We start from the raw sequence: 72089 nt of genomic DNA, 5'->3' as shown, positions 1-72089 counted from the left end.
CAGATTCAATTTTTGTCGTTCAGGGTTTGGTATGCCTCGTACCACGATTAAGATATGTTTCACGGGGGAGATGAAAAATGGTTCCATGCAATGAAGTCCATTTGAAGTTTTTAGTGTAATATTGCGTGAGGAATAAGTGTTCAGCAGTCCTTATTTCCATAGAGACCATTTTTTAAAGTTGCGCTGGGCCACGAGTAAACCTACCTCTGAAAAATTAAATCTGTACACAAGGGGTATATTTCTGATATTGTTCTCGTTCACATATTTTCTGATACTCTCTCATGTAGTCTTAGACAGGGTCCTCAATATTTATTACTCTCTGAAGGTGGCTATGGCTGCAAGTTTGACAAGTTATTTTCAGACAATTTTAATACATCTTCTCTAAAGAACGTTTTATAGACTGGGACGATCAAGAAATGGGTTTCTAGGGACTATATTTTGCATAACTTTTTCTTTAATTTGGCACTTATTAAATGGACTTCTATGGACCAAATTCTATTAGTAACCAAAATATACCATTTGAATAGGTAATATATGCTTGGCTATTGAATACATGTAGGTAATATATGCCTGTTATGGTTGAAATAACAAATGTTGGAGTCCCACTTCATCCGGAAATAAGTAGCCCAACACCCTTCACCAGTCGCGGACAACCCGCGGCTCTCCATGGCTGATTTTGAGTTTTTGTAATTACACAAATTTGAAATGTCACGCAAATCCAATTTTATTTTCCGATTATTTTAATGTACAGATAAGCTTTCCAGAAGAAAACATTAGTAAGGGCTTGTCACCAAATGTGTATAATATTCGCCTTACTATTTTAGCTAAATGTAACTATGGATCCTACATTTTGCTGTTACTTGTGAATAGTGGTATCTGTATCTCGGTTAAATTATGTTCACTTCGGTAAATAATACCATAAGTGTCATAATTCAAATGGAAGAAGTAATTTCCTCACCAATTGGAATTTTTCCCTTTGCGGTCCGAAGTCTCGGAACATATCTGTCGTGTGGCTCGTTGATTGTCTGATGTTGTACATTTCTAACATGCATTAAAATGGACTATTTTCCATTAACACATACACATTTCATTCCATCCAATAGCGCTGGATGGCGTCATGGTAATCTTAATTTTGAAATTAATGCATTCAAATTCTATTATTTGGAATGCTAATTATTATCTATTATTTGATAGTACGTTGCGTATACCATCAAAGGTAGCTTTTGGATGGAAAAATACTACTGTACACTCCTGCATTTCTCAGCCTCGCCTAAGAAGACATAATCTGATAACCCAAACTAGTATGAAATGTTTCTCAATTCCACAAAAATTCTGTCTCCCTTCATTCCGTCCAATATGCCTATTCTTTTCCTCCCCCTATAACGTCCTCCCCTCTAATGTCCTCACAGTCTTCAGTATTTCACAGTCAATCTAAATGATCTAAATCTACCTTTCCTTTCCTCCTTTGTATCTCTGTTGACAATCATATCTCCTCCAGCAAATGACTAGCACGTCCTCGTTTGGTTTTCTTTCTGATCATTTCACCTTCTACACCCTTCTTCACACCCATATTTCAAAAGCCTCCAATCTACGCCTATCATCTTGCTTCAATGGTCAAGTTTCCGCGCCGTACGAAACCTCACACCGCATGAAAGTTTTCACTGATCTTTTCTGAGCATCCTTCCTCAACGTCCCTCCTCTCTAACGAGAGGAACCTTTTTCGGGTGCAAAGAATCATCACAACCTGATTCTGTGTTGTCGCCTTCGGCTGTTCCTCCTCACCTTTTGTAACCTGCGTGGGAACTCGAAGAAAAATCGCACGCATTTGGGTCGTGAGTGGTTTATAAAGTAAAACAGCACGGAGTTAGCTTTACAATAGGTTAATTGTTTTATTTACGTAAAATTTTGCCACCCGTGGAAATATTCAACGTTACGACCCAATAGAAAAGCGTAAGTTCGTGACAAAGATTTTTGCGCTGGGTTGGGTGTATGTTTGAGCCAGCCGCAAACTGAATTGTCCTTATGTATCTTTTATATGGATGCCCATTCCAGATGCCTATGTGTACATTCCATGCGCTCATGCTAACACCATGTAACTAATATTACTCAATAAAGAACGAGGTGTACTTTTGTAATCCGTCGTATTTTTTATGGCGAAGAGCAACGATCAAAATAATAAACTTTTATCATTTTAAAAATCTTTAACCTTTCTTCGACTGTTTTGGCCTCAGTACGAGACAAAGGGAATCATGTATCAAAAAATCGTACGAGATCTACTCAATGGTCATAAAATCGGCATCGGCAGAATGTCACAACAGTGAAAATCAAATAAAGTTAACTTTAAATTATAGGTCTCCTATCCTTTTTGTGAGTGCAACACATCTAAAATGAAAACTTTCGTCGCAGAAAACTTCGATAAATTCAGTTACTTAAGAAGTCCCTCTTGATAAAAAGAGGTTTCGGGCTCCGTCACAATCGGTTGTCGGGATTTTTTATGAATATTTGTTATAGGTGGCTGCACCTTACAGAGCGCACTCGTTTTCTAAAGCTGCCGCTAGACTAAGAAGCGTTTTCAATCCTTGGCAGTTATGGCAGCGTTTAGGGTACAAGAACAGCGTGCAATCATCTGTTTTCTCCACCCGTGTGGGTTGGCACCCATCGAAATTCCTCGTCAATTGAGCGGGACATTCGGTATTGGTGTTACGGTGTGAAAAGTGCGCGTTTGTGGGCTTTGCAGTTCAAAGAAGACATAACGTTGTGCGACAATCAACCCAAGAAGCCTCGGCTACGGGCCAGCCGGTATTTCCAGCGGGCATAACGCACCCCCACAAAAGCGTTCTCGGCAGTTATGGAATCACGGCGTCCACTTTTAGAAGTATTAGTTTGTCTGCAAGGAATTTTTATTGAATTTAATTTCAGAAAATTTGAAATTTTAAATTTCTGGTGGAAGTTTTTGTCAATCGTCAATGACGAGTACCTTGTTAGCAATTATTACCGTAGCATTTATCATGCATTGAAATAGTGGCGGAGGGATCGATTTGATTCACCTTAATTATTACCATGCCCAAGATAACTGTTTAACCTGAATCAGGGTTACAAGTTTAATTTTTTTTTTCAATTTCTGTGAACATGCCAGAGGTGGTTGATCGCATCACCACTCGGATGGTAATGCGTTAATTGAAAGATTTTGGTTCTATTCTGGATAAGTTTGATTTTGATTATAATGTACGTACGAGAATATTTCTAATTTGAAAAAAAAATCATTTATTTACTAATCCGCGATCTTATTTATTCCTTTGTGATTCTGGTTAATGAATAAGGGCCAAATTAGAACCACTTTTATCTTGTCGTTTATAGGAAATTGAATTCTAATAGTCAATGCATTGGATTGCAATATAAATTGTTTATAAACAGAATCTTTATAACTATAGAGTCTAAAAAACAAAAAAAATAGCATAAAAAACAAATAAGAGAGAAAATCTAGCTATAAGACTATAAGTACATACTACATCCGATTCGAATATAAAACAAGTCATTTGTCAATTAACGATTACTTTTCACACAAGTTTAAACAAGTAAGTGCTTTCAGCGAATGCATTACGTGTAGAGTATTCATTTTCCGATAATAGCTACTACGTAGCATTTGCAACTGGCAATTACTCAACCACTTAAAGCCATAACGAACTGAGGAATTAGTGAGCCAATACGGAGGTTAAGAATGTTAGAATACTGTCGGTGATAAATATTATTGAGCTCCAGAATCAGTACTTAGGTAATATTGGTACCCTTAGGCCATTGATTCCGGTGAAGAATTTAATACCACAATAAACGCCATTAACACGCGTACACACGTATACACTGTGATGAATTAATGTTCTATCAAATTTTCACTCCTCATAATCCGATACCGATATGAATCGTTGCCAAACTTTCTAAAATTCCTTCCTGGCAGTGAAATTTTGCACTAATGAACGTTTTCACGCCGGGAAAAATTATTATGGATGTATAACAGGAAATCGGTAATAAAGAATTCAATTTCACTTTTGAGCATTAAAATAGAAAGAATTTCGAGGAGCTGATATACGAAAGATAATCTAATATCATATGTAAGATAACATCATTTTCCATCTGCTCGCATGCCTTGGCACAAGGTGTGCGCCAGCGAATAATTAATCTCTCCCTGGGAATTAACATAGCATAATCAGTTGATACATGTAAGACGAGGAAGGCAAATAATGAAAGGCAGAAGAGAAGACTTATCCTTAATATCCCGCGCTTCGTATCAAGCTCGTGCTTCCCTGCACGTAGTCTATCTCGATAGCGAAAAGTTCTGAGAAAAAGCGACTCATCTGTCGCGCAGAAAATTACATTTCGCCGCTGTTGCCTAACCAAACTGAACAACTTAGTGGAGACTTTGTCCTAGATGTAGGTTTTGTGTCAGAATGAATGGCATTTCAGCAACAGGTTCAAAATAGTTCTGAGCATTCGTTTCCGTTCTAAATCTTCGAATGATCGCGTGAAGCTTTCAGTTCTATCACAAAATAATGTTTTTTTTCAAAATCGGGTGGAACTTTCCTTAAATTTTCTTTCCTCTGAATAACATCTCCGCAGTGGGTCCCAAATTTTTAAGTTTGTGTTTGTTCTGAGTCCGTTAATATTGAGAGCTAACGCATTTCATTTCCTGATCGTCTCAAAGGTTTTCTATACGATCTCACGAAAAATTTGCATTTATTGTAACTGTGAAATTCCTAATCATGCGTTTTTCCATTTTTTTCTCATTAGTTAGGCGTGTCTATTGGTGTAATGGATACAAATTTTGCTCATTCCTGTCACTCGAGTGTACGAGGTCTATTAAAAAAGAAACGCTAATTTTGAATTTCCGCGGGTTGCGTATATTTGATTTTCGATTTTTTGTGGCGTTATGTTGGTACTTATGTCTCTCACTTGTGCCGAAAAGTTCGGCCATTTTGAATGATAAGTTAATTGTTGACAGCTGTTTTGCGTGGACGTGTTTAGGCTTGTCTTCGACTTTTTGCCTGTTCCGAAAAATGGATCTAAGAATCTGTATCAAATTTTGCGTTAAAAACGAAATTAAGTGCGCGCACGGATCCCAAATGTTGACTGTGGCATATCGAGAAGCTACCTTGGACCGAAGCAACGTTTATCGGTGGTACAAACTGTTCTCAAGGGGTTGAGAAGATGTGAACGACGAAGAGCGTGCCGGACGCCCGAGCACGTCAACAACAGACGAAAATATTGATGAAGTGAAGAAAATAGTATTGACTAAATCACCGTTAGAGAATTTGCTGAGGACCTAAATATATCGATTGGCTCGTGCCATTCGATTTTTACCAATGATTTGGGCATGACACGGGTCGCCGCGAAATCCGTACCAAAATTGCTCAATTTCGACCAAAAACAGCAACGCATTAACATTGCTAATGAGATGTTGGACTATGTCGGAGACGATCAAAATTTGCTCCAGAGGGTCATAAATAGAGACTAATCATGGGTTATGGTTATGACGTGGAATCTAAAGGTCAATCATCCCAATGGAAGCTGTAGCACAAACCAAGACGGAAAAAAACGCGCCAATTTCGGTTGAATGAGAAAGTTTTGCATACAGTTTTCTTCAATTGCAGGGGCGTGGTACATCATGAGTTCTTGCCACAGGGTAGAACGGTAAATAACGAATATTACCTGCAATTTATGCGCAATTAACGCGTATCAATCAGCCTCAAACGTCCGGATTTGCGGAAGAATAAAAATTGGCTTTTGCACCATGACAACGCCCCTGCTCACACATCGTTACTTGTGCGCCAAAAACAAGACACTAATGATACCGCCGCCACCGTATTCCCCAGATCTGGCCCCTATTGACTTTTTCTTTGTCCCGAAACTGAAGAGGCCCATGAAAGGACGGTGCTACGCTACGATTGACGAGATAAGGACTGCATCGAAGGAGGAGCAGAACAAGATCACAAAAATGATTTTTTGAAGTGCTTCGAGGATCTGAAAAAACTTTAGGACAAGTGTATAATATCTAATGGGGATTACTTGGAAGGGGAAAAAATAGATATTCATGAATAAATAAATAATTTTTGAAAAAACAAAAAAGTCGCGATACTTTTTGGACAGACCTGGTATTATTGCCTTGACGTTTTGTTCGTTCCGACCACTTTGGTTGGACATTATGGAATCAAAGTGTAATGCCTCATGATTCAATCTAATACATTTTATCTTCATCAGTGTGGTGAAAGTCTATAGTCTATTTTTGATACACGATAGCATTTTTCCCTAGCCTTCCCCATAAACGAATGGCTCCAAAACCTTTTTCGCCACTTGTATCGTGAATTTAAAAAAAAAAACTTCATAATATTTTAATACACAGTTGATTCATTCGAGTAAAAAAGTAGTCTGTAGGTGGACGTACTGCAACTTCATTCATTGAAATATATTAAAAACCTTGAAATAAATACCTAGTGAGAATAATTTCTAGGGTTCGAAGGATCTGAAAAATTATTCAAGGAAATATTCTATAGAGAAAAACCCTATAAATTACGGTCATTTACTTTTATTTTATTCAGACACGTCTGAGTGCGTGTAATGTTCGCAATAGTCAATTTAAAGATGCCCACAGAAATAACATATAAAAATATTTGCACTCGATTATGAATCTTGCGTAAAATATTTGGTTAGCCTACCTAAACCTGCATGTACATATGCGCAAATATTGAACAGACGCAATGGGCCAACCATATTACTCTAGGTTAAAGGGCAACAGGTAAGCAATGGTATGAGATCAAAACCAAAAGATTAAAACGTTTTCAGGCCCTGAGTTCGAATCCTGAATGTATCATATTTTGCCGCGATAATATGTTTATTCAACTTGTTCCTTCTAAATTTTTCTTAACTTTTTTCCTTTTTACTGGAGTAAACCAGTCTTGGGGTCGAAATACTGATTAAGCTGATGTACTATATGTATACGTATAAGAGAAACGCATACAAAGAGACACTAACACGTATTCCAAATTTTCGGTGACTGAACCATCTTCCTCTGGGGAAAAAGGGCTCTTTTCCCCCAGAGGAAGGTGGTTTGACCACCAAAAATTTCGAATACAAATGAATGTCCTTATGTATTAAATAAATAAAAAAATACATATGTAGACCGAAGAGGGGTAAGCATATCCAGGTATCCTCAATATATATACAATTTTATATTGTATTCTATAATTGCATATTCCGCATAATTACATATTCCTTGAATGAGCCATGAAATTGAAAATTAAATAGCCCTTTTGTGTTTCTGTTTGTTTTATTGGCTAGCGCTATCTGGCTCCTTCGTTTAAATTATTATCCACAACCGTGACACTTTCGGACAAAGTACATACAATGATCGCCAAGTGACAATCTCGAAAGTCGTGCGTGACCGAGGGGAAGTGGAAGGAGTCTCGGGTTGACCAGGAGGGAGCGGGGAGAGAGTTTCGGGAGGGTAGGGGGAGTGGGTGGTGGAGGGGTCGACTAGTTGGGGCGTGACCACAAGTGACTGCGAAGGCGAGAAAAGGCGGGGAAAGAGAGAGGATCCGTTACAATTGCTATTCACAGACAGCAGTGGTGGTAATAACTCGGGCGCCAAACCCTCTCATCACCATGACAAAGACGAGGAATGGACGAGACGAAAAAGAGCACTCACATACTCGTACTCCCCATCTTTCGTTCCCTCTCCCTCTCTCTCCTTACAGAGCGACAGAGAAGGAGAGAGAGGGAGAGAGAGAGAGAGCTTTTTCTCGCAAACTGTCGGACTGAGAAGGAGGTTAGCAGATGCGGTGGGCGTGAGAGGACGCGGGTAAGTGGAGCTGTGAGATGTTCAATTTTTTTCACCTCGAGCCTCGCACAAAGGTGGCTGCGTTTCCATTCATCGGGCCCGCGCTCGTTGGAGTATCGAATCCGTTTTTTAGGTGCTTTTTTCCCCTTCGCACAAAATCCCTTTTGGTTTCGGTCGGCCGATCTGTCTGCGAGGAGCAAATATGTGGAGCCAGAATGGACAGGAGCTCGAGTTCAAAAATGTCTTAAACGGCTGGTCGTGCAGACATCTGGTCAGTAATTAGCTGGTTTCGGATTCCGGGTTTTAAAGAAAGATGAAAATTCGTTTTCACAAGGTATTTCGTCACAATTTTTACTGCCACGTTTCCCCGATGAAACCGAAAGGACATTGCTAAATTTAATTGGGAATATATTACAGCATTTTCTCCTGTAGCACGGAGGATCATAGGTAGATCATGCATGTAAAAATTCATATGAATTTTATGATGGCTCACCCAAATAGTAAACGGAGAGACTACCATTATTGTAGTTAAAACTTTTTATTTTATTATCTTTTACAGATCAAATAAACTCATTAGATTAATTCGTAATAATTTGTTTGAGGATATTTACAAATTATTATTATACTATAGATTCTATATTATCTTGTAGTTTTAGATAAAGAATGCTTTGGGGAAACATTGAGAAGTACTTTTTTTAGTTCATACGCCGTAGATACCTTTGAAATTTTGCAATCTTGGTAGTTCTAGCGTCCTCAGTTGAGTAAGTAATTACCATATCTAGTTAACTGTATAGTGGTAGGTTTTAAAGACTGCGACTATATTAAATATCGTTCTGAACTACAATGGAATTCGAGCATCTTTTGGCCTATACCACTTTGCTCTTCATCTCCTCGAGCTGACATTTCCCAAAATTCTCTCTAGAAGTGACTTTCCTCTTCCTCCCACTCGCGGCCCCAAAATGCCTTCTTTGCGTCCTATCTTACGACAACCCACTGCCTCACATCTCCATCTGCTTAAAATGCCTCCTATACATTTTTCTCGCCAACTTATGATTTCCATATGCATGTATACCGGGAACAAAATTTTCTCTGCTCTCTCTCATAATTGAATCAGCTAAACGAAGCACCCGGAAAATGTTTGCGAAATGTAAAACAATGGCTCTTTTACAAAAAAATTTGAAGATTTCTAAAAAAAATGATTCAATGCAATCTATCACTTTATTTGTTCATATCCTTTTTTATTTAACTTACACACTCTTAAGTGAACAGATGAACGTTGCTGACTACGTAAAATAATTGAGTATCACCAACACAACGGATCTTACATGTGGAAAACACAAACGCAGTTTTAGCGGAGGAGCCATGAAGAAGTTGGCATTGACCAAACGTCTTGTTGAAAAATTCGCGATGAAAATTTGAAGGAGCCATGCTATTTTTCTTTAGTGAGAACCCCTATATAGCATGCAGTGAGCATATGGAATTCATTTAAATATCACAGGCTACAGAATTCAACAAGGTACAGAGAGGGCCCACCAGATTCGTGAAAAATTCTTAGGAAAGAACGCAAAGAGTCACACATTTACAACAAGGTCTGGAATTGGAATCTTTAGATATGCGGAGACTCACGAGGAAGATTAAATCTATTGCGAAGATACCAATCGTGTAGTTTTGTATTCAACATAAAAGAAATAATTCAGCACCCCAAATAAGTAGACAGACGACAATTGTCGCATTTGCTTTTCCTAAGCACTGTTCACGACAACAACTCAAGGGGGAAACACTAAGACAGAAACGGGTAGCCACTGGTGAGAATAATTATTAAAATGGAAGTTCCATTCCCCCTTAAATCATTTCATAGCTGACGCTCCCCGTCCCACCACCACGCACCCTCGGGTGGGTGACGAAGTGTCGTGCAAATGCATTTGTTGATCTGATGCATTGGTGAATTGTCCATCCTGCATAGGTAGAAAGCTACCTGATCATTGGTGACTGTGTTGCTTGTGAATCCACCCTTTTTAACGGGATTCCTTATTTGTCCTCTTAATAGTCGGCGGAGTAGTTATCAAGAATATAACAATTGCAATGTGCCTAACGAATATCGAATGAATGGTGTTTTTAGTGGGCTCCTTTAAATTTGCCGTTTCGGTGGATCAGAGGGAGCTGTGTTTGTGGAAGTATTGGAGTATATGTAGTACAGCTGGTGACCTAAAACCCCTTGCCACACTTCCTTGCAACGGTTAGCGGGGTAGAGATCAATGGTGATGTAATGTAAAAGTATTTTAAAAGTACTATCCGTCATTGTAATCATTAAAAGTCAATTAATTAAGGATCAACTCCATTAAGAGCACTCTAATAAATTGTAATGAATTAGATGACATTTGAAAGTACATGTTTGCGTCAGCCATCTTACTACAATATTAATTTTATTGATAGTAATCCCGGCATTGATAGTAATCCCCTGGTATCGGTGTAGGTACTTGTATTTCACTTTGGTTTTATCAAACATTTCGATTAAAATGTAATGATAATGACGTGGTATATGATAATGGTGTGGTATAGTAAAGGTGGAATAAAAAAAATATTATTGAACAAACGTCCTCTCTTACCTCAGCCTATTCAATACTCTTCGCCTTCCTTTCTAACCGCTCTATTCTTCCTTTCAGTCTATTATTCTACTCCATCAAATCTCTAAATCTCCAATTAGAATACAAACGCCGAAAGATACTTCGGAGCTCATTCCGTCCACAATCGGTAGAGCAATCGGCCCTAGAGAGGACTGAACGAGTCGGGATTATCTCATATTGGCCAGCTGATATAATGATACGTTCTAATATCAATTCTATACTCGTATATTCGTACCATGGTTGTGAATTCTCCCTGTGATACACACCAAAATTTGGGGCATGGCTGGCCTGATCACGGAAACGCAACGCGTGCTGATCGAGCTCAGCTTGCCAGTTGGGCCAGGCTAAACAAAACAGTCCCGTGCCACCCTCTAAGAGGCGATCCTGTCGTGATCACACAGGAAAATCGGCTGTAGCATGTCAACCGTCATTGAATATTTTTAAGAATCGACTCGAACGAATAAATCTTAGCACCATGGAATGGCATCGACTATTCATAACTCGTCACGAGACACACTTGTCGATCAATATCAATTCCTTGACTACACATTCCACCAAGGTCGACCGCCACAAATGTCGTGAGTCGTAATCTTCGAACATAAATAATGCACAGCAACAGCAACATCGACCATGGAAAGACTCAGGAAAGAGAAAAAATTGACCATTGTTCGCCATCAACGCCTTCCGATCACGTTTATCCATTGTAATCCCCTAACACCGGAATCCTGAACCATCTAAGGCGCCATCAAGCGACAGCGTTCAAGTGGTAAAATATCTACCTCATTAAAAATTCACATCACATATTCATCAAATCGTTGGTCGGTCGATACATTGTCCCTCTTAACCCATAGTCATCTATTCCTTGGCGTGGAGGCTGAAGGCATCTCAAACCTACGAATCAATACAAAGATACCTCTAAAATCAGCCGTGATGCAATACCATTCTTTCTGAATCACATCCGGTTTTCAGCTAAAAAGTTCTCTTAAAGCAAAGTGCACGGATTTTCTCAAGTTCACCTCCAGGATTGAGAAGCGGTCCCTGAAGATGAGTGTCAACTTGCTCTCAGACGTCCTTGATAGAAATGATTCCGGTGGAACGGGATTTGCTCGGGAGGGAGGGGGATGAGAGAGTCATTAAGTATGCGGGAGTGCATCGGGGGGGCCCTCTGCCCTTTCCCCCTCCCCCCCCCCCCCGTCCTACCCCACCTCAATCTTCGGACCGCGGAAAACAGCGAGCTAATGTTCCTCCCTTTCCACGTGAGCGCTTTTAAGCTCGCAAAATCGCGTGCAGAAGCGCGGGGAGATTCTCGCCAATTACAGTCATTTTCTCTCCATAACGTCCGTCCAAGTTTCGCCCCCCCCCCCCCTAACCCCTGCCGCGGTGGCCGAAAGCGTTTTGTCCACCACGGTAAATATGCAGCGAAGCGATCGAGTTCCTTTCTCCCTGCGAAATCGAATTCCGGGCGTCGTGCCGGAGGGGAATTTCGAAGAAGCAGTCGTGATGATTCCAAAGCACTGCACTTTGTGGGCTAGAGAGAGGAAAACAGATAGAAATTCAAGTTGCACGGTTCAAAATCATAGCAGACGGAATCTGAACGTTCGCTTTGCTTCTCGAGCAGAAATCACAGGTATCAAAATAGGGTTTAGTATAGGCCTCGTGCTATTACAGCATTGTTCTTTTCTGCTCTCCGGAAGCCTCTGCCACTTGAGCTATCATGGTATGATACTTTTCTTTCATCCAGTCCTTTCATTGAGTTTTCCAACGGCCGAAACACCACAGTTCACACAACGCCATCATGACTTACTCTACTCCTGTATTATGTCCAAATTTGGACGTGAAATTTCAATGAGAAGAACTCGAACCTGCGACCTTTTGTAAGAAGCGATCACGGAGCGTTATCCACCTTACTAAGCCGGCCGGAAAATATTTAAAGGTACACCACACAAACTTGCCAAAATACGTGATTATTTAACAGACGGATATTTGTTCTGAATTAACTGATTGGATAATTGACCGGAAAACAGAACGTGTCATCACCCGTAACATTTAATCTATACAAGAGTAATTGGAGGCATTAGGCCAAGGCAGATATGAGTGATTGCCTCAGGCGTCTCTTTTTGAAAAAGTTTGAAAAATTTATGTAGTTAAAATAAAATCACCAGTTAATTGGCTCACTTAATTTAATCCACAAACAAGTCATAGATTGATCGTGGTCCTGGAAATTTCCCAAACGGTGATCGGTGTGTGATAACATTTCTTAAAAACCACTGTGATATTATTTTCTCAAATTGTATCGGTGATAATTTTGAATAAAACATTCGCTGATCGATCGAGAAGTGTTTGTAATTTTCATATTTGCAGATCAAAAACATAAACACATCAATTCTATTACCTTAGATTGTATTACTCTCATTGCATGTTCTCAGGTGAGCATTCTGTTCACGTGTGCAAGTTTGTATTTCTCAAGTCTCTATTCAAACACCTTACTCATTTTAAGCAGGATTTTCGAGTGCATTTTTGAAAATAATGAATCCTTGGTCTAATTTCGACAGGCTTAGGCTAATAATTTGAATCGGGCTCTAAAATGGGACAGTTTGCGGCGGCTCGAACCAATATTATATTTAAGAATTCTTGTAGCGAAAGGACTATTTGAATCCACTTGGATACATCTTCCTAAGTCATTTCCGAGAGTCATGAACATTTTCATATGACGCGAGAGCACGTCATGCAGAAACATGGCTGATTCCTTTGGGGATCCTATTTGAACTCCCTTATGAGGCTTTCTTTCTCTGGGCAACACTTACGAAGCCATTCGCAGCACAAAACTGATCGGTCACCCCTTCGCCAATTAGCGATTACACGCCCCATTCGTCTTTCTCTGCGCGAGGGGAAACACCGTACGAAAATTGCGTCACACCTGTAAGTAGGGTTTTATGGGTAGGGTCGTTCGGTCGTGACGAAGTGATGGGTAGAGGTTGGGACCCTCGAGTAAAAGTGACGCCACATTCAAAATGCTAAGAAGAAGTGTATTGGCCATAAAGTAAAACCAATGGAGAGGTTAAATACACTCATATCTTCACAAACCCGCAAGTCTCCGCAATAACGTGTGGCGGGGGGTGTCAGGGTACCAGCCATACATGTATATCTATTAGTTCATACATTCACTTGAGGACATGATAGATGATACACAAAAGCACTCGGGCACATACTTTCCTGCATATATCACGCAATAATTGTATTTGAATAGTTCATTAAATGTCATTATTTAAGTTAATTAAATTTTTTCTGCCTCTTGGGCTCATTTTGTTTTGAGGGCTTACCATGGGAGGGTAGAACGAGCTTGATACCAATCTACCACGGTTCCTATCTCTCTTATTTTATCCAGGAAGTTGAATCTACCAGTGTATATGTGTGGAATAATAATTTCCTCTTTGTCGCAAGAAAACTCGTGTGTCCTGTAACTTTCTAATAGTATAAGTAGTGTCTGCTATTTTAGAGAATCAAAAGGCTCCCAACTTATTCCTCCAAAATACACGTTGCTCTCAGTCGCTTCTCGTAGAAATTATCGAGGACTTTCTCTGACGTGTCGCCTATTCCAAATGTGGCTTATCTAAAGTAAGTATCCCTCTCTCTTACTTTTCCATCAGATTTTCCTACTACCCGTCTAATGAAACCTTGCTTCTCTGAGGCTGACCCGCTTATCTTTCTATAGTGTGCACCCATGAAAAGTTTAACTGATCGTAACTTAAAAAAAGAGGCGACTTAGGAAAGGTTACGAAGGGTGACTGAGGATGAGGATATAGTCGGTGACCACAGTTTTTAGTCTGAAAGGCAGTTTGATACATGAGGATAGATCTTATCTCAAGCGTGCTGCTCAAAGATACAAAGTATGTCTGACGAAAGATGATCATAAAGTTTTTATTTGCATAATGTACGTTGCAAAAATTAAATTTCATGCTTTGCTGTTTTTTAATGTGTAACGTAAATGAGGTACAAATTTCATTGATTTGACTCCAGTATTGCGTCTGTGAAAGCCGCAGGAAGTCGAAGAACGTTCGATTCGCCTACGGCAACGATTAAGGTAACACGCGGCCAGCATTACACTGCATTGAAATTTTGCTTTCGCCAGAATAAATTGTCAGCAGAAGCCCATTTGATGCTTAAAAGGCATATGGAGAGACTGTTCAACCTCATAGTAAAGTTAGAAGGTGGTTTTAAGGTTTACTTGGAGTTTCAGTCTCTGCTCTTCATTATTGCTGTTAGGTGAACATTAACGCCGCTGATGTCACTGCGAGAGAACAGCAAATAACGTTAAGAGCACCGCCAAAATTATTTAAAATTTCAATGGATACCACCCACCAATTGGTAACAGAAAAATTGCACATGAGGCGTGTTTGTGCGAGAAGGGTTCCACTCATAACATCACTCAGTCATAATGGAAATATTAAACGGGTAAATACTGAATACCTCGCGTTTTACCTCTGAAGAATCAATTTGACGCAGACATTAATAACCACCATTTCCACCCTACTTCAATCTTATTGGTTGAAGTAGAGTCAAAAAATTATCGGAACATGAATAAATAATCTTGCTATTTATCGTTGACAAAATTCTTAACAGAAAAATTAGCTTCGAGCATTACCACTGTGACAAATAACTTCTAGTTACCGCATGGATACGAATTAGTGACATATCAGGTGAAGAAAATGACGTAAGTTACGGTCATTTCAAGATTCAGGTCATTTTCATATTTGATTAATTCAATGACCTCGGGCTTAAATTGGTGAACGTTCATTCTCATCCAATAAGCAAACTATGTATGACATGTAGGTAGATACCTCGATTTGTCGCCTGCGTGTCGACCGAAATCAATTCACAGTGAAAATACATACAAATAGCTTACTTACGCGTTGATGTTCGCATATTTTTTAAGTCAGTCACGACGCTTTTATTGATGTGGAAATTCGAGACAACCGCAATATTTGAAGGACGTGCCCTATGTGTTCCTATGACCGGTGCTCCCGGGGACTCAGCTGTGTCATTTCGCCGGATGAGGAGGTAGGGCTTTCGGTCGCCCGGGGAAGGGTGATTGGCATATCGCCGCGGGGATTAGAATGGCCACCCTCGCCGGGAGGTACCTCTTTCCTTCCCTCCCCGGCCTGGCATAGCTTAGAGGGCATTCTGCGCCGGAGAAGTCGTGCCCAAATCGGATTACTATATGTAAATCTCGAGAGAGGGAGAGAAAGATTATACACACCCGTCGCTCTTCACTCCCGGACGGGGAGAATAAGTAGGTCGGTCGTCCCGGAGGGTGTTGGCCGCGCGGGGGCGGGAGACGGCCCGTCAACTTCTAGGAGGGCATTTTCGAGGTAGGGGTTCGGAGAAAGAAGGAGAGAGAGACCGGAAAAGGGAAATGGACTGCGTGCAGTGCGCGAGACGGATTTGAAGAAGCGGAGCGTGTCGCTTCTCATTGTATACGCGTTGCGTTGGAGGTCAGGGGCGACTTCGGAACGCCCCCGATACGGCCCCTGCCACGGTACGCGAGCGCTGGACAGCATCGCTTCAGCTTGGCAGCTTTCGACATCATCTTGAGCGTCGAAATTCCTTTTAAACGGATCTGATGAGATCGCATGAACATCCACTCTGCGGAAGATTCCCATGGACTCCCTCTCATGGTGCCTGATAAGCGATCGGCTGGTCGGTCCGAAAAATAATTCTCGGAATATCATTTCGAAAGATTGATTAAATACAAATTTGAATACTGGACACCATCGCTTTAACTCAGAAAACGTTCAGAATCGTTTGGAACGCCGAAGTCGTGAAAGCGCATCTCATGAGATATGGTTTGCGTACGCCATGGTGAAGATTACTGAACGTCATCTAATCAAACTTTTTTATTAGGCAATCTACCGGTTAAGGCAGGTTTTTGATGGACACAACTATCAAATAAATATTTTGTTACTCCAAACAAAGCACAACCCAACAACCTACTCTACATCAAGTCCCTCTTCATCTCTGTGTACTTCATTGCTCCCTTCATTCCGTCCAACATCCCTATCCTGTTCCCGCCCTTTCCTCGTTTGCCTAACATTCTATCCTCATTCACAGTCTTCAACATCCCACAGCTGATCAATACCCTCTTCATCCATTTTTCCTGCCTCCTAGTAAATTCTCGCAACGATTTCCTTTCCTCGCCCGCCATACCTAGCACTTCCTCATTTTTTTTCCTTTCCGTCTATTTTTACCTTCTCCATCCTTCTCCACACCCGCATCTCAAAATCCTCCTATCTATGTCCATCCCCCTGCTTCATTTACCATGCATAACTACGCTTCATATTGACGAGTCTTTTCTTAGCATCCTTAATCAAAGTCCATGTCATCAATTCCCTCCTCCTTATGAAAGCCTCTTTGCCTAGAGCAATTCTTCTCTCTTCTTTACGTCCCTACTACTTTGACCATTTTGGTCAAAAACACTTCCGAGATATGTTCGTAAACTGTTCTATCTACTCTTGTTTTTGCCCTCCTATTTTAATGCTAAGCTTAGCCTTTGTCTTTGTGGAAAATCGCACTACCATTGTTTTATTTGTCCAATCAAGCTTATTGGCGGATAAATGAATGGTCGCCTCTACCGAAAAAAACTAAAATTATCACACAAACGCCATCAATCGAATAAAAAATATCAGCTTTTTTTATTTTGTTAGGATAAAATAGAGAAACATTAATTTAGAAAATATTTTAATATGCCGTTTGAGAGCTTGTATTCACCCAAAACTTACCTTAATCGGCATTCTATGAATGATTATAATTGTTGTTTGGTGGTCAATCGTTTAATCGTTTAGGATAGGTTTTTGATGGACCTAAACTTAATGCACCCAACACTTCTTAGCCTCGCCCAACAAGACACAACTTGATAACTCACGCTATAAAAGACCTTCTTCAATTCCGCAACATTTTAACTCCATTCCGACCATTTCCTTGCCCTTCCCCTTCCAACGTCCTCCCCTCTATCATAGTCCTCAGCATTCCACCGCCAATCAAAAATTCTATGCATCCACCTCTCATGACTCCTGTGGATTTCTCCCAATAATCGTATCTACTCCCGCATCATTCCTGGTATCTCTTCGTTTATTTTTCTTGCCGTTCACTTCACCTTTTCCGTTCTTCTCCACACCCATGTCTCAAAAACAGTCGATCGAATACTACCATCTTGCTTCAACGGCGTGTCCACGCCGTACAGCAGCAAGCTCCATATCCAAGTGTTCAGTAATATTTTTCTGAAAAATTCATACTCAGCTTCCCTTTCGTCAACTACTTCCTCCTTGTTGAATTTTCCTCGGCAGAAATTCGCCCATAAAAATTAGTCGGGTGCCGGAATATAACTCGCATGCCTTACTCCAAAATATTGCCTCAGAACAACGTGAAATTATATCGCACAACGCCGGCTGCTCAGACACCTTCCGTGATTGAGTGGCCCATGAAACTTTTACGAGTAAGCCGTTGGTCTTTTTTATATTACGGCAAGTGTATCGACAATGGTTCTTTATTGGCAGTTGAAAGAGTGTCGTGGTAACCAGGAAGACCTGTTACATTTAAGCGATGGAAAAAAGTTCTCGAGTTCGAAAAAAATATGCAGATCCGGGACGGGATTCGCATCGATCAGTTGGGGCATTATCTCACAGCGTTGCTGGAATTAATGATAAAAGGATTGATGACACCTTTAAAAAGCAGTTTCATCGTAACTTGACTACGGGCTGGAGCACGAATTTTTTTTCTCGAGAGAAATATAACATTCCAGGTCACAGCTGCGTTACTCACATGGTTTTATTCGTCATTGTGCTTTGCTCAAGGCACTCCGATAAAAAATTTAGGAATTAAATCAGATTATTACTCGCGGATGAGTTCAATCGGGTTCGAGAATAGAATTCTCGGTGCTTATAAAATAATCATTAGTTTTGGTGATATTTGAGAATGAGATAAACAGGTTGTATTTTCACACTGCAATTCGGGAGTAGTTGAAATTCGAGGATAGTGCGTACGTGGAATTTGTTAATGATCGTTTTGGGGTTTTTTTTACACTTTGGATTTTATTTGGGACGATCTTTAGATTTTTTCTGGCAAGATGAAGTGGAAATATTCGTTTTTACACGTGTGTATGGGGGTATCCTTCAAGTGTAATTAGAGAGCAAGGATTATATAAATGTGATTTCGCATCCTTTCTGTTCACAGAAACTACGAATTAGGCTTTACTAAGAGGACAAATGCCGATGGACATCCATGTGAAGTACCCCCGCGATCTTATTAGAATAAACGGTGGCGTTCTTAAAATCAAATACGTACACGATGATATATCCTTAGAAATTATGCCTACTAAGGGAACACCATTGTTTTCACAAAGAAAATATGTACTCGTAAAAGAACAACTTTCGACTCAACCGAAGATCCGCCCGTGGTTGCCTGGAAACTGCTTAGAAGTGCGTACACAAAGTTCGTGCACCACAAGGGTGTAGAGTAGAGCAACTCGTTTTTCATTTTCGATAGAAGAAAATTTGTCGCGTTTTCTTGGAAACCACGGGTGGCACAACTGAGAGGAACCCAACAGCTATTTAAAAGAAAAGCTGCCTAATTATTTATTCACGACGAGTGCCAATGTCCTGAATTATTTCCTTGCCATTAATGGCAACCCTATAGATGCATGAAACTGCATGAAATAGCGTATATATATATATATATATATATATATATATATATATATGTCTGTATGCTCATTTATATAGAAACAGATATAAGGAAAAGGGATACCTATCCCTTTTCCTTATATCTGTTTCTATATAAATGAGTATTTATTCGCTGTTTGGCGGGATTTTGTGTTTGAATGTATTTATATATATATATATATATATATATATATATATATATATATATATATATATATATATATAACTCAACTACCTCTGCTTCATCAGCAAATTATTATAATTAGAAACCGAACTATTACCTGACTTAAAAATATTTGAGGTATTTTAGTAACGTTACAAGATTAATATGTTTGCGTTATACCGGCATCCGAGGTATTGTAACAAAATTCATACCCCACAGGAAAGGAGTTTAGCGGGTAAATGTTCAGGTGAACTAGTTTTATTGAATTTAAAAACACAATGCTTCCTTCTGCCACTCTGAATTGAATGTACCTACTCCTTTTCCATAATTTGGAACCAATTATCACAGCTCTTTTATGAATGACAAATTCTAAAACTAATTTAATTCACACCAAAAGGAGAAAAATTAGAACAATTGGATTCCTTCACCTATCTCGGACCCATCACATGGGACGGAAGAAGTACTGCAGACATCAAGCGTAGAATAGCTCAAGCTAAGAGAGCATTCACAATGAAAAGACTGTGTTCAAAGAAGGTAGAACTACAGACGAGGAAACAATACGTGAAAACATTCATATGGAGCGTGACAATCCATGGATCAGAAGCATGGACCATCGGAAAAGTAGACCAGAAAAGACTAGAAGCCTTCGAATCCTGGTGCTGGAGGAGGATGCTTAAGATCAAATGGACGGATAAAATAAGAAATGAAGAAGTATGCAGAAGAATAAACGAAGAACGGATCTTATGGAGCACCATAGAGAAAAGAGGAACCAGATGGATTGGCCACACCCTGAGCCACCATGGATTCGTGAAGAATATAATAGAAGGAAAAATAGAGGGAAAAGTCACAATGGAAGGCCAAGGCATAAATACATGAGAAAAATAAAGAAGAAAGTACATCGTAAAAAATATCACGAAGTAAACCAATTAGTATCCGATGGGGTAGGATGGAGGGCTGCAGTCAACCAATCTTAGGATTGAACGACAAATGATGATGATGACCACCGCCGTTCTTTTCTGCGATTATAGTGATTACTTTTCTCCCTGGCTCGATTCAGAGTTATTAATATTCACCTAAAAACTGAAATACAAAAGTCTAAAATCACCAATAAACACTATTGGCTCTCGAGTAATTCCAAATAACGAAATGTTAAGTCTCCAAATTACACCGGTATAATAATATGTTTGCATAAAGACGGAAATTCGGGTATGGTGCAAAATTTTAGGGTGGAAACTACGTTCAACACTACCAGTCATATAGGCCTAGTCAGTAGGCTACATAATGCCCTATGAGGTTGGATCTATCGCCAACCCCCCGAGTTGGCAACGCTAGCCGGTGCCTCGCAATTCGCCACGAACCTCTCGCGTGGGTGCGTATGTGAGCTGGCCCTAATACCATTTTCTCCCCGTCCTAGCCCTGCGGAGAAAATGACGCGAGCCGAGAGAAAGCTTTCGGAAGTTCTAAGGGAACTCTGTCCAGATTTGATTTCTACTTTCCTTCCCTAAAGAACTCCACCCTCGAGAAATCCGATAAGGATCGAGGTTGCCTACTATCTTATCAGCCCCGGAAGTTAGTTAGTGGATTCATCAAGGATGCATCCCTGGAGCACGGAATGTTTCATAAACACTTTTTGGAGAGAACACGTACTTTTATGATAACTATTCATGTAATTGCAAATGTTTCAATTTAAATTATTCATAGACAGAATATGGCATATATCATACTTAGTGACATTTCTTCAACTATTCTGCACCGATAAAAAAGTTATGACATCCGCTCAAATAAAAGAATAATATTTACTTCTGCATTCACTCCTGCCATCCTCGCGTGAAATCAACCTACATTTCATTCTTCCACAACAGGCATGAAACATTTAAATTGTGTTTTGTTCAAATGATGGTTATCGATAAATGAGCGAAATATTTAAAAATAACGGAACTAATGTTAACTACAGCTACAGGTGCTACGATGTCTAGGAGTAGAATCTTTATAAAAATATGCGAAACGAGCGTCTAGTTACAGGAAGAAAAATAAGTTCAGGGTTGTAAAAAGAATGACAATATCCTACTCTACTTATCATTTTAAAATTAATTTTTTCACCGCGCGGTCATTTTCAGTTATACTATTTCCTTATTGTTCGCGCGAAATATTACATCCTATATCTGTCGGTTCTACATTTTATCTCCCTAATATTATTTTTATTATCTCCCCTAGAGCAGTAATACGTTTTCATCAACATCGCTGAAGAGTTCTGCTTTGAATTCGTGAAAGAGATTTAATCGGTAATTAAACTTTCGCTCAGTGAATGATTCCCGACCCATTTCCTCTAATAATCTAGATACTGTACTGCATTTATCACAACAATATTTTAATGTAATAGCTCATCTTTTCTGCACAAGATCTAATCAAACTGACTTAATGAGGATCCAATAAGTTAGCAGCATATTCTAAATCAGATCTAGCTAATAGAATATAGCATCGCCCCTTGAATCTCTCGTCACATTTCACCAATATTCTTCTAACAAATCAAAATTTCTTACCAGCTGGTCCACATATTCCCCGTAGATGTTTCACCCAAGCTCATATGTAAGAGTAGCCTAATTATTTCATCGAGCCTGCATTTGCTATTTCGACATTTTTGATGAGGGAGAAACACTGCTTCAAATATTCATCGCAACACACTTTCACCGCTATACACTTCGCTATACACCTGAGTACCATGGACCAAGCACTTCGGGAATATAACATGAGCATCGACAGGAAGAAAACGAAAATCCTTGCTTGTGGAAGAGAGAAGATGAATGCAGATATCACAATTCGAGGAGTGAAACTATAGCAAGTGGAATCCTTCATCTACCTGATTAGCAGCATAACATGAGATGGAAGAAGCTCGGTCAACATCAAGCGAAGAATAGCCCAAGCAAAGAAGGCGTTCATTGAGAAGAGGCAACTACTATGTTCAAAGAACATAAGATTACAAACAAGGAGTTCCTCAAAAGCAAGCAGTTCCTCAAAACATTTGTGTGTAGCATGGCACTCTACGGATCGGAGACATGGAATATTGGAAAAGTGGACCAACGAAGAATAGAAGCGTTTGAAACATGGTGCTGGAGGAGAATGCGGAAGATAAAATAGGCCAATAAATTGACGAACGATGAAGTATATAGAACACCAGAAGAGGAAAGGCCATATTGAGTGCTCTACGGGAAAGAAGAACTAGATGGATTGGACATACCTTGAGGCACAATGGATTAGTTAGAAACATAATAGAAGGAAAGTTTGAAGGAAAGATTCCGCGAGGAAGGCCAGGAAATAAGTACATAGGGCAAATTAAATATAAGAAGGACATAAAAGAGGAAACCTATCAGAGGGTGAGGGAATTAACACTAAATTAGGAAGAATGGAAGACTGCAGTAAACCAATCTTAGAATTGAAATACTGATGATGATACTTCTTTAACTTTCATTCTAATGCCCGTGTCACACCAACGCTGAATTGCATGAAAGTCATCTGCTAATGCTACCTTTTCCTGAGGACTAACGATATCTTTGCTATCGTCAGCAAGACGACGGCATCATCGTAAAATTAGCGAGTTTACTATTAACCACGGAGTTAATGTTATTGAAGTAAAGAAGGAATGAAAGAGGTCCGATTACACTTCCTTGGAGAACACCTGACGCGGCCGTCGTGGCACCTGACATGTAATTTAGAGACATATATTAAGAACGAGGATTTATTACTACAACCACAATTATCAACCCAAAATCAGTTTGATAAGTGATGATCGAGGCCATAACGGCGTGTGAAATTCAGACATCAAGATAGGGAGGCCAGTTCCTTTCCCTGTACCGCCTATTATTTCCTAGGAAGTTACGATACCCGGAAAATCACACAGCTCGGATAAAGCTGAGGGTGCCCAGAGGCGTATCCGGGAATCGAGCCTAGGTCCTTAGTTCAGTAATCTAACTTTCTACCCACTGAACTAAGACATCCCCTAGTGTTAATAATCTAGTGTGTATATGTGTTTGCGTTTGTATATATGTTGAAATAATATGAATGTCTGCATATCATTTTTGTTTCTGAAATTCAAATATCAATTTAAATTCTGTACAACATATGCCTTCAAAATTTTACCAAAGATGGTACAGTTCTTTCACAAATGTATTCTTTTTCTTGACTGATATTTCTGTGATCATTTTTAATGATTTCTTTATATTTTTATTTTGATATCGCTATTTTTACTGGATAATACAATATTTTATTGCTTTCCAATTACTTTCGTGAAAAAGGAGGAATTTTATAGTATATTTTAAAACAACTGTCAGCGAAAAATATCAATAATCTGCCTATGTTCTGTTGTCACAGAAATATCCCCTTAATCGATTGACCAAACATCCGAACGAAACTTCCCCATTCTGAAGAATACATTCAGCTAACCAAAAGTCGAACCCTAAATATCTTCATTTAAAATCCTGGGTGAATTGAGAGATCTGAGAGATCAAATTAATATTTTCAAACACGAATTATAACGACAAGCAAAAAATATTGGTTCAAATCAGTCCCCCCCCTCACAAAACGTTGGACTATATGTTAGGTATTTCTTGATATTCCGAGGAAATACTGAGACTTGGACTGCAAGTGTAGTATTTCACACACCATCATTCCAGATTTTTTTTACCAAAGCTCACAGTGCCCATCAATGCTCTTGGAAGCAAATGTGCGTGTACTTCAAGTAACTGTGACGTAGGAAACAAGACCATCGTGTGTAGTCAACCAACCAACGAACAGGTGTCCTCGAGAGAAAGTTTCATGAAAGTATCGCCCTAAAAAGAGGGCGGGGTGCTTGTTTCAACTCCGTAAACACAGTCGACTCACACGAATGTTTACTACGCATATCTTTTCTAAAAAAATAATTCAGTCTCATTTTTTTTCGCTGTCCAGCAAAGGATCTAGTAAATCTTTTAAATGGTCGCATTTACATGCATGGGCAAAATATTTATCAATTTTTTTCTACAAATAAATTTTGGAAATTATGCTATATTGGAAACTAATCGAACTCATTTACCGACCAAACCACACCTTGTACTAGATAATCATATGCTCAAATTAAGAAGAAACTGATGATTTCCCGGCGTATGTCATAATGAATTCTTCTCGGAGTTTCCACCGGGTTGTTCCGTATTACTGCCGACGTTTCAACGGATGTCCGACATATTCAGAGCTGAATGGCGATGGACGAGTCGACTATAGAAACGTCGGCATCAATGCAGAACATAACACGTTGGAAAATTCGATAAGAGTTCATCGAGCTCAAAATTAGTTTTAGTTTCATTAGTAATATTCTATTAAGGTAAAACACTTCCCAAGGATGGCTTTAGTACTCCATTCTCATCATAATAGATCTTTGATCTCACGGTTTCCCCCATATCAGCATCACTGATATCAGTGAGAAAACATCTACACAAGACATCACTGGCCTAAATTCGACTTCTTACATATTGGCGATAAAATCGACACACAGAAAAAAATGGTCATGATTTTATGCATATTAATGACTCAGTTGATTAAAAGAGTTTTATGATATGAACAAATCATTGGTTTTGTTAATAATACCTTTTGCCCGAAGGTGCATATACGAGGGTCATCCGGAAAGTAGTACCCGTTCGTGAAATAAAGACACAAAAGTAAATATTAACAAACATAAAAAATTTTATTTGAAAGAGGATACTTTAAACTACTTCTCAACATAATCTCCAAGCAAATTAAGGCATTTGTCATAACGTGTGACAAGTTTCTGTATTCCTGCTGCATAGTCCTTCGCCGCCAGCTCATTGAGATACGCGAGGGACCCATCTTGCACAAATTTTTGCATAATGCAGATGGTGTTTAACAATTTCATGAACAATTGTTCGAGAAACATTGGGAAAATGCTCACAGATGTCATCAATTGTGACGCGCCGATCGTTCCTCACGAATTCGTCAACTGAGCTCACCAGTTGGTCTGTAATGACAGACGGTCTCCCCGAACGCTCATCGTCGTGTGTGTTCCCCCTCCCCATGTTGAAGTTGCGACACCACCGCCGAACAGACGACTCGTCCATTACATTGTCTCCATACACCTCCTTTAATTGGCGATGAATATCACATGGGCGAACGTTTCTTGCATTGAGGAATTTAATCACTGCCCTCACTTCACAACTGGCGGCGTTCTCAATTTTTTTAAACATTGTAAACAATCACAGAAACAACACAGGCAATGCTAGCGTCACGCAACTTGGCTCAGAGAAGGCAGACAAGCCACTGAAGCTATCTGACCTCGTCCAGCGGCTACTCGCGTCGTCAGCACTTCATGCGGCACGAACGGGTACTACTTTCCGGATGACCCTCGTATATTGACTAAATGCGTTGGGTATTTGGTACTAAAGGATTACTTTTTGTTAGAATAAGATAAATATGGTGGCGAAATTAGACACAAAATAATATGGCGAACCACATAATAGAAAATTATGAAAGAAGTGTGCAATACTGTTTGGGTCATGCTAAGAGACTGAACGTGAATCAAATCACCAAACATAGATCAGGGGAGAGTGATTGGAAAAAAAGATAGGAGAACACCGAGAAAGTCATAGGTGGATATTTTTGAAGTAATTCTTAGTGCAAGGAATATTAAAAGTCTCAGGAGCAGAAGAGCATGAATCAAATAATGCATGAATGTGACGGAAGCTAAATGAGTATGCTGAATGCACAGGGCAGTGCGGAGAGAATTGATTGAAAGAGAGTAGGACTAAATGATGCTTGGCCTAATGGTGAGTAACTAAATGATTATAAACTAAGTGAACCAAAATTACGGACTAAAAATGATTTTTGACGCATTTCCCACCCCAAAGTTGAAAGACTTCAAGGGTATGTACCTGTGGATTTAAATTTTAATTCTGTACCCAAATTCGAGCGAGATCAGAATTTCCTCTCACCCCATAAAAAAAAAGAGTCAGCCCAGAAAGGCCTCTCGTTTCACGCCTAATTCGCGAGTGACGGAGGTTAAACAAATTGTGTGTCAGCAATAAACACGGCACGAGAAGATGGTGAGGCACGTGTGAAGGAAGAAGAAACGGAAAGTGACCGGCGTTTTCTTTTCCATTTCTTTTCTCCACATCCCCCCTCTCATCACGGTCAAGGGCTGACGCTGACCACTGACTGACCACCGCGGTCGAAGAGAACAAGGGAAAAGGAGGGGAAGGGGAAATGGACGTGTCCACTAACCCACTTCTTTTCTCTCTCCTTCTCTCTCCTCCCTCCCCCTCCCGACTGCTTTCGTTTTCCGTTTGGCGAGTTTTCACCGATTTATTTTTGCACGGCCACTGGGCTTGACCTTAATTTCCACGAGCCTCCTCTCTCATCTCCCCCCTTTCCCCCCAATTCACTCCCCCCCCCATTCGCTTGCACTTTCCGATGCTCTCTCATTCTCGCCCAAACAAATAAATAAACTTATCCTTAAAAATATCTTGCGCTAATGTCACAAGCTTCATGCAATTGATGTGCTGACCTGCTGGGTTTTTGGGGGACACCGAGGTAGAAATTGGCGCACGAGATCGTCCCAAACCAAGAGACTCTGGACCTTAGTTGCATGACCTCGTTTGGAGAGGAGAGGATAATGAAAATTCGGCGTGAAACGGCGTAAATTCGTCAAGCGTCCGAGTGGTGGTCATGGCACTATCTCGCATTGCGTTCACCGTTAATTGAAGTAAAACTTCAACATTTTAAATTAAAAGCAAGCTAAAATCTAATTATTTTCCACTTCATAATATTCTCTTCGTGCATACGGAATACGTAAAAATATCATATTCCATCAATCATATTTTAAGTTATTACAAATCATTAAATTAGTCAATTTACTTTACAAATGAAAAAACGCAACTATATTTCTACCGACACCTGCAGTTTTAGAGAGATAGTTCAATTCATTTATGGAAGGGTGAAGTGTTTGGTGAGTGGAAAAGAAATTAAATTAAATCTCAGTAAAGAGTCTGGGAAAATTAAATAAAAAATTATCTTCCATAAAAGTGCAATTTTTTTATAAAAGAAGACCATAAGTTCGTCAATAAAAAAGGTAAAATATTCCCGACATGTTTATTTTCCACACAAGTCCACAAACAATGGTGGTTTAATCAAGTCTATAGATTTGAACCGTTCTCACCGATTTTCGAATTGTAAGTTCGTATCGTATCGGCCATGTTGTTTTTCGCGAGAAAACTTCTGAAATCTTTCCACCATCTCCTGGTGGGATATGTTTGAAACCAATCAAATAAAATCCCTATTTGGCATCCCTGAAGTAACTCAGGTCACTGTGAAAAAAGGCAGCGTGACCAACGGTTCAAAAACACGAACCGGTCTTAATCATGACGCTCAATTTTCAAAACTGAAATCATCTCCATCGATTTCAAAACAACTTCCAGAGAAACTAATCGTTGTTTTTTTTTCAGACAGTTCTCTGAGTTTTATGATCGAATTGACCTTTTTCGAAAGAGTGCCATCTCATGCTCTCTTTTACAATATCATTTTTTTCCTGATTCATATGTGATTCAGCCAATCGGTAAAAAAATATGAAAATAGGAATCCTTTACTGAGACTTCTCTTTGATGAAAGTAGAGATTGGAGAGAGTGTTGTCACGATTAATCCTCCGTACGAAGGAAAGTTGAAAGGCAATGGAATACATTCCTCATGTTTAATGCTCGACCTCGTTCTACTCAGCTACATCTTTATTTACTTAGACAAGGGCTTTACAATTTTTTGAAGTAAATTTGGACGAAGTTCCACTTTCAAACGGTATCGAATGAATTAATTTTCTTTGTGAAGTTCCCTAAATTTGATGCTGAAAGGGAGTTCGTTGTCTTTGAAACGAGTTTCATGTTGTAGTTATGGAAATTTGACTTTTGTGATACTCGTGTCCAATTTTGACAGACGGAACGGGAAAAATAGTCCCCGACTGGGCATCATCGTTTCGGCCAAGCGCAGCTAAAATTTTTCAGTATTTTTGCATTAGATTACAGAGACGAAATTTTAATCGAGAATGAATTTCATTCCCTGAAGATCGGGCATGGCCACATGCAGGCTGTAGTTTATAATGCAAAATATGAAAAGAAGGGTTACACTAACGGCACTACATAATATATCCGCCACCCGGGCATATATGGCGTCGCGCTTAAGACGCCAGCAATTAAAGGGCATTTGTGATTTTACCATGGAAAAGAGAATATAATCATGTAATCATTTATTTTACAGAGGCTTGTAAAGTCACGCTAAATTAAATAAACTTTTGGCAGAATATTGAGAAAATCATTTTCATTAACATATCGTTCCACGGACAGACTATTTTCCGTTGAATTCTAATGTCATATGAATATCAATACCAACCAATGCAATTGAATTAATCAATTAAAATTAGTATACATATAGTTCTCTTGCCACGAATAACACTGCCATTCAAACGAATGCGCGACGCCTTCTGTACCCTTATAGCGGTTCATGACAAATCGGACGTAAAAATTAAATCTTTCTTCGCAGGGGTTCCCATGCTCTAGGCATAATATAGATAAGATATCACTAAAGAGAAATGAAGCGGCTATTTAGCCTTTTCATTCAAGCTTATCATTAGCATTCGCTTGTCGAAAATATGTCATTCATACAGCTACGGAAATATTTCGTGGAAGTACTCCAGGAGAATGCAAAGCCTTGCAATGAGTGTATATATATTACACAAATACATACATATATATATATATATATATATATATATATATATATATATATATTCGCACTCATATATTCATTCATTCAAACACACACACACACTAGGAGAGTCAAGTAAAAACCGAACACCCGCCATAAAACGCAGTCCGCTAAAAGCCAGGCTAGCTCTTTATGTACCCATACTGCCATCGCTGTGGTAGGAGAATCGCATAGTGACAACTCACAGGCTCACGTAGTTGTTAGGTTATGTCCTTGTTGGTACGCGGACTGGTTGTTACTGCGGGTGTTCGGTTTTAATTTGATTTTGACGAGTATGAATGGATGGAAGAGTAAAGGGTACATGGTTGTACCCTTATCTCTTCTGAGGAAGAAGACTCAGGCCGTCGAAACGTGACGAAATTTGTATCTTCTACGTCTAATGTTAGCTTTAGTTTTTAGCCATCTAATGTCGCTATTCTTTACAGAGTAGAACCAACCCTCAAGCGGGGCTTGTGAACTGATGATCGCTTAGCCACCACGGATAGCCCAATGTCGAAGCTGGGTCTCTTTAAATCCTTCCACCGTTTCAAAATATTATAACCCATTTACCTACCTTTCACAACGGAGGAGGTGAAAGGTAGGCAAATGCAGTAAGGTAGTAAATAGAGTGTCGAGTCATTTGCAATCTAGTAAGAAGTAATGATCCCGATCTCCATTTACCTCCGGATTCCAAAAAGGATTACGTGGTTCTTCACACTATTGAAAGCAGTCCTTTCCATCAAGTCATCGGCACCCGACCCCACACGGTTAGATGCGACGAACGAGGACGGAGTGACTCACCCTTAACCTCTTGTGAATCGGTCAGGCACGCGGGTACGAAAATCAGTGTTTCCACACGAGCAGGATGCGGGATTGGCCTGGGCGCACCGTTAAATCCACTGGAAAAACCCGTGGAAACCGGTATCCGCCAGTTTGGAGGTGCTAAGTGAAAACTAGGGTTGAGACCTCTCCTGCGATTTCATAAGTTAAGGAGAAAATGACCAGTTTAGATGGACTCAAAGAGTTTCCCTACCGACATTCTTAACGAACCTATAGTGGATCTAGACCTTATTGATGAAATATTGTTCCATTGAAAATTGAATTTGATACACTACTTAGGTCAAATGTCGACCACAGTTCTTTTGCTTCTGTACACTAACCAGATTTTTAATAAAGGATAGCAGGAAAATTTGCATCCTTAAAAATTATAATTATTTTTCTAATGCTCACATTATAGCTCACGCTTTCTATTTGCTTACTGATAATTGATTAACATTTCTTATTATCACGTCAAAAATTCGTGAAATTCTTCTCCTTGAGGGTAAAGTTAGGGAAAGGATCGGTCAATGAAATGTAATTAATTTGAGTTTCATCGGTTTTTTTCTCATTTAATAACATTGAAACGAATAAAGCGAGGAGATCCTTTCACTTTCCAATTTTCTTTCGCGGAATTTCATTCGGCTATGAGAAGCAAAAATTATTTCTCTTCATCTTGTTTGAAGCACGTTCGGCAAATTATATAGGTACAGATTAATTTAATTCGTGATCGGCGGCCGAACTGAGAGCTCAAGGGTTGTATCCCTAATCCAGAAATTTTGTTTTGAGTTCTTCTGGATGACTCGTTTTTTCATTTTGATGTAGAAGAAGAGTTTTGCCACTTCAAATTCCTTGGGAATGCTATGCATCGATGAGGTGTTCCAATACAGTACGCTGTCCATAAATAATATCATGCGCTCAAGGAAAGGTTTAGCGCCACACGAAGGGGTCTACGAATAAACTAAATTATTTCCCAACGTTCTCTGATGTCATGACATCCTTTAACATAACAAAGGTTACTACCTATTATTTCTCATACTTTCCTCAAATTTTACTCTTTAAACGAATTTCTTCTGCCCGTAGAGTATTTAAGTTCTAGCTGTAATAGGCGAAGCACAAATATAGTTCATGAAAAGATATAAGGTAAAATAGACTTTTAGAAAGGCTTAGGGCACTAGTTTTTTGCGAGGCCCAGGGAATTACAGTAGTACCATATTATATTGATATATTCGACCACCGGGGTAAAATAAATGAGATAGATACCGTCACAGACAGATACAAGCACTGTTCATTCTTTGCACTATGCGAAATCATAATCGAATCGAAGCTCTTAAATATTTTTACTTAAAGATGAGCGTTTATGAGTTTTTTTTAAGACGAGCAAGTATTCATTTATTGCATGATGTATCTGACCGACGATATATGCGTGTACTTGTATAAGAGTGTTTTTGTACATCAGCTATTATGTTATCAAAAGCATATGGATCGAGATGTTGCGGTGGCTATCGTACTGGCTTCCCGCCCAGAGGGCGCGGGTTCAAATCCCGGCGGTGTTGAATATTTTTCAGTGGTATCTCGATCCCTACTTGAGGTGCTTTGTGGAGGGCACTTTGAGTGAGTACGCCGTCCGTCGGATGGGACGTTAAGCTGCGGACCCCTTGGCGCCTTTCGTAAACAGTAGGCTAATGCCGACGCCGGGTTTCTCTCCACCCTTCATCCTTTCCTGTCCATCCCCTACTATCTACTATCAAACGCATACATAAACTAATAGTTCCGCAGGTATGGCTAGCGGGGTATTATGTAAATGTAGTTGCATGTACTTAAGTTCCCAGCGGGCGCAATGAACACCTTAGAAGATCGAACTCATCGCTCCTCGACAAGAATTCCCTGCATAACTCGCACGTGGACATGGGAGCAATGAAACTTAATTGGCCGAGGAGGGGTGGGGTTCCCTCCGGCGAAACTATGAGTAACAGTGGGGTGAGGAGGTTTAAAAATGCCACTACCATGATGTCGTTTATGAACAAAGAGCAATGTAGACAAAGCAGGCATCTTTAGACAAAGCAACATCAGCGAGACAAGAGTCCGAGAAGTGAATGTCATAGGACAGAGTGGAATGGGAGAGATTTTGAATTAATCGTGTTTTCGTGGAAACATAATACAGAGACAACAACAGCTTTGTTGGAAAGGGGAGATGAGATCAATTCTTGAATAACCTGGATACTGGAAAAGCTGGCCAAGAAACCCCAGGAAAGCTTGTTTATTGAAAAATGTTGAAAAATCAGCATGAAAATTAAAAGTAACGTGACTATTCGATAGTTTTCACAAAGAAAATGAACAAATGTTGGAATTAATATAAAAATACGTATTAATATTTTTATAAAACACCTATGGCCATTTTGATCCTCAGGTAAGTAGATATTGGAAAATAGAATTATTAGTCTATCTGCTGGAGGATTCCGGATTCAAATAATAGAGAGACCGTCTGAAATTCCTAGTTTCATCGTCTAATTTGCTGGATTTCAATTCTTCCTGGGATAGAAAAAGAATATAGTCCACTATTTTAAATTGTGAACATGCCGCACAATGAGGAAAAATACCGATTTATCTTGACCAGACTTGAAAAAGTGAACATAATTATCATTTCGCTGGGTAATTTTTTATTTAGGCATTAAATCTCCCCTTAACTAAGAAACTAAGGAAATATCAATTGTAATTTTACATCTGTCACATGAAAACTTTTGAGTTGCTACGCCCCCTACGAAAACATTAGAATTTAATTGAGATGCATACTATAAAACGACTCAATGTTTGATCGATTAAATTATTTTATAGAGTTATTTATAAAGTTAAAACGAGAAATAATTATGATACGGCCTTGGTTTTGTTACAAAGTACCATCTTCAAGTGAAGATGTACTATATCTCTGCACGAATCACCACTCGTACGTGTGCTCACTAAGGATTCACTCCATTGAAGTCACTGTTATGGAAAATCCCGTTTTTTTTTAGTAACTTTATTTCAAATGTAAAAATCGTAATTATCTGGCTATTCATTACGTTACAATTCTTCTATACTCGTATCACACCTGAATCTTTGTAATCAGTATTATATTATTTGGGGAGTAAGATCATTGGTTTTTCATTTTTTAGGTTCGTTGATTAATTTCAATGTGCAATTTTTTTCGTCGCCATAGTGTTTTTGGTTGAGCTCGGATTATCAGCAGTTCGATCGGCAATCGGGTTACTCAACTAATTCAACGATAATTCGTATCCATATTCGATTGATTTGCATGCATGTGCGTGTATACAATTTTCTGCATGTTTATTTTCTGATGATAGGATCCATAAGGGAAACCTCATCAAAGTAAAAATGAATTAGCATTTTTCAATATTTATATGGAGACTATTTTTAAGGCAAAATGTTGTTGCCAAATAAATATCCACCTAGGAATAGCGAAGTATCCGACACCCTTCTACAGCTCATTGCACCCATATCTGCACGGGAGAAGCTCTAAATGAGGATGAATAGGCATGAATGCATCACGATTCGGCGGGGAAGACGCAATGAGCCACGGGCACGCACCGGCACGCGTGTGGAAACATGGGTTTCCCCGCGTAACCGCCTTTGCATCCGGGAGAAATCACACGCCCTCCCAGATCGGAGAGGAGCTTTCTTCGGTCCCCCAGGTCTGGACGGCCGGGCGGAAGGGAGAGCGGGCGGGTGAGGGGAGGGGAGGGAGGCGGAGGAGTCCGAAAGGAAAGCGAGAGTGAGCGACTCGGAAAGTGTGGGAGAGAAGGGGTCCCAGCCCTCATCCACTCTTCCCCCCCCTTTAGGATCAGGTCATCGAGCGCTCACCCGGGAATCCCAACTTTTTCGTCAAGTTTTCTTCTCCTCGAGAACCTACCACTCCTCGTTAAGGCGACATTTCAAAGCGTGGATCTCACCCAGGTTACGAAATATCTGAGCCGTTTCCCGAAACCGAATATCTCATTTTTTTTTCCTAGGAAGCTTATGACATTCTGTCCCCATATCTAACGAAAAACCTGCTAGCTCTGGGATTTCTAACCATTTGGTTTCTTCTGGCACACTTTGACGGAAAAAGAACTAAATTTCTTGGGCCAGAATTGAAATACAAACACTTTAACGATGAGAAAAATAATGTCCGTGGACAATTTTCTGATACCTTCTTCTGCTACATTTTTTGAATCTTAAAAAGTTTAATGCAGAAAATATACTACTCGAAATAATAAAACTTATTAATTTTGTAAAAAGGTTTTTACCATCAAGGCAAAGAAAAATAAGAGCAGGGTAAAAATAGTGGGATATTTGAGAATTATTTGAGGAACTCACATCACATCAACATCTGGCACGATGAGAGCAGTTGAAATTTTCGGTGAGCTTTCATGGTGCTCTTTAGATATTTATATTAGAGCATAAAAAAATTAAAACTATAACTGTTTTCAGCTGAAAATGGCGTATTGACTTCAATAAAAATTCTACTCGAAGTTAGCGATCCTTTGATTGGTTTGAGTGTATATCTCACATCCCCTTTCTGACCCTTACTTTTCATGTCTTCGTGAGATTTTGTTCCTGAATCCTTACTCACTTATACTGTCCACAGAATAATGCACCCTTGACTTCACGTGATATCGTACTTAGTCATGCATTGCCTTTAGCACACATTTTATTACGTTTCGTTTCGTTTTTACGTTTCAAATTACAATATCCTATCGCTGCTCTTTTCTTCTCTGAGCTCTTCCACAGTGTACCACCACTCTTTTAAGCCCATCTTTGTTCTTAACTCTCTCTACCCAACATATTCCAAACATGCATCGGCAACACCGAATTTTGAAGCCACTCCGCTCCTATTTTTTATTCTCTACGTTTCACATTAGCACACATATTAGGCAATGCTTCAGTCGAATATATTTTTCATTTCTACCATAAGTTACCTATAAATATGCTTTTCTGTGGAAACCTTTTTTCCTATTGAAACATTTCCTGTAATGACACAAGATGTGCTAAGTGTCTTTCAAATAAAACATTATCAACATCAACTTTTTCAACAACTATTTATGTAATTGATCAATTTTCGGTTGATTTGCAATTGTACATGTCGTATGTTCGTCTATGCAATTTTATGTCCATTTTTTCTGATTTTCAACTCAATTTCAATTTGACTCTCAGCAGGAATTATCCATCAAAATAAACATAAACCCGTATACTTAAATATTTACAAGTACTCTTTTACATTTATTGCCAAATATGTTTCTACCTTGGAGTGGCGAAGTAGCCAACATCCTACCACAAATGTTGTTCGGACCATTCATCAGCGAAATCAAAGTGCTACTCATTCATTTTTCGCTTCGAACATTTAATAAATTAATTAATTGCGTTTAATCTTGGAAACATTTTGACCTGTGTAACAATGTTATTAAATCTTCAATTCAGCATTTAGACGAGGAGTCTACGTTTATGTTACAGTACAAAGGATGAATGTCAAACAATATTTAAAGTATAATAATTATCTTTGCATTGGTTTGGCCCTCGCCATGTGTTCTTATCGGCACATTTAATCCAGCAATTAAACGTGTAAAAAAACAGGAGAAATGAAAAAATTGAAATTAGAACGCGTGTAGTAAGACTGCCCGTTAAGATCACCTCAATTTCTAACTTACATTTATCATGGATAACACTGTACCTCCAAAGTTAGAACAAAACAACAAATTCTTAAAACGAAAAGTTAAGATCATGATTTAGCGGCATATACTACGTAGTTTTCTTGGACAAAACCCAAAAAATGATCCAGTATCATTTTTACCGTTTTCGAAATATTATTACAAAAAAAGCATCAATTAAAAAATGTCAGTAAAGGCGTTCGACAGGGATATGATAGGCTTTGAGATCGCTATGTCTAAGAAATCTTTGGCAAAAGCTGTTCAAATATCAATCTCAAGGGACTGAGTTAATTTGAATCGATCAAACGATAATTTACTTCAGGGTGAATACGATTAATGTATTCTTGCCCGAAAGGAGGTGGTAGATCAAGGAAGTGGTGGAGATTTTGACGGCGCTTCAGGCAAACATGGCTTGAAATAAGTTGCCTAATTGAGAGAAGCTTGGCCGTTCACCGCGCGGATAAAACGACCGTGAAAACTCTTTGATGATGACAACCAAAGGGAGAGTGGAACTTTTGCCGGCGGAATAAGATTAATCGAGCTCTCATCAACGACAACTACACGAGGAAGTAATTGAAGTGCTTAAAATGGGTTCACTCACGGCATGGAGACTGTGGGGCGTAATCGCAGCCGGCTGTCGTCGAGTCCGTTGTCCCACGGGTAAACGAAGTTTGGTCGCGCTAAAAGAAACGGGAAATCCTTTCCAAGCGCTAATGATCACCTGGAACGAAAGAGAAAACTGATGAGTGATCATTAAAGCGTTCAAATAATCACTTTCAACCACTGCCCCCAATTTCCAGCACGACTGTCATGCCATTCCGTACTGAGAAAGTAGAGATCGCATTTTCTCTTTCCTCGGCCGATCAAAACAAACGCGAACAATCATGTAGTTTCCCATTATCGGTATATTCGAGCATTTCTCCATTTTCAACGCATCAAAAGTGTTGCAATAATCTTCTTCGGTCAGAAATCTATTTACATTTTGGAAATTTTGCTACGCATACGTGGAAGCACGTTCAATTTCTTTCCAAATTTTGCAAAATAATGTTTGAAATGTTTAATTTATTTATGAATGGATATGAAAACATTTATGAAAATAAATCTTATCAATTTTTGTGAAAATTTTCATCAATATTTGTTCGCACGGCACCCCAAAACTCAATGGAAATTTTAAAAATACGAGAACCAGGCCAGGAACTCGGCCTAACTTAGAATCTTAAGAAACTGGATTAGAATCAAAACATGAATATATATAAAGAACGTGATCATATTTTATCCATAAAAGGGTTAATGTTTTACAAAAAAATGACAAATTTGAAGTTCTCAAATTCCAATTACTTCTGTGCCTCCTACCTATGTAATTATGTAACTGTCAAAAGGTAATGCCTATCGCCAACCAACGGAGCCTGAATGTGTGATAGAGGCCTTGATATTTATTGCATTAGCTTAGATAATCATGTTGAACTGTAAATTATTCTTTGGAGTATTTCATATCTTAGTTCTTAGTGCGTACAGATATTCTCATCACCTAGATACACGCACTTGCAAATGCCCTGCATTCTCACTTCTTAGTATTTTCTGTTGATATACTTGGAAATAAAAGTAGTTTCCTAATCTATAAAGGAGCCTTTTTTCAAAGAAAATCTTGGAAAATCCATGTAAAATTGCAGTTGAAGCCCATAAAGAATTCTGCATTTTACTTCGACATTAAATGAGCTCTTGTTTTTGCTTGCGTCCAAATTCTTTGTTGGCGATCACGTTTAATTATATATTATACTAAATATAAGAGATCCTTAAGAGCACTCTCATAAAATCCTGTGGGGAGTGCTCTGTTCGCAATTTAATTTTTTTTCAAGCAAAAAAAAGAAATATTTGCACGTGTATTTAATCAAATCCCTTGTTTGAACCTCTTTTCAGTATTCGGATCCCTGCCGTGGTCGTCCCCAGCCGCCCCTTACTACCACAGGTCCGTGGCGCCTCCGGCCACGGCCCACCAACCGAGCCCCTGGGGTGGCGCTCAGAGGTTCGGGGGCGGAGGGCAGAGATTCCGGAGTGCCGGCGCCGGAGGAGGCTTCGGGGGCCGTGCGAATGGAGGCAGCGGGGGCGGAGGGTGGGGATGGCCGGGTGAGTACGAGCCGTCGGGCCGCCACGGGCGCACGGCGGACGGGCCGCTGTTGGCGCGAGAAGGAGACGAGGGCGTGCCGGCCAGCGAGTCCGGTCGCCTCCTCTCCTCCGACTCCATCGCCACCATCTCCGAGACCCTGGGCGCCATCAACACGGTCGGCAGGTAAGGAGGAGGCATTTGAATTGCACGGGAAAGGGAAGCATCTGCAATCGGGCGAATTTAGGACCGTACGGCCAAGCATCGGCGGAAATACTGAAGGATAATCATACCGGTCACATATTATCGGTTAAATTAGATTTCAAATTTTCAAATTAAAATATTTACCATTTTTGCCGTGTAGCGTAATACCCGTAGAGAATCAAATGCGTCTAATTCCATGGGCATACTGCTTCAATGTGGCGAGAATGGTACCACGTGGACCCAGCAGACCCAGTCGCAGACACGTCTGCGTCCCAATGTTGAAAGATAAAATGGATGCTCGTAATCGAATAAAATCTATTTTAAATTTTAATATTTAGAGAGAACATTATCATATTCATTTCCCTACCGTTGTTGACGTAAATGATCTAATGCCCAGATATCTAGTACCTGATGGTATAAATGTGCACTAGTCTCCTGCTAAGGTAGGCTTGCCGAGGTTAACCCCTACAATTAGATAAATACGCAAAACGTCCTTAATCGTAATTGTTAAATTTATTCTTGCCCTTTTTTGGGTTAAGTAGGCAATAAAATATATTATTTTAAGTAACTACTAAATGAAGCTTGTGCAAATCGGAAGGTATTGATGAAAGGAGCCCTATTCAAAGATGTAAAGAAAAGACTAGTGTAAACACTTAACTCGGGTAAAATTAGGTAAAGAACCATTTACTACACGATTGAACTTGAAACTTGACCGTTGAAGCAAGAGGATAAGCGTAAATTTGAGGATTTTGAGATGTGGATAAGAATGATGAACATAAAGCGCCGGGAAATTAAAACCAACGATGAAGCTCTAGGCATGATACGCAATGGAGAGAGACGGCTGTAGGGAAAAATTCGAAAAAGGCAGAATGAGTGGATGCAGAAGATACTGTGAGAAAATGGGATGCTGAAAACGGTAATGGAGGAAAGAATGATGTTAAAGCGAGGAGGAGGGAGGTGAAGTTAGACATTTTTGAAATGAATGGACTAAAGAAGGTAGGACGTAAGCATTAATAATTAGTGAAAAACCATCCAAGCCATTCATCAAAAACCTATACCAATTCGATATTTTGTTATTAATAATATTAGTTATTTAATGAAAAATGACCAAATATGTGCCGTTTTTACCTGTCATCCTTACTCATCCGAAAAAATAAATATCGCTCGGAATTCACACCACTAAAAATCCAGGATGCATAAAATGTAAAGGTTGGTGCCAAAGTTAAATGTAAGTGATTACATGGATTATAAAGGAAGGAAATCCAAGATAAAGTGTCCACGAATAAAGGGGGAGGGAAGATGAAGGGGAATGGTGGTATGAGCTAATAAATTGGATAACAGACGCTCTACAGGAAAAAATTGGATAGTAATAGGAGATTAGATATAGAAACCCGTGACTCATAGAGAAGATGGTAAGTACGAGGGCGATTCGAAAAGTTTCGTCTCCAAATATTTTCATGAAAAATCAAATTTATTCTCAATTTTTCGTACATCGTTGGAAAGGCTGAGCATTTAGCTATTTTTCTGCACAGTCGCCTTGACGATCAAGCACTTTTTGCATCCTTTTAACCAGTTTTTTAATACCGGCGTCATACCTTTCTCCCGCCGCGTCGCGAAGTACTTGCACTTCCTCGTGTGACTTGAATTTCTGTCCTCCAAGGTGTTTTTTGAGAGCGAGAAACAAGTGGCAGTCGCTTGGGGCAACGTCCGGGCTGTAAGGAGGGCGGTCGATGATAGCCCAGCCGAATTCATTGAACAGGGTGGTCATTTGGTGTGACATGTACATGTTGGTGTGGACGTGCATTGTCATGATGCAAACTCACTCCTTTGGTGATACACCTTGTTGTAACCGAGGACCTCCGACGCAATATTCTGCACGGACAAGTAGCCACTCTCTTCATTAAGGCCTTCCTTTATCTCATGAAGGGTAATTCTCCGGTTATTGCGCACCATCTCGTCAATTGGAGCCATCGTTGATTCCGGCCAACTCGGCCGCCCCGACCGCTGCTCATCGTGGACGTTTGCCCGGCCATTAAAAAACTCCCTGCACCACTTCCGCACGTTTTTGACATGCATACACTTCCCATCGTGCACTTCCACTAAATTGCGATAAATTTATATCGGAGAAGCAGTCGTCATTTGGCTTCGCGACGCGGCGGGAGAAAGTTACGACGCTGGTATTAAAAAGCTGGTTACAAGGATGCAAAAAGTGATTGACCGTCAAGACGACTATGTAGAAAAATAGCTAAATGCTCAGTTTTTCCAACGATGTACGCAAAATTGAGAATAAATTTGATTTTTCATGAAAATAATAGGAGACATTACTTTTCGAATCGCCCTCGTAATATAGATGTGGGGGAAAATGAAAGAACGTGATCATGAACCAAGAAAGAAAAATACAAATATAATTCAGCTGAAAACATCGGGCGGAAGGCCGCGAGGGCAAAAGGAACATGTGATGAAGCAGATTACGGTGAGTTCTTGGAAGCAGGAGAAAGTGCATGGGCAATAAAACAGGGTGAAAGTACTTCCAATGAGTAAAAAGAAAAAATCATACCTACTATGACAAATAAGTCAGGAAACCTATCCAACATAATCACCTGAAAGGAATAATTTCATGGAGTAAAAAGCATTCGCCTCGACCGGGATTGGAACTCGGATCCTTCATAATGCATCCCTAGGAATGGATCCGTCCTAATACACGCTTACATTTTAACGCACACGACTACCATTACCTGTGACAATGCACGTACGGTATTTCGTTATAACAACTTCTTCCTTCAAAGCTCCTAAAAATTCAGAGTACGAAAATATCATTACGCTTCGTTAGGCTAATGAGCTAAAGTACTCTACTGGATATTAAGGGATCTAAGTTCAGGTGCGAATGATTTTTACACTTTGGAATTGTAGCATTGCAATGCAAATTCGCAGGTGATTTCGTTAAAGTTACTGTAGCGGCATCTCCCGCAGTTTACATGAACCTGAAAGGCGTCAATTAAGGTAACGATCGTTAGGTAACTCTCTTGTAAACATCTCGCCACTTAAATTTAAGGCTTCCTTACATATAGAAATTGAATGCGACTTAGTGGGAGATAGCTTGGATACAGTACTATCTAGTAAACAAGACTAAATAGGTATTGTAAGAGAAATGAAGTTTGAGCGACACAATGGGAATATATAATATTGTCGCAGGGTTTATGGAATAATTGAAGGAAAGGTCTGAGAATAGTCAACAAAATATAGGAATATATTGCAAACGGCTACTTTGCAGATAAGTTTGGCTTAGAAAGGGGACAGGGACGTATGATGCCATAAAAGTAATGAGAATATTAATAGAAAGGAATAATTGCGCATAGTCTAAGCGTGTTCACTTCCTTCGTAGATTTCGAGTGTGAGCAAAGTTTAAGAGCAGTGATGCATAATATAAAAATGGTTAGATGGTATAGATGCCTCGTTTGAATATCATGATTGACTGAGTAGAGAATATCAAATGAATGATTGAAGAGGGCAGTGAAAGGCAAGGTATAAGACGGCTGGCCATTAACGGACTCGATTTCTAACCTCTACCCCAAAGAAGTGGCGAGAGAGAGGTATGATAATGGCAGGGGGGCGGGGGAATAAAACTAGTCGGGGAAGTAATTAAATTATTTAGATTTGTAGGTGATAGAGCTTTAGTTTGGCCAGTCAGACAAGAAGGTCATTATTGAATGCATTACGGCATCAGTCCGTGTGGTATTCATTGGATGAAAACGCATTAGAAAATGGAAGTAAAAAATTTCAAAAGTTAAGGCGATTAAGTTACACACTGAAGTATAATGGAATAAATTTGAGATGGCCTCAAAGTTCACACATTAAGGTAGTATTCTGATCCAGAATAAGTGAAGTTATAGACAATAGACTCGATGAAAGAAGAAACGAGAGGCAGATACCGCAATTTGCGAAAAAGAAAAAATACTGGGTAAACGGAGGAAGAAAATAGTAAATAACTTACGAATGGAGGGAAGAGGAGATCATTTGGAACTGAATAATGTGTCTACAATAGATATTGCAAATGTTACTTCGAAGTATTATTTTCGCGCATTTGACTTCATTCCAGTAGACAAGGAAAACCTACCTTAAAATAGGTAAAATACATTGAACGAATACTGAAATTAACCGAGGATTTAATAATCAAATTCAGTTCCAAAGACTCTGATGAACGTATATTAGTCATCTGAAAATCATCATCGCTCGTTCGAGCCTCACACTCCGCGAAAGGTAGAGATAGTTTCAACTACCCCTAAACATTACCCTGAAAGATACGACGCGGCGGTGATGGCGTGCAAGTAATTCAGTTAAAATAATTACCCTACGGGTGTAATCCAATGTATTCAATGTAAAAAAGAACCGCCCCCGGGTGGGCTCGAACCACCAACCTTTCGGTTAACAGCCGAACGCGCTAACCGATTGCGCCACGGAGGCTTACTGTTTTACATTACACAAGAATATCGTGACAAAATAATTATATCAATTGCACAATTAATTTGCGAGAGCAGGAGAACGTAGAACATTCTCCGAAGCCCAAGATTGATTTGTGACGGTGACTTTTGTGCGAAATTTATAAGTGGATATCTAAGAAAGGATAAATAGCGTAGAAGTGTGAATGTAAGGAGAATAAATCCGCTAGCGAAAGAGGTAATTGCAACAAAAAAATAACTGAGGAAGACTACGCTGAGTACAAATATGAAGAAAAGGCTAGGAAAAACATTAATTTGGCGCGTGGTGCCTAATGGGTGTGGGACCTAATCTTTGAGGCAAGAGGACGAGCGGGGATTGTGAAGGCTTTTCAGATGTGGGTGAGGTGGAGAATAGAGAAAACAATTGGGCAGAGTGGAAAGCAAACGCCAAAATCGGAAAAAAGCAGGGAATGAGGATGCAGGAAATATTGGAAGGTAGTGTACGATCGTATTCCTGAAGGCCCTGATAGAAGGGAGAATGCTGGGTAAAGGTGATGAGGAAGGAAAATAATAGACCTTATAGAAGGCATTAAGGAAAGTAGCATTTAGGAATAAATAATTTTGGAATGAAATTGTAAACTCTCAAGACTGCAAGAAGTAAATAGTCAGCAGGAACCGTCCATTCCATGGAGAAATGTGATGAAAAAGTTTAAAATAACTGTTATCTTTCGTTCTTTAGGACTTATTTAGAATATGCTGCTATTAGCTTCCTGAATATACTCATGAAGTTGGATTGATTACCGAATTGGATAAGGGTTGAGGAGCTAGATTTGTCAAACGTAATTATGACCAACTGAGTAGTGTATCGAAATTATTAGAGGGGCTAGGTTGGGAATCACTCACGGAGCAAAGGTTGAATTACAGATTAAATCTCTTGCATAAATGTGAAGAAATCCTCTTTAGCAATGATGTTGAAAATGTATTATTACCCTCAGAGTGCTACGGTAGGAGAGATCATGTTAATAAAATTAGAGAGAATAAGTGTAGAACAAATGGATTTAAGAAGTCATTTTGCCCACGAACGATATTGGAATGAAAATAACGCGCTAGGAGGGAAAAGTATTTCGACTCAAATGTACATAGTCTGATATTTAATCAACCCCTGCTACACATCTTAGCGTGGCTTGCAGGGTACTATGTAAATAAGTAAATAAAATATAAATAAATTCGTGTCGCTACGGGGCACCAACTAGTTCGTGCCGTTCGTAAGTCGGCTAGCGATGGTTGGGTTAACTTATGTATCGTATGCAGTCTCAGCATTCAGATCGAAGTAATAGCTCATAGCTTAATTAGTAAATATATCAAAATTACTTTACCTTAAGTTTGATTTGGCTTCAGATTGAATATTTTCCGACAAATATGATACATTTTAGAAATGAAAACTATATTCAAATAATCAAAATGTTATCTAAGAAATTTAATTTGGTCGAAAGCTATTTTGAAGTTACTTAAGACGTAAACCTACAGACATATAAACGGTCACAACAAGTAAGTGAGTCGAATTTATTTACGGAGCATCGACGGCTAGGGTCATATCGCACTTTTGCATAATTGGAGATATTGTGTATTACCTGTATATTTACAATAATTTAGTCCCGATGAACATTGATGTTTGAAATCAATTTTCTCATAAATAAGATCGCCAATATACATGCTGTAACTAAATGTTATGCCATTAAGAAAGTTGTGACTTTGATAGAAGAAATACAACCCGATGAAATGCAATAAAACATTGATCGATAAAGAATTATCACTTAAGACCAACCCGGATATTTTAAAACGGTTCCTGGTGATAACATTCAACTGCATATTTGCCTTATTCACCCTAAAAACTAATAACAAAGGGTGAAAATATGTTTTCAAAATTTTTTATTGATAAAAATGTTAACATTGATAAAAATGTTAACATTTTTATCATGTGGCAAAAGAATGTTTTGGAGGCGTAAGAGAGAAAATATTTCTGTCAAATAAATATACAAACTGAGTTTAACTGCATATATTTTTAATGGAAATATCCATAGGAAAGCCCATTATCGCAACGCTCTATTTTTTACCTAGGTAGGCACACAAATTATGTTTACGATTAGTTACACTGTATTTTGTGAAAGTAGTCGAGGAACTTATTACGTTTTTTGGATCATCTTCACATCGTACATGTGTAATTCGATGACATTAAATTTTATCAATTTTAAAAATTCTGAGTATTTAATAAACTCATTACAAGTAGGAGTACAAACCTATCTTTGTCGCTAAGCCATAATGTTATCAAATTAATGGAGCTCAGCTGGATGATAACTAATACTGACTGCATGGTCTAATTTACGAAACTAATGGGTGCTCCGGCACGAAAAATGACTGAATGGCTTGCCTGCAATCTGGGTTTGCGTTCGAGGTATTTGAGTCCTGTTACACTTATTACTTAAGGTGTTCTTTTAAGTTCAACGCATTCATCATAATGGCTGGTTTCATTTCTTTGAACTAATTGACTTTCCTTAAATTGGGCAAGTGTATATATGCACATAAAATGCGCCCTACTCTCATGCGAATTAATCTCTCACGTATGTTTGCATACTGCCGGATGAGGTTTTTTCACCGATTAAAAGTTTACTTAGACCGCAATCAATCTACCCATATGACTAATAATTATCACTGCTTCAGTTAAAAACAATGCTTATATATTTTTCCAATGGATATTTAAAGATTATTTATATCTGAGGAAATCTAAGGCGTTAAAAAATTATCCGATAACGGTCATGGCTTAAGTAGCGAAAATAAGCCTTGCATTAAGTTGAAAGTGTGGACATTGGAAATGAAACATTGGACACAGAACGTGAGGGAGTGTAGCCAGCGATGGGATAGGAGGCAAAAGTAATGCAGCAGTCTATATCCTTGAGGTCATCAGATGACTTTTCTTGCATTTCGCATTGTTAAAAATGGCCTCTAAGAATTGGTCATATAAGCACAGATGAAAAGGGATTGAATGAAATTTCTCACAAAATATAATACAAAGAAATCCATTTTACTGAATGTGCGAACAAATAATTTAATTAGAGTATTTCCCAATACAGACCATATTTCAAATATTAAGGACTTAAAACGTTGTATCTTTAATTTTTGAATTATTTAAATAACCAGGCGTAATGATTCAGACTTGTGGGAAATCTTAATTGGAAAAATCCAAGGTTTTTAATGTCGAATAGCCTTCCTAATACAGCCGCTAAGTTGGTTTTTGAACATTTCAAACTTCAAGGGTGAATCGAAATACTCATGTAGTCGATCACTCTTTCAAGGCATCGATTAGCGAAAATCTATAAACATGCTACATTTCCACCTGAATGCATGTGGAAATATAGCGATATACCTATGCATATTTTTCACCCCTATTCGTCGGATACGCTTTGCTGGGTTTCTTCCATGGCTTTGCTACTTCATTAAGTTGCTCTGGAGGAGTTTAGCCCTAATTGACCAAAATTTTGGCAACAAAACAGCGCTACATCTTAGGGAGTTCACAGTGTTGAAGGCGGAAGAAACGCGTAGGAATTTCCGCATAAGCACACCATCGTCATTCCTCATAATCAACCCTAATACTCGTGGCATAATTCATTATAGTAGTCGTGAATGTCTCTCAAAGACGTCAGATTACAGAAAATTACCTTCAAATTTCCTTAATCCGCCAAAATAACGCGGAGCGGGCCAAGAGTTTGAGCAGAATTGTTGGAGAACTCGGAAACTAATGACCTGAGTTTATGCTTGCGCAACGTGAGTCCAGGGAAAATTACGTTGTCAGCTATGAGGTCGGGCGCTCGCTGCGACTGCATGCGAGGTAGGAAAAAAAAGTTCATTTTAGCGGCCGTTTCCTGAGAAAGGTCATTTGCAGGAATTGGCCTTTATTCGTCAAGAAATGCGAGTGGGTCACTTTCGCTTCGCTTTCGCGTGTACGCCATAAACCAATGGCTTGGGACGGGGTCGATGTATCTTGAGGGATTTTAATCAGGAAAAAAACGCGGAGTGCGTCAGACTTGGGAATTGGGTAACGTGCTCTTTTGTACTCGGGTAGATATCAAACGAGCAACCTTTTTTTCGGTTGCCGCCACAACGTGCATAAATCTCGGTGGGACACACTTGAACCATTAACGGGCTTTGGTGCTTTAGTGAGGTGTGAACCCATGCAAAATACAAACCGCATTCCACAGTATTAACCTGAAAAAGATATATATGTGAGTGTGTGTATGTAAAACAACCAATAATTTCTATCCTTCACTTTCGAAACCGAGCGTGGATATATTTGGAGCCAGTCTTTCGGAATTTAAATAAACAGAAAGTAGAGACGAATCATTTTGAGAAAATACTCGATTCAGAAAGAGAAAATGAAAGGGAAATATTTTCCTCCTTCGTACTGTTAGACTCACGTTTCGGGCAATAATAGAATGCGCCCCTTACCTCAGAAAAAAAACCTGAAATGATTTTAACTAAGTTAATATTTATCGACGAAATACGTCCTGTATGACGTATTCTAATACTTCATATGCTTTCATTAGAATCGAATATATGCGAATTGGAGCCCAGAGAAGATCAAAGCTCGTCCAAAGAGAACGATTTCTTGTAGTCATAGTGCATTACATTATAATATTTAAAATGTATTTATTATAGTTAAGAATAAAAATAAGTAAATATACGAATATATTGAAGCGTATCATAGAGTAAATTTTGAATATTCCCTTTCGATTCAAATTGTACAGGTCTTCTCTTCAGTGACTACACAAGCCAGGATATGAAAGGCCAAAATTTCACGCTTATTTCAAGAGAAATGAAAATTTACTTGATAAAGATCGATAAGAAAACGAATATGGACAGGGGGACATGACGATGAATAAAGTAAATCAAAACATACTTTCTCTCAGGACATTGGTTTTTGCTGGAGTTTTATATCCTCCTCCACTTAAAATGCAAGATATAAATACTCATTCCCTACGTAAATTAAACCAACAGCTAAACATACTAGCTGATATTTTTTCAAAGGATCGCTTTTTGAGTGAAAATAGCGCGATTGAAACATATGCTTCAAAAAATTTATTTATTTATTATTATGAATATGTAATATATTCATGGAATTTATAATTGCGTATAGATGATAGAAATATTTTGAATTAAATACATGTCCGATGTCAGCCCAGATATTTGCGCAATGAGACACGTGCCAAATCCCGGCACTGCTGCATGAAAGTAGATTGCGTGGAATATGTAGATGCCTATGCGACCTTCGAGCGAAACATCATGAAACCACTTTCTAAAACTCAGAGCATAAGGTTTTGTTCCCGCAAGCTACGGCGCATGAAAAATATATCCGATAAGTGCCGGTGCCAAGAAAAAATAAATGACAAACAGCATTGGCAAAATGCTCACTCGCCTGATAAAAGTACCTTTACAAAAAACAACCAAGCTGCTCCATTTGTAAATTTTTTTGTTTTAACCAAATGCGCATGCACTGATTGCAGAAAAACAAATTGCAATTCTAAATGAACAGTCAGCACAAACATCACACACAACGTACACAAAAGTACAGACGTTATAGCTTAAAGCAGAGATTACAGCAATATCTTAAAAAAACGGCTGCATCAGCTTCTGGTCCTTTCAAGCACGATACAGAATGGACCACGAAAGATAAGTTCATTATATTACGATTACAATATCCCTGACATCGTCGGGTTATCAAATAAGGCATATCCGTCTTGGCTTATCATTTATTCATAGATAATATTAGAATTGGCCGTGAAAGGTCCTACAGGCTGAAAATTTATAAAAAATATTGTAGGCAAGAAAATACATTACGATGAGAAGATAATGAAAACTGTGTGAGTATGAATTCTTTCCTAAATTCAATCAATCCTTTTCATCCAGTGCAGATGAAAATGACTCGTCTGTTCAAAATGTGATTGATAACTGCAGTAAATCATCATCAGCTATTATTATAAGTGAGCGGTAAGATTTGGTGAAAATTTAAGAATTGAATCCTTTAAATTTGTCTGATTGGGAGACGCAAGGGTTCAAGGTTTATTTTGAACAGTAAAACAAGCAATTTTAATACATTGATGAGCAAATTACAGGAAAAAAGAGAGCCTGAGTGATACAAATTCTCTTTGGGATTCATTGAGTAAAGATAAATTATATGCAGACAAAAGTAATGAGATTTTCAAGTTAGGATAGTTTTATGAAACAGTATAGTTTGAGAAAGTCATCATCTCCCCAATTCATTCAAAAGTAAACAATTTTATGCCTTAAAAATAACCGCTAAAATTTCTATATTTTTTTAACTATTTATTTATATAATATATATATATATATATATATATATATATATATATATATATATATATATATAGAGAGAGAGAGAGAGAGAGAGAGCGTTGGACTGCTGACCGGAGGGTCCCGGGTTCGATTCCCGGTTAAGGCACTCTGGGAACCTGCAGCTCCACCCAAGCTATGTGATTTTTCGGGTACCAGATCTTCCTGGGAAACCATAACCGGCACAGGGAAAGGAACTGGCCCCCCTACCCTGATGTGTGAATTTCACACGCCGTATTGCTGCGCATTACACGCCTTAGTAGTACTGGGTGAACTCTACCATCACCTACTAAACCGACCTTCGGGTTGATTACTATGTTTATGGTTTATATATGTATAATTGATTCAATTATTGTACGAGGTTAAATTTACTGATGTACCTTTCCTTGGGCTAAGCTGCTTTTGCTTGATTTATTCTTTTTTACTACCAATTTTTCTTTTGAAATCTGAGCAGAATATGCCATTTATTTGTTTCTTGCTCGAATGGACTATCCCAGATCATTAATTAAGCAGTTCATTAATTCAAAATAAATTGAAGTAGATTGAATGTCACTACCTCTACTCTCTCTCTCTCTCGAAGCACGAGCGCAAAAATAGGACTTCACCTTGCAAACAGAAAAATAAGGCTTCCGAGCCACGTTCATTTACTCCGCTAGTCCCGTCACCTGCTTGTGAGTCACCGAATTTTGTCGCTAACGCTAAAGGAAATGCAAACCTTGGGCCTTATGTGAAGGAGTCCTGTCTCGAGGAAAATAATGCTTCCCACTTCCCACACCTTTTACCAACCTTATTCCCTCATTGTTCGAGATAATACGTATTTCCTCTCGCACTGCCGGGCAGAAGAAAAGTCATCAGACTGTTTGCTGACTTTTCCTCTAGAGCCTACCATTCATGGAAGTAAGAGAGAAAGATTATGTAATTTAATCAGTTTAAACAAAAATATGAATACTGAGTCATCAATCAAGCGCAAAAACATAATTCCATGCGTGCAGTCAATTTAGCTACAGCGATTCAATTTTATTTTCCACATACGCCTTATATTCCTATCTTCTTCTACAAAATTTGGTTGTTCATAACCTATTTCACCCACAATGGAGAAAAATGTATTTTTTATACCTAATTATGACACGATTGTTAGAAAAATTAAATACCTCAGTAGCCAACATGTTCGTTTTCAAGCTTTATAAATCGTGGTTACTGATGACATGATTATTTTCAACAATATATATTTAATAAAGGATAGCGATTAATGAAGTTTACCAAATTCATGTCTCGCACTAGTTGATATTTAACAAAATGCTCCCTTACGATTCGTGAAAATCATGAATTAAAATATTTCGTTCCTCAGACAATTTATTGAAAGTTGTGAGAAAACTTTTGGGCACTCATTTCATCAACCCTTCCGCCTGTCGGTACGTATTGTGATATGACACGACACCAAAGAAGGAATTTTTTTGTGTCCTAAGGGAGATAGCTAGACAAGGCAGAAATACAATATGAGTATTTTTTATAAATTTGTCAATTTTTTTTAGAGTTCTCTTTTCAATATCGGTCTACAAAATGAGAGGCCCCTATTGAGCAGCTCTACGTATATATTGCCAAAATTCAAGTATCATAGAAAATCACAACAGAGTTTAATATTGGAATAACTCAAGATGAAGAGCAAAATCGTTACAATTTACGCGTGAATGCTCCAAAAAAAGAACACCTTTTTCTAGTGTTTCTAAAAAGAACTACGAATAACGCTTCTTTCCATCAGTTCAAAAATCGCAAAAAGTTCGCCATGCATACTCTCTTCTCATCCACAGCCCCTATTCCATCTTTCTAAGTTTATAAGCACAACAGTATACGAAAGTAAATCACCACGCCTTTCCGCCCTTTGAGGAAGCATAACTGCCTCTGCGATATGTCACACACCACACATTTGATTCTTTATTAATAAGCACCAAATTACTTTACGAGTCCCTAGATATCTACCAGAGTTTGAAAATACAAATAAAAACACAAAATAAAAACAAATAGGAAACGTTTTTTAACAGATATTTTTGGCTGGAACCAGCTACCGGAAGTGTCATTTGAGCCCTTTCTTCTTAGATGAGCTTAGTTTTCATAATTTATTGATTTTTATGTTATTTTTTCAAGCTTGATTGTGATGCTAGGGATTTGTGTGCCACCTGACACTGTCTATATGCACATGTATTCTTAGCAATAATATTTAACAAAAGTTATTCTTAGAAATGAGTTTGATAACTATGGAGCTGTGTACCCAAAATAGGTATGCCTGATATCTGTAAATGCATGAAATTTAAATAGACACCTCTAAATATTTTTCCATCTTTTTCACACAACTTTTCTCATCAAAATATAACAAATGAGCGGTTTGCGTAATTAAATTTAAAAGTTTATGTGTTCTGGATCATGCTAGGAAGCGGGATTGATTGGGGGAGTAAAAATGAGCGATTTGGGCTGCATGAAGGGAGGTTGAAGATAAGAAGGAGGAAATAATGTGAGACATTACGAGATATTCTTTGATAAATCCAGATTTTAACAGAGAAAATGTATCCCTCTGCATATTGTGACTCTGTCTGTGTGTATGTAACTATCTCTGCGATGTTGATCAATACCTCCAACTGGTCACTGCATGCGTTTTAAGAGATTAATGTACCCATTAAAAATGTTCCAATATTACTTCTGACTGTGGCACCACCATGGAGAAAATGGCTATGTTACGGCAGTTTGGGAAGGCCACCTTTTCTCAAAACTTCAAGTCGATTTACATATTCACTGAAAAAAGTATTAAATATAATGTGAAACTCTCCAATTCACATACTGAGTGAAGTAGTATAACAGAGTAGAATCAAGTACACCACAATGGCTGCAACATTTACCACCATTATGGTAGTGAAATCAATCATAGACAATAGACATTCATGGAATTTTGAGATTTTATAGTAAATAAAAAACTTTATAATTTCTCACGCTATTTCAACTTTCCACCTCAACCGGTTTCAACGCTTAGCACCTCATTGATCAAGGTAAAATATGGAAATTACTAAGTTATTTTAGTTACCACAAAATTTTGGAGGCAATCAGCCTCCATCAGTTCATTGAGTAATTATATAATTTATATCTATCGATGCCACTCCTAATTGCATGATCTTTTGCTCAAAATGCTTTCGCCTTTCTCCCCAGATACTTGGTAAACATGACGAGGGGCGGGGACACGTCTGTGATCTACAGCCAACCTCCAACGCCCACCGAAGACCTGCCCGCCGCCATCTACACCATAAGCAAGAACGTCCTCGGAAGGAACGTCACGGATACTATCGGCGAGTACAGAGATAAATAGAATGGGATTTTGCTCTAAAACATAAGTAACTATTGAAAGCAATTGGAGTCCAATGTTGATGCCGCTTCTAGATGCATGGAAGCTTTGCGGTGAAGAACGATACCAGCATCTGCGGAAAACCCCACAAGTTACCGCAAGTGGGTGTGACATGGGCCATGAATTAGAAAACTTAAAAAAGAAGTCTATATGGTTGAGATATGTTTTAATACTTTTTTCTGTTTCTCTATCTACGTGTTCTGATCGTGAATTTTCGATGGGAAAATCGAATTCTTGAACACAATTGTTAGATTTCCACAGTAAAAAGTTTTGTACTTTTCCACAAACTTTATTTAATGATAAAGACTTAAAGTTTTTAGATAAGTACATGATGATGCCCCAAGTCGGTGAAACGCGTGGTATCTCATAACCAAGTCTGTGGAAAAGTACAAAATCTATGCATATGAATATCAAATAATTCCTCGAAGTGAAGCCAGAAAACTTAAGAGCACATTTTTCCGATTCTAGGTCATCTAACGTAGCCACTATGCCCTTTCCTATCCGTTTATATACAGTAAAATATACATTAAATAACGTACGCATTGAAATGGAGCTGATATCATGGCAGTGGGGAGTGAAGGGTGGGACGAATCTCCAATATCGCGTCGTCTCCAATGATTTCCTACTATATTCTAAGCCCGAGAAGCTTTAAAAATAACAAATGTGTTTGTAAATCAGTCAACCTCTGCGGCTAAATGAAATCTCAGGACACAAAAATAGCCAAATTTGTTTGGAAAAAAAGTGCCGTAAATTGCTTCCTACGCCCTTGATGATAGACAACACCCGAAATCTTCACGAATTATTTCTCCCTCCGGGTGTGGTTTAAAAAGTGAACATTCTGATCTGTCAGGTTCTCGGAGAATAGAAATATGGTCATAAAACCGTTACTAAATCAGTTTTATGGACTCTCAAATCATAGCAATCTTTCAGCGCAGACTAAGTAAATAAAAAAAATTATTTCCTAAACCAAAAGTGACCACTCCACGTGCATACAAAGAATTTATGAAAATTTAAATGAGCTTATTTTCTTAATTTTTGCATCAGTGCCGACATTAAGGACACGACACAATGTCACATAGTAAACGCCCTGGTTATAGAATGTTTTCCGGTTATTTATAACCCTTATCTATCGTATAAGACGCACCCTTTAGCCTACTTAGGCAGCAATAAGTCTAATGGCGTTAATCCCATTTCAAATCCTAGTGGTGAGATTACATGGACCCTAGCATCCCGTGGGAAACCGAGTGGTGGCACTAGGAAGGGGCCGGTACCCCACAATCCTGAATGTATGAAATTCATACAATTTGATGCTAAGATCGGGGTGATCTCTACCCTCAAAATCAAAACATACCTTCAAGTTAATTCCTGTGATGATGACGATAAGATAAAAAATTATGGAGGTATACATAATTATAGGCGTATTGCTTGTTTGAGGGGAAATCATTTGTTTAGTGCCCCAAACAAATGACCTCATAAGGAATAATTTTAATAAATTATCCATTGACTATTACGCACCATGAGAAATTCGGCATACAATACATAAATACGTACTTTTTAGTCTTTGTAGGGGCTCGTTTGCCACATTTGCAGGTCATTACTACTTGCAGGGGGCTAGAGTAGACCAGAAGTAGCGTAGCGTATCTGTATATGGAGCCGAAAGTCGCTGGTTCGATTCCCGTGACCGACGAAAAGTTTTCAACTTAGAAAAAATTGTTAATGGATTGTCGGAACGAGGCAACCACACATTTACAGAGAAAATACTATGACAACAGGAAAACAACGCTATAATGCTATTTCGGAATGAGACAACGAAAAAAATAGACTCCTACTAACAACCTACCCTGAACCCATGGTGAAAGGCAGCAGTTTCACTATTAGGCACTAGTGGCGCAGAGCAAGTGGGTAGGCCGGGCATCAGTAACCACAGCTGTGGGTGAGAGTCAAGTTCACGGTATAGCCGTAATACTGCGATGTGGAAGGTAACGGGAAACCACCACATTATTCACCCTTGAATATGCTGCCTTGCATTAAAAATAGTACAGGGGGCTGCAGTAAACCCAATCCTAGGATTGAAATACTGATGAACTACTAGCAAATAATCATTTTCATTATATCGTTACACATCTTGTGATACGCATGCATTTCTCCTCTTTATGGAAAATAATTTTATTAAATCTGAGTCTTCGTAATTTCCGTATGTAAATTACGTAGTTTTACCTTATTAACACGACTTTTTGGGCGTAGTTTTCGCAAAAATATTTAACTATCACATATTACTCTGCCGCATTAATAATAATACATATATTCGTCCCAATATGAGTAGCTTCTTGTAAACACCAAAATTTCAATTTTTTGTTTCTGAAGAAGTTTTAACACAGTTTTTATATCACGTTTCAATATCTTGGGTTGAGAAGAGTAGTTGCGAATGTGTCCTTCCCGTGAGGCTATGTGCGGAGCTTTCTGTTCCCCCAATATTCCCCGTGCGTTGCAGCGAGCCCTTTCATGTGTGATATGAATGGTTATTAGATTGGCAACGATAAATCCTCAGAAAGCAACTTCAAATTTTACGACTTGCTATCAAACGGATGAACTACTGGTAAATCCTAAGGGATAGAGTTTTCATTTGATAGTATTTCTGTCAGTATAGATCTGCTTCGCAATTACATTTCGTAATTCCTAATCAACATACTCTCGTCCGTAATTGCAGCTCCGTTCGTGCGCGGCGCCATCCCCACGCTGGGGAAGGTGGTGGTGCCCCCGACCTCGTCCACCCCGTACCAGCATTACCAGCAGTACCAGACGGCCGGTAGCGGCAGCACCGGCTCAATAAGCCACCTGCCCCGACCGTGCAAGACGCCGGACGGCCGATCCGGTAACTGCGACGACCTCAGCGACTGCCCACAGCTCCTCCTCGACTTCGCGGGATTGAGGGAATCCATCTGCTTCAAGAGCCTCTTCTCACCGGGGGTTTGCTGCCCCCGGCCGGGGGCTGAAAGGTGGGGACCGTCTACTAAAAGTTTACTCTTAACCCAAGCATGATAATGTTAGGAAACCACTTCTCCGGAGGGAACACGGATAGGAACAGTTAATTTCCGAGGCGATTTATTGACGCCCTTCTATTAGTTATTGAACTTGCAAATTATTGCGATTTGATTCTCCAAACTTTCCACTCATTTTTCCTCACAACGAACCTCGATTCATAGTTTTAGTACTTAACTTATGCATATTTATTATGTTCCACGCGCACTATGTTCTGTTTCACTCATACTATGTTTGTTTCTCATCCAAGTGATTATGTTCAGCTTACTGATCGGTGGAACCAAGCTACAATTCAGGTGACTGAAATAAATTATAAAGATTCCAGATTTATGATGTTGGACGACTAGGAGGGAATAGAGAAGAAATATTGAAAAAATCTATTTTTATTTTATTTTGTTTTCACCAGAGAATAATCGTTACAAAATTTAATTTTTTTATAATATGCCATCAAAATCTTCTTGGAGACACGCACATGCAGGCAACGAAAGCTGTTTCAAGAAGTAGCAGTAATTTGGGTGTTTCAATGTCATGGAGGGATTTATAGGTCGAACGCAGGGGCGGTCTGGCATAATAGGACTGTATTCATCGCCTCTCCAAATACTATAAATCGAGGATTGATAAGATGCATAAATATATAGTTTTCATATGGTTTTCAGCACCATACGAAAGACATAATATCATTCAAATTAACTCTCTTATTACGTCATTATTCGGCTAAAGGTAAATTAGGGGATCCCGTATGACCTTGTGGTTATTTCAAAACCAAGGGGGTGGTGAGAAGTTATCCTTCCAATAGCGCACTTTTTGCAAGAAATTTCCGATGCACGTTAGCAATAGGATAGAATTAAGTGTATAAAATTAAATATGTCCCACCCTTAGCTGACTACCGAAATGTTAAAAGCCATATACCTTTTGAAAGGTGTCTAAATTCGCAAGTTGTGCATCCTGGGACAGAATTAGCCTTTTTCCAAATGTTAATAATGTCACCCTTATCGGCGTACAGTTTTCCTTCACCGCCAAAATTCGCATGAATGTTGAACATTTTCTGAAAATCAGAAGAAATGTATAAAACATTTCAATGAAACATAATTTAAAATATTTAATCTGGAAGGTAATACATTGTCATAAATTTTCAATACAATACATCACGCAAGAGAGTATGTAGACTGCATGCACGTTCTCCGAAAAAATTCCCCACACGCCAAGATCGAGTTAGACGTAGATTTCATGAAACTGGATTAAATGTAGTCTGGCCGGTAACCTAACCTGCCACAATTTCTTGAAATGATTTGCGGAGTACTGTATATATGTAGATGAAACCAATAATTATTAAAAATGTATTTTAACAAGGTATATGTCTCGTCTCGGTACATGAAATCGCAATGCTGACATTTACATGCTTCCAATTCTTGGCAATTAATATCCGCCAATTCTATTTCTTAATAACATTATTAATTCTGTATTCGTTTAATTATATTGTAGAAATAAGTGACTACGAAACAAATAAGAAAGGGCAAACATTCTGTAACTTTAATTAATCCTAACTTTAATCCTACAAGAGGTTTTGAAACGTTCGCAATGACATGGGTGAATCCTATAACAGGCCAACTACATTGTATTTGTTGTCAAATATACGAGTAAGTAAGCAAATAAAATACAATATATACTCCTATATATTAATAGCAAACAGTTATAAAAAATGTTTCAACGATCCCGTTTCTTAACAAAGCTATGGCGGTCAGAATTAATAAAAAATGAAACGACCACTTCTGATGTCAATGATAAGAATGGAAAAGAAATGAAGTTTCCCGTTATCACCAGCAAGTGCTCTTAACCTACATATGGAAGAAATGGCGAGAGATACATGGGAAGGGAAATCAGAATGGATGTAGGCGGGTCGACGTGGATTAGGTCAGATGATGGCGGATGATCAAGATTAACTCATTTGGTCAGCCGATTGTCTGCACTCATTGCTGAGGTTACTCCGGAATCAATGTGGGAGGTATGGAAAGGGGATGAAACATTTTCAAAGCAAGAGGGATGAGGTTCCCAAGAAATGAGAAGGTGAGATGAAACAACGGTGTGGGGATGTATAATTATAGCTGTTAGAATACAGTTTAATGGGGGTTAGTGTAAAAAAATTAAAAAGTAAGAAAATCACGATAAGACTTTCAATGAGGGAATTAATTACAGAGACTTGACTTCAGTAGCGACATATAATGAAAAGACAATCGAAAACTTTGATCTGGAGCAAGCCTTGGGTCTTGCCCTGCTTGGGTCAGGAACGAGAAAAATAGGGTGGATCGGGGACTTTAATTTCGGACATTGAGGGTAGAAAAATTAAGTCTACGAAGATGGAGACAAAAGAATACGTGTTAATTATCGCTGGGTAATAAGAATATCGTTGGGAAAATTCAAAAAAGTAATGGGAAAGTAAATAAGAATGTGATGTTGAGGACTGGGATAGAAGTCGAATGCTGGGTTAGGATGCAAAGATTAATCATTTTCTACAGTATGAAAAGGTATAAAAAGAGCTGAAGAGTAATTTAGCGCAAAGGAAGCAGCTATGGTTTTTCGGGTAATTTATTGCAAATGGTTAGAACTTTTTCTTGATTAATTGAAAAAAGAAAAAATTTACAATGGTAAATAATTAATCAATTGTGTCAATCGATTGAACTATCTGTGGCTATGAGTTTTCATCCTATTTAACTTGTTTTTACGGAAATGTCGACCTGAACTTCGAATGTACCACGACCATAAGAAATCTATCATGTTGTGAAAAATTTTCTAATGACGTCAGAAACCAATCCTAAATCGGCAAACTACTAGCATAAAAAATAAATTCATTTGTGAGGGTAAAGAGAAGAGTTAGCTCCCAACAAAGGAAATGAAAGAAAGAAATATGGGCAAAAAGGAAGGTAAATCGAACGCCTCGAAGTACTTTGAGCAGTCCCGATTGAATTTTTAGCCACTAATAATAAAAATGATAAAAATAAATTGAAAGTTGCAAAAGTCATAAACGCCGGAAATGAAAAAAAAAATTAGGGATTAGGTATATCATTTCCAGCGGTGCTGTAATGCATCCGCCCTTTTACTTCCATTCACGGTCAGAAGGAGAGTGCTCACTGAGAATTTATTCCACACTTTCCTCGATGGAAGCCTCATCAATGAAAAAATATTTATATTTCTAATTGACTGACTGAGAGCTTTTGCGGAATCCAGTAAATTGTGAGAGAGAAGATTCCCTATGATATGCATCGCCTTCCTAGCACAATTTCCTAAAAAATGTTTAACTAAATTTACGAAGTGAAATCATTTGAGTATCAGAAGCATAAAATGCAGTCGTTAACTATTATCGGAAGTAAATTATTTCCAGTCTGATAAGAAGTGTGTATCTTTCATCCTTATTACTAAATATGAGATGGCCTGTTTAAAAAACTGAGACAATCCCAAGAAATAAATGACAACTTCCGGAATTAAAAACTCTTAATTCTCATGTCGATAGAATTGAGCTCTAACGGCTAGTAGTATTAAATGAATGAAAAACTTCAATAGCCGTGAACAGTTTCCCTTTCTAAACAAAGTACAAATGAAAGTTCATTTGTATTTTGTTAAGAAAGGTAAACTGTTTACGCTATTGGAGTTTTTCATTCATTTAATCTTAATTCTCAGTTTCATGACTCAACCTTGAGGTAATTTATGCTAGCACAAATTATTTTCAAATTAGTTCATAAACCTAATAATGGCAGTTGGACTGACTCTTAGATAATTTAAATGCCAATTCTAAGGCTTTCAAACATAACAGAGGCAGTAGTGCCGACGCGACGGGGTAATGGGGTGACAAAATATAAAATAAGCTTCCTCATTTCTCATAATCTTCCCAATATCGTCCCACTCCTTCTACAGGGATGTAATTCCATATAAATACACATTCTTGTTTGATCAAAACAGTCGCGTTGACAGAAATACAAAATAGTTTACCTGAAACTAAAAGAGCGCCAAAAATCTGAAGGCCTCTTGGGTACACTGCCTTTTGTGATTTCCCCTCAGCCCGAGTTGTATTAGGTAATCTACCGGTTAAGGTAGGTTTTTGGATGGACATAATTACTAATTTAATAATTTGTGACCCCTAGCAAAACACAACATCCTACTTTACATCAGGTCCCTCTTCAGCTCTGCCCGAGTTGTATAAGGACTGCATTTTAGCTTTTTTATATATAATAATTAACTAGTTTTTTATCATTACTTCCATTTTTATCGGGGAGAAAGGAAACTCCTAGTGTGAGTGTGTGTGTGTTTCCATTCTTGCCCTCCAGGGGGTCATAGTAGACTTATAGGGTTCAAACTTTGCATATTTGATAGCTTAATTGGCTAAAGCACCCGACCGGACATCCGGGTTCCAATCCCGATCAAGGCGAATTATTTTTACCTGCTGACATTGTTGCATTGTAATGCACATTTAGCGGTTGAATTTGTTAAAAGTTACTGTAGCGGCATCTCCCTCACTTTCTTGGAATTTAAATATTAGTTGATATAACTCGCCGTGCTTTTTCCTCTAATCCCTAGACCAATCACCACAACAACCACTACAACCACGCGGAGACCTGTGATCCTGACAGCGGCTACAACTACCACCAGAAGGCCTCCGGTAACGAATCCACCGCCGCCCTCGTCGCCCCAGATATACGGACCAGAAGGTAAACGTCGCTAATTTTCCTGTACGCTTGAGCTAGCAATCTGGATACCTACCACTATTGAGTACTAATCGGTTGGAACTAAAACGTACTTACGATCGTAACTACTGTTTACGCCTTTTCATACCGGGTAGTGGAAAGCTGGTAATCTCCGGTTGAATGTTTTCCCCAACCACGCGACGGGACAGGAAAACGTAAAATAAATAATAATAGAAAACACGTAAAAGGTACCTTAAATTTGAGAAAGGTTAACCTTTCGGCCTTCTAAGGCCTTCTTCTGATACACAATAAACGAGCGGCTTAAAAACGAAATGTCCTTGCTGATTACTCTCGGACTTGGTTCCCGCATGGGAATGCTCTTCTCATCGCCCTTTGGATCAAGTGACGATGATTTAATAATCCGTTGTTTCATACACAATTTGTGGAATCCATTCATATCGAATCGTCGCAGAAACACACTCGTTTATTCCACACAAATGTTATAACTAATGAAATTGGGCTTTAATTTGTGGAATCTTTGAATATAATAGAAACAAAACAATTCTTGTTAATTTTCCACGATTTTAATCCGGAAAATTACGAAGAAGTGTTTTGTTCCGATAATACGACACAAATTTTACTCCAAGCGACCGGGCCTCCGACGTAAAACGACATCAGGTGAGTTACGTGCGGAAGTGTCCAAATACGCTTGCACACTCAGCAATAGTGTTTATTTTCCCTAGGAGTGTGAGGCAAGTCCTCTCCTAACGCAAATGAATCGCGAATGGAATTCGTCACGAACGAATTAAATTTGCGCGAAATAGCCTAGACAGGTTTGGTGTAAGATGACTGGTAACTACTTGTATTTTTGGTCTCTCCTCCGGTCTCTAATGTAACACTTTTGCTTGCCCTCACACCCAAAAAAGATGCCGCTGGGCTCGAGGACTGTGGTCTGACGTACGGGATGTCGTCCTTCCGGATAGTAGGAGGCTCGGAGGCACTTCCTGGACGCTGGCCGTGGGTGGCAGCCATATTCCTGCACGGGCCGAGGAGGACGGAGTTCTGGTGCGGGGGCACGCTCGTCGGCAGGCGACACGTCCTGACGGCGGCACATTGTACCAGAGACACGCGACAGAGGCCGTAAGTACACGGCAGACTCCGGGTCAGTGCAGAGATACCTATGTTAATCCTGCACTGACGATCATGTGGGCGGAGGACCGCCTTGTAGATGACGGCAAAATTTGCCGATCGTCTATGTGTCACCTTCCGCCCCATCCCCACCTCCTTGCGACAATACAATTACCGAACGCAGTGATACACAACCATCAAATCAAGATCAACAATGATTATAGGAATCCAAGGAAGTCAGTATTTTCAGCACAATCTCAGGAAAACCCACAGATTTACTTTACATTCATAAAGATAACTAACGGTATTTTCCCAATTAAGGTTTAGCCGGACCCTACAACTTGTTACTCTAGTGGTCTACAGAGAAAAGGGGAATAAACAAAATACTCAGATTCGGCTGCACGAGCAAAGAAATACTTGACACGCCCATGCTAGATGATTATTTAAGCTGATACCTTTTCCTGGGAGCTAATGCAGATTGAATCTCTTACATTAATTGGAAGGATATCTCTTTGGAAACGGTGTTGAAAATGCATTATAGGCCCCATCGTGCTACGGTAGGAGAGATCATTTAAATTAAATTAGAGAGATTAAATATAGAACAGATATATGTCACTTATACCAAGAACGATAAGGGATTAGAATAACGTTGTCGGACAGCAGTAGGGGAAAAGTATTTTGCCTCAAAAGTACTCTAGTCACCCCCTATCACACATCCTAGCCGTGGCTTGCAGGGTACCGTGTAATAATAATAATGAAGCACAACCCAGCAAAGCGGAGTGACCAGGCCAGACTTCGTGGAAGAGTGGTAACATATATTAAGAGGACAGTGTAAATTAATATATTAATTATGTGGTCAAATATATTCACCGTTTTGAAGTATTAAAACATACATTGAAAAATTCACAGCTTCGGTTTTGATTCATCTTGGTATCTCTACAAAAGCAGACAAGCAGCTTGCTACTGTTACAACGGCAATACGAGCTCAACGAATACCATAAAGCGGCTAAAGCGAAAAATCTAATTACAAAAATTTGTCAAAACTTATTGTCTCAGGCGTAAATTTATGGAATTTGCATAACATATTGAAATGAAATGAAATAATTTACTTTGTAATTCCAAACACTTTATTTAAAAAAAAACACGACCCAGGTTTCGACGTTGAACGTCATCATCACCTGATGATGACGTTCAACGTCGATACATGGGTCGTGTTTTTTTTAAATAAAGTGTGTGGAATTACAAAGTAAATTATTTCATTTCATATCACTTTGTCAAAACTTGTCATAAAGTAGTTATTACCTCAAATTGAACTTAAAGAAGCCTATAAAATAATATGTCATACAGTGAAGACTAATACAGGTATGTTCATGAAGGGGCCGTGGAGTATAATCAATATGAAATATTAAATAAATAATTAATCGTTTATATTTCAGATTTCATCACATGTTTTCCTCCTTGCCCTTCGCTTCATTTAGTTTCGTCACTAAATTCTTCTTTTACCAGTGTTCGCTTTCGCTTCGATGGGTTTCCAGGGCTATAAACCCTTAGCAGTTCTGACCTTCATCTTCACACCTCGCCAAGTGCGCCTTCCGCTTGCGAGCTTTGTTGACTCAAAGCTGAATGGATTTTCTGTTCACAAAGCTGGCAGCATCCGCGTAGGCGTCACTCACGAATCACATGTTAGACATGATGGTCGAAGATGAGAAGAGGAAATCGTTACTGCCTCGCACGAGTGCGCCAGGAACGATTTACGAAGGTCACAGGCAGCGAAAGAAAGATTAGCAGCTGAAAAAAGCGGGCGGATTTGATAAACACTCGAGTTAGTCCGCCTTTTGATCCTTTTCAACCGAAATTGATCAAATTTCCTGACCGGCCGAGTATTTTTCAATTGATTTTAGCTGTATCTAAATAGGACATCGGTGTAAGGTAAAACGGCGATAAGTATAAATACGTAGGTTGGCAATGTCAATGAATGTTAATTTGACCATTAAAGTTCATAATGGCCGAAATTAACGATCAAAAATGAAGCTTTACACTAATACTTGCAATGCAACGGTAATTAAGCAGTTGCCTCATGACGCGACACTAAGCACGACTAACAGCAAGAATACTACTTCTATATAGACAGATGTGACGCACAATTGTTTGACTTCTAACGAGATTAGACATTGAATTTAAAAGCCGTTAGTTTAAAAAATTGCCTGAAAAGCCATTCATGTTCAATTTAAATAAGAAAAAATACTTAAGTATTATTTCTTTCTATCTTCCGTCATCATTTCTTCTAAATGACAGGTTTTAATCGTAAGTTGACAATCCTAGAGTCAATACAGAGTTCGTCCGGAAAATAAGTGTACTGACTCCTGGGCTGGGCGCGCCGCTCCAGGCGCGCCCAGCACCGCTCTGACGGGCTGCGATTGGAGGGGGGTATGTTGGCAAGCGACGCTGAAAAAGGCAGTCGGCTCTGAGCTGTGGTGTAGTGAGGAGCTCTGTTAACGCGAACCTCCACGCTCGACCCACGTCACGGAACGCGATGCCGAAGTTTTTGGAGCAGCGTTATTCCATCAAATTTGCGGTAAAGCTTGGGAAATCGTCTACCGAAACTGTCGGTATGATTAACCAGGCTTACGGGGAGTCAGCCATGTCCAGAAACATGATCTTTCGGTGGCACAAGATGTTCGTGGAGGGCAGAGAAGAGGTCGACGACGAACCACGGCCTGGACGCCCATCAACGACACTCACCGACGAAAATGTGCGAAAAGTTCGCGATGTACTGAACTCTGATCGTCGTCTTAGTGTTCGGATGATAGCAGAGCAGTGTAATGCGCCAAAAACAATAGTGCACGAGTCGCCCGCGTCCGGCCAGCGATCAAAAACATCTGGCGGCTGAATCACGACAATGCGCCGTCTCACACCGCGCTTGTCGTGTCGGACTTCTTGGCCAAGCACGGCGTGGCAACGCTGCCGCACCCGCCCTACAGCCCGGACTTGGCACCACCGGACTTCTTTCTGTTCCCGAAGATAAAGAGGAGTTTGAAAGGAACGTGATACGGGACTTTGGACGCCGTCAAAGAGGCCGTGACGACGTGTCTTCGAGAGGTTCCCGATGATGCCTTCGCGGGAGCGTTCCAGGAATGGGAACGCCGCCGTGTATCGATTCACAAGGGTCCTATTTTGAGGAATATTAGCTTAAGATATGTAAAAGTGTAATACATTTTTTTTCCTGAGCTCAGTACACTTTTTTTCCGGACGAACCCTGTATTGATTGTTTATGGAAATATACCGATATTACGCTCAACTTGAAGGTCATCAAGAGGAGTTTAGAGAGTTTGACCTCGGGGAAAGAGTAACGAAGTAATGCCCGTAACTCTCTACTCATTTCCAAGTTTTATCAAGTATTTCTCCGGATTTTCACATATGTCATCCAAATTATCTTCATTGTAATGTAATTGAGTTTTTTTTGATTCAGTTATTGTTTGAATTCTGATCGGTGTTGTTGCCCATTTGGTGAGCTTGGCTACTGATAGGTTCTGTATTTAAAGGGTTCTGGATTTAAATCCGGTCAATTCCTTTGGTCACACCTGGCTTATTTAGAACAGTTATTTCGTCTAGGCAAAATAATAAGCTGGAAATTGAGCATAGCATAAGGAAAGGCACCTACTGAAACCAAACTCGACTTTGACAAACAAGTTGTGGGTATTAGTTGGCTCCGCCCTCTCTCTTTGAAATCAAAATTCTGTTTGATATTATTGTTGTTACTCTTTTGACTAAATTTAAGATTTTTTACCAGATAAATTTCATCATTATTTCCATTAAATCCTAGTTTGGTTGACAAACTGTCTCACTCTCTAGACATAACTTTAGTGAGAAAAGAAGTGAGAAAGCAGAGTAAGGTAAAAGCTATTTTATGCCTATTTCATTGGTAAATAAGGCAATAAATAGTCAACCTATTACCATAGCCAGATTATGGGTCCAGAGTCAAGCTAACATATTCTAATGGTAGGACAAGGAGTAAAGAGTGGAAGACGGTGGGGCAAGAAGCAGGAATATAATGCGTAGAGAATATACTACTCGTGCTCGTCCCGTTATATCAATATAATTCATAGGAAACCCTCTTACAAAAACGATTAATATTTTGCATCTGACAGAAAAGCTCAATCTTTCTGTGTACGGTCGACATAACGCTCACAAAAGTAACTTCAAATTTGGAATTGATTGTTATTTTTAATATGCCAATAGCGTTTCCATATTTTTCTTTCGCGGCAAGTTGAGCATTGAATGTTCTTTCATTTAAAGATCTCATGAGCTCCAGGTGTAAAAATCCATTATGTACGTTTTTTCCGACAGGATTTCGTGGGCCCGTGTAGTCGTGGATACTTGTTTACTGGTATTACAGTCCTAATCTAATATGTCATGGACAATATCATATAGCCAGCCAAACAACTTGGATTACACGAGGCTCATTGCACGCTGTTTCATTCTAGGTTCAACGCGAGGCAGTTCACTGTCAGGCTCGGCGACCTTGACCTCAAGCGCGACGACGAACCATCTGCACCCGAGACCTTCGGTGTCACCGAAGTGCGGGCTCACCCGCGTTTCTCCAGGGTAGGCTTCTATAATGATATCGCCGTGCTGGTGCTTGACCGGGTGGTCGGAGGGAACGCTCTACGCCGGGACGGAGAAAGCGCGTCTGGGGAAGCCAGGGAAGACGAGGCTGACAACGAGGCAAGGAGGGGCAATGCTGGAGTCGACGAGGAATACGGTGAGAAGGCCATCGAAGCCCTGGTGCAGCCAGAAGGACTCGAGGAGACCGCCACCACGGGAGCCATAAGGTTCGTCGAGGACGACCCTAAGGCCTTCCCTTTCGGATTCGAAGACTCCGAGGAGCAGGATCTAGATCAGGGTGAGCGGGAGAGGTTGAGGCGTTACGGGACCAGCGCTGGAATCCAGGAAGACTTGGGGTGGAGGCCCATGGGGTCCTTCAGGAGGGCCAGGACATTCTGGCCCGAAGACGGTGTCAACGGTGGTCAGCCTGTTTCCAGTGGGATTAAGTTCAAGAGACAGACCCAAACCGAGGCTGCGAAGGACGAAGAAGCGTCTTCCACGACCATGAGGCCACTGAGCTCCCGCTTAGAGGTCCTCGCCGACGCCCCGAGCCCGGGAAGCAACAGGCAGGGTCGCCAGGAGATTTCAACAGGCGCAAGTGCTACCCCGGTAGCCAGTAACTCGACGAGAGGCAACCGCTACGGCGAGGTAGCGTTCGAGCTCTCAGTGGGCACGGGAACAGACACCGTGGTTATCAGCCGGGCCCTCAGGATCAGGCCGAAAGCTGCAAACGGTACACTGGCCAGGGGTAGGTCCTTGAGCTCCACGAACGAGACATCAGCGGCCAGGAGCAAGCGGGAGACCTCAGACGATGGCGAGGCTTACCAGTCCTTTGGGAGCCCTTACAACGAGTACCTAACACTCAGGTCGTCCAAGGAGGCGACCGGAAAGATATTCCGGGGACGGAAAGCGAAGTCGATGGACGTGAAGAAGGAGACAGATGACGTGAGGAAGGCCTCCGTGGACGTGAGCTTGGAAGTTGATGGAGCAGATCTTTTCGCCTCATTCAAAGAAGAAGGGGTGGAAGAGGAAAGTACAGAAACGAGTGCGGAGTCGGGAGAAACTGAAGAAGTCCAGGATGACACCACCGATGGGACAAGCAAAGCAGAGAGGATTGACAGGGTGGGAAGGATGTTTGGAGGAGACGACGACCCGTTTTCAGCCGGGCGAAATAGGAGGAGGGCCGGGATAAGGGGTGAGGGTCGAGGAGTCAGCGCAAGGAGGTGGTCCAGGTACATCGCCCCCATCTGCCTGCCGTCTGCGAGGTTCAGGGATGAGACCTTCGTAGGGGAGAGGCCGACTGTCGTCGGGTGGGGGACGACTTACTACGGTAAGCTAGAGAAAGCGAGTTCACGAAATAGGTAATTTTTTTAATGCATCATATAAATGAATCGTTTATTCAAATGGCACCTCCCAGTGATAAATTGTCCCCGCGGGACGAAGTCAATTTTTTTCCATCCCTTTTTTATGTAGCGGTCCATTAAAAGTTGACATAGCTCTGTGAAAACGTGGATGAATTTTCTATTGCATATTTTCCTTTGTTTACCAAGCAATAGTGATAAAAATTAGCTGGTGGATTGCGACTTCTCATAACCTGAAGATAATGCCACCCAATCTTTAAGGGTCAACCGCGTTAAGCAATTACTTTATTTTTGTCTCATTCAAGATCTATTCGGTTCTCTGCTAAATATTTCAATCTTAAGTTAAGATCTACGAATTAAAATATGATTTTTACAAGCGTAAAAGTATTTTACTTTGAGTGATGGGGCATATATTTGCCTTTAAATCTGTCTACTATTAAATTTAATAAAAAATAGAATCGCGTGAAAACGTGTCCAATATTGTTGTGAATGTCTCTACAGATTGTTTTAAAATAGAGTACCTTTTAAATGGCAGTACTATGTGATTTTTTCAAGCTTTAATTAAATAAATCAAAGATTTTGTATTCCCTCAATAATTAAATATTCGAATAAAAATTATGTGGGACTGAGTTAACCGACCAAAGAAACAACTTGCAAGAAAGGGCTATGAAGGGAAGGCATAGGAGAACCGTAACTGAATAATAGAAATTAATAATATTAATTTTACGTGTTTCATCGCTACCAAAACTATTTAACTGGTGTCATTCTTCATATCAATGAAAATAAATGTATGAACCTTCTCATTAAAAAAATGAGTTATTTGAAAAAAGACGAAATGAATGAAAATCCGGTGCCCGGTAATTCAACCAGTATGCAAGTAACCTAGTCATTCTTCGAGCAGTTGGAGCCCGTGCCATTAGCTAATTCTGCAAATGAAATAATCCTTGATTTAATACGTTATACGGAATATGGAAACTAACCTTTCAATCACAAATTTATGGAGTGCATGGTGCTTTTATAAGAATGAATAACAGGAATTCTCTGGAAATCTACACCTAATTTTAACACCGTGGAGGTAACACTGGAGGGGTAAGTACTCTTAGCGCACGACTTTGGTTCAATTTAAGAATTATTTTATTCATTATTGATTTTTCATTAATCATTTTAGCTATGTTGTGGAAAAGCACATTAATAATAAAAATAAAATGTATAAGGCATAATAATAATGATTATTTTGTAAACAATTACGATAGTAATTAGAATCATCAGATATACCTTAGTTCAAGTAATTAAAAAGCAAAACTACTCTAATGATTTCCTAGGAAAAAATGGGTACTACACAAGATTAATTAAAAGCTTTTCCACTTAACTCACCATTATCTATTCCCATGTGATTTCTCGCATTTTCAAAAGACATTCATATTTTCAGGTGGCAAGGAAAGTACAATTCAGCGCCAGGTAGACTTGCCAGTTTGGCGCAATGAGGACTGTAACCGGGCATACTTCCAGCCAATCACGGGAGCGTTCATCTGCGCCGGTCTATCGGAGGGAGGAAAAGACGCTTGTCAGGTGTGGAGACTCAGTAGGGATTTTCTTTCTCCCCTCAGGGATTTTCTTTCTCCCCTCATCATAAACCATCCTCGGTTGCCAGCACCACCTGTCGATTAAAAAATATCAAAGTTCTTTGAAAGTAACTTAGCTAACATTTGTATCAGCTCCCAACATCAAAACATACCGCGTAATCTCCCCAGGGAGATTGTTCTATTCTTACGTTAAAAACGTCTTTCGTTCATACCTGGATTAGAGTGTATACCAGAGAGCGGCGTCTAGCCGCAAACTACGCCGTAATAACATTTAAATGTCGAAGGAAAAGATGGACTCAAAAGTTATAAGACAAAAAGAAAATTGGGTGAAAATGTCGTAATTGTGGCATTATTGTGTTTGAACGATAACATCATCACATTTTTCATCAATAAAACAGTAATTTATAATGTTATTATAGCTCCTAATGAAATAAAATGCTTCAAAAATAATACTTTATACAATTGCCATCAATGTTAACGTACAGGTAATGATTAATTACAAATAGAATAGCCTAAAATGGTAAAATAAGTTAGTGTTGAGTTTAAAAATAGTTTGATTTTGTGAGTGGGTTGATGGAGGTATAATGGTTTGCTTGGAGGGTGAGTCATAGAGTATGGGAGATTGGTGACACCTCTGATTAGGAGGTGGAAAGATAAACATGGTCTCATCTGAGCATTCATTTAATGGGTACTGAATATGTTGATGGCTCTACAAAATAGTGCCTGTTAAATTACTTCGCACATTTTTCTGCCATTATTATCATAAATAATCTATAAGCATTGAAATGGGAAGCCACTAGGTTTACACTGTGGTACAAGAAATCGGTCTTAAATTTACTCAAAATTTCAGTGAAACTTTTTGGCCATAATCTTGAACCGAGTTCTTTCCGACAGTCCATCGATAAGTGGCAACAAACCCTTGAGCACGCTTCATCAACGTCCTTCATATTTCACACTCCCAAGTCACGTTTTTCACATCAAAGGTAAAGATGTGAAAAATAAAGTAAGATATACATAATTGAGTTTTCATTTTGGAAGAACGAAATTCTGTAGGACTCTAAAAGTTGACCTTTAATGCTTGCATTAAAAAAAACTTTCATTTACCGAATGCTTCATGAATTCTCAAAAATGGGAAAGGTTTCATTTTCCGCTGGAGTTCGTCGTAACGTTTCAACTCTTTCCGTCACCCAGGGAGACAGTGGCGGCCCTCTGATGCTCAAGAAAGGAGGCCGTTGGATACAGATCGGGGTGGTGTCCTTCGGGAACAAGTGTGGGGAGGCTGGCTACCCCGGAGTCTACACCAGAGTAACCCATTACCTCGACTGGATCAAACAGAACACTGCTGACTGATCATGGAAAACCACCCGGAATCCTCGCCTTCGTATCTGCGAGAGACAGTGGTGAGTGAAGGAAGACAAGACTATATTTCAGTGGAAAGATTCGGAAACATGTCCGGATATCTATCAAGGGGTTATAAAGTTATTTTTGTATAATGAGGCCCAACCGCAATAGCACAAACCAGAAATACCCAAGCCTTCTTCCCTTTATAATAATTAAACGGGAATAGAAATTAGGTCAATGTTTAAATATTGATGTAAACTGGATTGATGGACTGGAACTTTAAAAAGTATTGTGCGCCGTAGACTCCTGAAGCACATATTACCTAAAGTCTATTGGCTCCATTATTAATAAGCATAAACAATTCTTGAGTTTTTAGTATTTTCTAATGCCTTCATGTAATTCAAAATACTTTACCATTTCCTCTCTCTTCCCCAACTGCCCAAAGCTAAAAATCAGCGTATATAATAATTCTCCATACCGTAACACTGTTCGTTTCATTATGAGCCATTTGCCTGAATAGTTGTTTGGCGACTTTTAGCATCATTCTCTGTAAATTCTTTCCACAACTCAACTCAGATTCTAACATTGCTCCATTTCCTTCTTTCCATCACTTTCCTTATCTTTTGTTTCCCTTAATCAATGACAGTAACATTTACTTTCTTGTTCGCCGTTTCAATTGTTTCTCCATAGACCATTATCCCTCACTTTTTTAAGACCTTCCCAGCTTTCCTCTTCCGCCTTTCCCTGCTTTCAATTAGCCTAATTGTCTTATTCCTTCAAACTCAGTTTTAATTGGTACATCTACACTAATCTCTTTGAGTGTTTCTTGGAATTGTTTCTCTTTTATTCTCGTTCACTATTACCTCCCCCTTTAATATTGAGTTATATTTCTTAACCACTAATTTTGATCCCAATCTGCATCCCCTCCCAGGAAGGTGGACGCATTGATTATTCTATTCAAAAACATGTTTTTAACCATAATATACTCTAAGGAACAACTTCCTGCATCTCCTAGCATTAGTATGTGTGGCCTGAAGTCTGTAATGGTATTTATTTTTTTGTTTAGTACTAACCCGAAAACAGTCGATTTTGGGCCTTTCAATTCGAACTATAAACATGAAATAACAGCAGGGTCGGCCGCAAAAATTGAGGTCCTATGAGAACAAAAATCCACCTGCGCGGTAATTGAACTCTCGACCTCTGGGTTCTCAGGCGAGAATGTTACCCAACCTCCACTGAGGCTGGCGCAAGTATGTTCAAACCTGACGGAAGGTTATGATTTAACCCTTTCTCCGAATAAAATATAATATTCTCCATGTGTGAACAGTGATTTAATGAGTCGTTTTCCAAAGCTTTTAATCAAATCAGCTCTGTATATAAATTTAGAGAACATGGAGGAAAGCACAGAGTCAACTTGTTAAGTAAGTAACATAATTCAACTGAAATGTTTCTTTCCACCAAATAAAATAACAGTGATATAACTGTTTCTATCATAGTGAATCATACTAAATTATAACATTTTTCAGCGACCAAAGTGTTGTTCCAATTTCACACCATTCCGTTTCCTCTTTTAGCACAATTACGGTTAATATTTTTTGAAAATATATTCCTTTCTTTTACTTTTTTCCAATAATTTGTCCTCTCCAATCTCTAGTTTAACTTCAATGAATGAGATCGCACCCTCATTAGCTCATCAATTTCTCTTTTTTCTGGAACGCTTTGTTTGCGCCCAAACTTTCAAACTTTGAACCTTGAATTGAGTCCAAATAGCAACTTTCAATCAGCTCAGATTAATCATCATGGAATTCTTTCGTCGTCTAAAAAAGAAAAAAATATTTAAAATTTGTTTTTATCCTTACAGGAGTATGTGAGGCGGAGAGGAGGACGAGTGGAACGCAGTGCTCTCTTTGAAGAGGGAGATCGTGCAGGGGGAGCGAAGCTTTAAGAAAAAGAACGGGAGGGTGGGAGGGCAATGCTTACAGAGAGCAGCACCATGAAAGAGTTACCGTTTTCCACCCATAATATTCATCGACAGTTTTTAGTTTAAGTCATTGCATTAGTAAAAGGTTTTTTTTCCGTCACGCGGCCGAAGTGGAATCGGTACGCGCACCAACGAACCTATTCCAATTTAATGCAATCGCCCATTTAAAAAATTATCCCAAGCCAATAATTATATTTCCCAAATTTTTTGCAAACATCAAAATAGTATCCCAATTATGACCCAATCTTATTTTTTTACCCT

At 39.3% G+C, this 72089-nt stretch overlaps 1 protein-coding gene and 1 non-coding gene across 2 annotated transcripts; one reads left to right on the top strand and one right to left on the bottom strand.

Moving 5' to 3' along the window:
* Positions 1-37677: 37677 nt before the first annotated feature.
* Positions 37678-71796, top strand: LOC139696849 (transmembrane protease serine 9-like). The gene is made up of 10 exons (XM_071595728.1): positions 37678-37699; positions 37777-37876; positions 51925-52061; positions 54825-55113; positions 59723-59853; positions 60756-60969; positions 65442-66892; positions 68353-68492; positions 69698-69906; positions 71709-71796. Exons 1-9 carry the CDS (start codon positions 37678-37680, stop codon positions 69854-69856), a joined length of 2643 nt encoding a protein of 880 aa, XP_071451829.1. The 3' UTR covers positions 69857-69906; positions 71709-71796.
* TRNAN-GUU (transfer RNA asparagine (anticodon GUU)) lies at positions 42282-42355 on the bottom strand. The gene has a single exon. It is a non-coding gene; the product is annotated as a tRNA-Asn (tRNA).
* Positions 71797-72089: the final 293 nt, after the last annotated feature.

This window comes from Hetaerina americana, unplaced genomic scaffold (assembly GCF_022747635.1).
Source record: "Hetaerina americana unplaced genomic scaffold, ioHetAmer1.1.p SCAF_7, whole genome shotgun sequence".
Lineage (NCBI taxonomy): Eukaryota > Metazoa > Arthropoda > Insecta > Odonata > Calopterygidae > Hetaerina > Hetaerina americana.
The sequence above is the reverse complement of the archived record's forward strand: the minus strand, read 5'-3'. Positions and strand labels throughout refer to the sequence as shown.

Excerpts from the sequence above, each read along its gene's own strand:
- LOC139696849 (XM_071595728.1), top strand. The coding sequence starts at position 37,678 with ATGGAGGCAGCGGGGGCGGAGG. Across the intron at positions 37,700-37,776 it reads GGAGGCAGCGGGGGCGGAGG|GAGACGAGGGCGTGCCGGCC; the intron begins GTGGGGATGGCC and ends TGGCGCGAGAAG. Across the intron at positions 52,062-54,824 it reads GAACGTCACGGATACTATCG|CTCCGTTCGTGCGCGGCGCC; the intron begins GCGAGTACAGAG and ends CCGTAATTGCAG.